The 72,089-nt window shown below is 35.5% G+C and overlaps 4 protein-coding genes across 5 annotated transcripts; 2 read left to right on the top strand and 2 right to left on the bottom strand.

The window, feature by feature from the left end:
• Window positions 1-13,421: 13,421 nt before the first annotated feature.
• On the top strand, window positions 13,422-18,531 carry LOC121234839 (nuclear transcription factor Y subunit C-2). 2 transcript variants are annotated; one of them, XM_041130959.1, is made up of 3 exons: window positions 13,446-13,630; window positions 13,713-13,803; window positions 17,466-18,531. In XM_041130959.1, exon 3 carries the CDS (start codon window positions 17,512-17,514, stop codon window positions 18,325-18,327), a length of 816 nt encoding a protein of 271 aa, XP_040986893.1. In that variant the 5' UTR covers window positions 13,446-13,630; window positions 13,713-13,803; window positions 17,466-17,511; the 3' UTR covers window positions 18,328-18,531. The 2 variants fall into 2 exon arrangements, with proteins under 2 accessions (XP_040986892.1, XP_040986893.1); XM_041130958.1 differs by lacking the exon at window positions 13,713-13,803 and having other exon boundaries at window positions 13,422-13,630.
• A 6,961-nt stretch (window positions 18,532-25,492) lies between these two features.
• LOC121235378 (E3 ubiquitin ligase complex SCF subunit sconC-like) lies at window positions 25,493-26,056 on the bottom strand. The gene has a single exon (XM_041131728.1). It carries the CDS (start codon window positions 26,054-26,056, stop codon window positions 25,493-25,495), a length of 564 nt encoding a protein of 187 aa, XP_040987662.1.
• A 2,508-nt stretch (window positions 26,057-28,564) lies between these two features.
• On the bottom strand, window positions 28,565-37,581 carry LOC121234752 (DEAD-box ATP-dependent RNA helicase 36). The gene is made up of 7 exons (XM_041130836.1): window positions 37,472-37,581; window positions 36,246-36,857; window positions 35,336-35,658; window positions 31,980-32,183; window positions 31,814-31,895; window positions 29,106-29,204; window positions 28,565-28,890 (listed from the first exon to the last, which is right to left on the bottom strand). Exons 2-7 carry the CDS (start codon window positions 36,855-36,857, stop codon window positions 28,726-28,728), a joined length of 1,485 nt encoding a protein of 494 aa, XP_040986770.1. The 5' UTR covers window positions 37,472-37,581; the 3' UTR covers window positions 28,565-28,725.
• Window positions 37,582-47,232: 9,651 nt separating this feature from the next.
• On the top strand, window positions 47,233-47,769 carry LOC121235377 (protein FAR-RED ELONGATED HYPOCOTYL 3-like). The gene has a single exon (XM_041131727.1). It carries the CDS (start codon window positions 47,233-47,235, stop codon window positions 47,767-47,769), a length of 537 nt encoding a protein of 178 aa, XP_040987661.1.
• The last annotated feature ends 24,320 nt before the right edge of the window (window positions 47,770-72,089 follow it).

Raw genomic sequence — 72,089 nt, 5'->3', positions numbered from 1 at the left:
GGGTGGCTTTCATTATCCAAATCAGGTCTATGTCACAAGAAAGACTTAATTGACTTGGCAATATTATCAATTAAAAAAAAGTATCAGAAAAACTTAAATATAAAAGTTTGAATAGTGCTTTTGCATCTCAAAAATCAAGTGTATTTTAAATAAAAATCTCAAGATATTATATTTAAATATAATATATTAATTTTAAATTAAAACTACATTTTAATTATTCACTTTCATACTGAGATGCCTATCACCATTATGGTTTTAGGAGTGAGAATTTATTTGTTGCAAAGAATAAAGCTATCATAGATGTTAGTAAATGAGTACCCCATGATTCATGTAGTGTTCACATGGGTAGAAAAGTTACAAACATTTAATTAACTTCTAATTAACCACCCAATCAAAAGTCTTTTTGAACGAGAATTTTATGTATGTTAGTATGGTAAGTTTGTGGAAAAGTGAGTGACCATACAAACAAAAGTCTCTCCTCTCTCTCTGTACAATTTCTTATAACAACCATCTTAAACTCTTGATTTTAAAGTGAAATTATTTTAGAAGACTCTAGTAGCCTCTTAAGTGACATAGATGTACAATTACAACAATTTGACGAGAGTTGTAAGATAAGCAAAGATTAGGGTTTGTGTGAATCCACTTCATTTGAAGTAATTCCAATTAACCTTATCTAATATTGGTATCAGAGCCTATGCTGCTTGTTTTCGCCCCCAGGAATATGATTATATGTTGTTTGATGCTTTGGAATGAGTTTAAAAACATGTAATTGATGATACTTTTTGAGTTTCAGACTTTTTTTTATTAAAGACTGCTATAACATGTTTAAGATCGAATTCTCTACATGAAAATATTCCTTATAATATCATAAACATGTCCCTTAAATTTAGTGAAGTTAAGTTGCATGTAGAGGGAGAAATCTAGTGATGGGTCTAAGAAACTCCTTAGTTTGTCTCAAGAGACTTGCATTAAGAAGATTCTAGAATGATTTCGTATATACAACTCGAAATCCATAGACACTCTAGTTGAGAAGAGTTATACATTTGTAACACCTATTTCCCTAAGTTAGGAGTGTCACGTGTTTTTTATAAAATAAGCCCGGTAAGAAATCTCATATTTAATAACAGTTACTAGAAAAGTATTCAGGCAGCGCCGTATGAAGTTCTCTACAGATGTAAATGTAGGTCACCCCTCTACTGGAATGAAGTAGGAGAGCGGAAGATACTGGGACAATAAATTATACAAGACATGTGTGAGAAAATATCAGTTATCAGAAAAAAGATCTCAATAGCATAAGAGAGACAGAAAAAATATGCAAACCAACGATGATGAGAATTAGAATTTGAGGTAGAAGACAAAGTACTTATGAAGGTTGCACCAATGAAAGGGATAATGCGATTTGGTAAAAAGGGAAAGTTAAGCCCGAGGTACATAGGTCATTTCGAGATATGAGAAAGAATAGGTGCTGCAACTTACAGACTAGCACTTCCACCTCACTTGTCGGCAGTGCACAATGTGTTTCATGTATCTATATTACAGAAGTGCCCCAGATCCCACACATGTATTAGAGTATGAGCCTCTTCAGATTCGAGATGACCTCAGCTATAAAGAAGTTCTAGTGAGAATATTAGCACAGAAGGCCCAAGTGCTACGAAATAGAACTATTCAAATGGTCAAAGTACTTTGGAGTCACCACAGCGAGAAAGAAGCCACTTGGGAACATGAGGAAGACATGAGAGAAAAATACTCCTACTTATTTTAATCGAGGTACATTCCATCTCGAAGACGAGATTTTCTTTTAGGATGAAGATTTGTAACATACTAATCATATATTTGGAGCATATAAATAAATCATTTAATTATTATTATTAAGGTTTTATTTATTGAATATTATTATAAATTTTTTAACCAAAATCTGCATTAATTTTTATCGGATGTAAACACTAGACTGAGTCTCGAATGATACCAAATCCTCTCTAAATGTGAAAAATATGCCTCAATCAATTTTAACTACACTGAATTTCATTGCAAATAAATCACTCCTCACTTCACGTCACCCCCTCGTTATCCCTTTATTTTCTGTGTGATCACCGAGTCTTTCTCCTGCAAACTCCTTGAAGCAAATAAACTGGCTCTAATATCAAGTTGTAACACCCCATTCCCGTAGGTTAGGAGTGTCATACATTTTTCATAAAATAAACCCGACAAGAGATCTCATATTTAAAAACATGAAATTAGCATTTATTTCATAACAAAATTTGTCTAATAAAATATCATCCAAAAAATCTTAAATGGATAATTTGAATAAAATCTTTATCATAAAAGAAAATTTTATTCTAGGAAGTCTGGAATTAAAGCAACTGCTCTTTCTAATCCTGGCCTACCTGTTCGTGTTCGTCATCCTTACCTGGGTGGTTAAAAATATGAAATAAACTAAAATGAGTCGAAGACTCAACAAGAAATCCATCACAACATAAACGTAAGAAATATAGGATTTTTTATAAAAATTTCATGCTAAGAGCTTAAAATTCATGACTATTCATGCTGATACTTGTGCTATGCATGACAGATTTATCTGAATTGACTGACTAAGCTGATTTAACTGACTGATCTGACTGGCCAACACATTTAACCCTGTGTGCAAGGTTGTGCCCAGCCCCACGTCCTGTGGCTGTAAGGGGAGTCGCTGATAGTATTCTGGCATATTATGACGGACCATGCTTGAGTTTGTGGCTTGCACATCTACTCTGAAACTGCATTGGTACAATGCATATAAATGATCATTTGATTAAACTGATCTTATCTTATCTTACACTTAAACTTAAGATATTTTACGTGTCTTATGCAACGTGAAATGCATAACATAATACGTACATAATTATAATTTCTGAATATGAACATGATGGAGAATGACATGATCATATGCTATGATGGATGACATGTTTGCATAATTATGACATGCGAGATACATAAACATTGGCTTTCAAGAATTGGCTTTAATAATAATTTATCTAAACTAACATGTGATGATCCTATTGTGTGATCAAATTACTTACCTCACAACGCTACTTCCTGAATCTCAGTTTGTAGATCATCACCTATATGAAGTAAACGTCACTAAATCTGTCTAGAAATACATGTCCTAATATCCCACTTAATTAAATTCATACTGTAGAAAATAATGAATAAATATTTTGTTTAACATAAAAATCAATGAATACTTATATCTTAAATTATTTAAATACTAATAACATATTTTAATTATATAGGAAATCGTATGGTATTTAAATATATTAAATAACAATGGAAACTCATTTCATAAAAATAGACTTACTCAATTTAAAGCATTCAAAATAAATTTAAACTCTTTATTAGTTACTAATGAACTTTCACTATAAAATTTAATAATTAATAACATATATAATTTTCTCATATTTTTGTAAATCATAGGTTTTTGGGTTAACATAATTATTCAAATAACACCAACCCACTTAAATATTAACCCCGTCCAATTTAAAATATCAACTCAACCCAACTTAAAAAATATTAGAAAAGCTTCTCTAAAATAGATAGACCAACCATATATAAAATAAAGTCCAAAATACTACGACAGAGAATAAATTTTAAGCCCAACGCTAACAACCATCTATTAGAGGATATGCAGGTAATTAAAATTAAAGGTCTACCCTTATGTAATACTAGGGTTACAGAATAAACACATCTCCTTTTATTTCACTTGAGAGCAACACGTAGATGAGAGGAAAGTAATGTGTGCGGTAGAGACTTTAAATGGCAATCTTGTAATTATAACAACATAGGTTTGTACTTTTTCTGAAAACTGAAGACCTAAAAAGTAACTTTTAAGCATCAAAATTTCAACTATTGATTCTAGAACCAGTGCGACACAACTTACTGAGCAAAAACGAGGCACTGTTTGAACAAAGGCACGGTGCGATGGAGCTGAGCTGGATCAACAATGAGTGGCACGACTGAAGGGCCCTGAGTGAGAGAGAGAGAGAGAGAGAGAGAGAGACCATTGGATACTGTAAAACAAGAACCAAGGAGTAGAAGGATGGATTTTGCAAAAGAGAACTTAGGGTGAGGACGTGCGGCGAATCTGGGCTGAGGGAGAGCTCTCAAACGGCAATTTATGTGGCTAGCTAGGTGGTTTCTAGGGAGATGCTTGGTGGGTGTATTAGTTTATGGGTATGGGGCCTCCTATGGTGGTTTTTGGCGTGCAAGTTGGCACGGGGTGGAAGAGATGCAATTGGTGGCTAGTGTGTGAAAATTGATGGCGGTGGAGCACTAAGGGATGCCTCTCAAAAACGTCTTTAAAGATAAAATGATGAATGTTGGTTTTGAGTAAGCTGGAGAGCAAATCAGATTGCGGGAGTAGTTGTGTAGTTGCTTGATGCTTTTCTGTGATTGAATTTACAGACGGGAAATGGATAAATAAATGGAAATCGTCTTGTACATGTCCCACTCAAAGTGCTTCAATGAGTTTGCAGGAGAAATACTCGGTGATCACACTGAAAATAGAGGGATAATGAAAGTGTGATGTGAAGTGAGAAGTGATTTATTTGCAATGAAATTCAGTGTAGTTAAAACTGACTTAGGCACGTTTTTTACATTTAGAGAGGATTTGATAATTCATGAGAGACTCAGTGCAGTGTTTACATCTGATAAAAATTAATATAGATTTTAGGTTAAAAAATTTATAATAATATTCAATAAATAAAACCTTAATAATAATAATAATAATAACTAAATGATTTATTTATATGCATCAAATATATGATTAGTATGTTACAACATTGAACCTAAAACATTGCCCCAAGAGTTATTAGGAAAAGAAAGAAATTATCGAAATTTTTTATGTAAGTGGAATTGGAAGTCTGATGTCCGTTATGTTGTACATGACCTGACATTTAAATCAGAGTAATATGCAATTAAGAAGATTTTTCGATACTTTCGTGGGATAACAAACTTTGTTCTTTGTTATCAAGGTGGAGACGTGAGATTGAAGAGTTATAACGATGTTGATTAGGAAAGTGATAAAGATGAGCAAAAATCCGCGATGGGTTACGCATTTATGCCTAGCAGGGGAGCTATTTCTTGGTAAAACAAGAAATGATCATGCATTGCTTTGTCCATGATGGAGTCAGAGTACTTGCTAATTTACCAGTTGTACAAGAGGTTGTTAGGTTGAGGATATTTCTTCAGTGCCTTGATGTTACTACTCTTGTAGATGAAGCCGTTAGATATACAGTGATAGTATGACAATTTTTTCATATGCCTAGGATCTCAAATACTATGACAAAACCAAACACATTGATATTCAATTTCACTACATTCGGATGTTGTTGTGCAGGATGAGGTGATCCTACAACATATCTTTAACAAGATAGTAGTTAATCCTCTTACTAAGGCTGCGTTTGGATGTTGAGCTGAGCTGAGCTGAGTTGAGTTTTTTATGAATAGTAGTGAGTTGAGTAGTGGAGAAAGTTATGTGGTGCCCATGTAAACTGAGTTTAAAGTATGTTTGTATATTAAGATGAGTTTATTACTTTTTATGAAAAATTAAAAAAGGTTGTAGGTCTCACGTATAAAGATATTTTAAGTTAAAAAAGGATGTGAGTCCCATGTGTAAGAAGGTTATGAGTTGGGATGAGTTTAGTAATATGAGAATTGAGTGTTTAGATGTTAGATTCAGTTTAAAGTTAGACTGAACTCAACTGAGTTCAGCTGAGTTTGGGAACCAAACCAGCCTAAGACTACTAGTAGAAGTATTTTTCAAAATCATGTTAAGAGTTTGGAGCTTAATCGGATTTGATATATGTTTTATCGAGAATACCTTAGACTTTATTGTTGCATTAGTGAGATTATTGTGTTTATTTCATACTATAAGAAAATCATGCATTATAAAAATGTTACCAGGCAAAGATCAGTCCACTCACATGGATGATCACCTTAGCGCTCGAATAACGGGCAAAATGATACAAATTGATTACTTTGGCACTTGAAAGCAAGCAAATAAAAATCTTGATGCTTTGAAAGCATTCAAGATAATTTAAAGAATGTCATCTTAGCTTAGCTAAGATAAGACTTACAAGAATGGTACATGAAATATTTGCACAACTTTATGAACCCTGATTAAAGTGGAATGTGAGATCTTAGATAAGTGCTAGATGAGTGAGAGTACTATACTAAGATTCCTATGCCAGATTAAGTGGTAGTTCCGCCGTAACATACATTTTTTACTATGTGTCATAGACGATCATATGAGGGATTGATTCGATGGGTTCTTACTTCGTCACTATGTGAGCCCTAATGGATCAATAATTGACTTATTCTTATGCCATTAATCCTGGAACAATGTCATGAGATAAAAGCTTGATGTCGCTATTTGAGTATGTTATTTTAGGATCACGAATAATACGGTCTCGTAGATCATATATAAGAAAACATGTTATTTTATAACACATAGATTGGACGATTATGTCATTTTGACTAAATATAATCATGAGTATGTTATAAAATGTGAGGTCAAGACTTGTTTTGAATTATAAACTCATGAGGGATCAAGGACCCTTGACCTAATGAGATCAAGAAATCTAGGGCATAAACGAGATGTTATGAGTGATTTACTATGTTAATAAGATGATGACTTAATATAGTACTCATACTCTTTGTCTTCTTGTCAAGTCGTACTTCATTTTCTATATGAGAGATAGTTAATTAAGAAATTCAGAGGAGATTGTTAATGGGAATGACACCCATTATGGACTATGAACAAGCGAGAGATGTTAGTAAATGTTTATTCCATCATCCATGTAGTATCCACATTGGTCAAAAAGTTATAAATAGTTAATTAACTATCCATCACAAGCACTTAATTGACAATCCACTATTGGGAATCAATTAACTTCCCTATTAACTACACCATAACGAGACTCTTTAAATAAGAATTTTACGTATATTAGTTTGGTAAATGTGTGGAAAAAGTGAGTAAATGTACAAATAAAGACCCCTGCTCTCTCTACAATTTTTTAAAGCAACCATATTAAATTCTTGATCTTGAATTGTGGAACTATTTTAAGAGACTCTAATAGCCTCGTAAATGATGTAGAGGTGCAATCACAACAAGTTGACGTGGGTGGTAAGACGAGCAAAAATACAAACTTGTAGGAATTTCGCTCTACTTGAGATAATTGGAATTAAACTTATCTAACAATAGAGAATATCATATGCATGATTTAGGGAGCAATCTATGGAGTGTACGGTAGGGTCTTCTATTGTCTGAAAGGTTTTATGTTGTAGTAGGGTAGATGTTACCTTAATTTGAATGTAGTAGTTAAAGAATTTATCAACTCTATCTTTTATCTATTCAGAAGTACAAGTACATTGGCTACTTTTGGGTTCTGAAGTGATCTCAGATAATTTGAGTTAATCTGTAAATAATAGTGTTTTGTAGGTCCTATTGAGATGTGTTTGAATGCTTGAAATAAGTTGAGATATGTATTTGAATATATGGAGTAGGTTGAAATATATTTAACTTTTTATAAGAAGTTGAAAAAGTAGTAAATCCCCTTAATGATTGATTTGAGATATGTTGAGATGGGTTTAACATCCATTTATTTACATCATATTAATAATTTTTGTTGTAAATGATTTATATAGTCCTATGTTATACAAGATTTACGTACTCATTTTGAAAAATATGGACAAATTTGAGATTCACATGTAAAAATGAAAAATCTACTTTTTAAAGGCGGGCCCTACTTTTTTTCAAAATAGTGTGTAAAACTTAGACACCCTAAAATTATATCTAACATTACTTTTAACAAGTATTGTTTGCACTCTTAACTTTTTAAAGAAAGAACGTGGTAGCTTTTCTTAAATGGTATACCTCCACCTAATTAGGGGTGTAAAAAAAAAAAAAAAGGGGAAAATCGGTTGAACTAGATTGGACCAGTGGATTTAGTTCAATTCGTAATCGGTCCAGCGCGATATCAGTTCTCATATTTTGAAAATTGGTTTGAACCGAACCAAACCGATATATATTTTTAATTTTTTTATATTATATTATATTATATATTAAATTGCTAATTAATATAATATTAAATTTTAATCTCATTATTCAAGTATATTAATTTTATAATACAAAACTAATATAACATTTCTTTTTTTGATAAAAGCATATTGCATTCATTAATAACGAACATTACAAACTTGACCTGAAACATATATTACAAGCCAATTACAACATTAATAGCTCTCCAGTACACACATGTGACTGACATGGTCTAGTTCAAGCTGCAAACCTTTATAGACCTAAAGTCTGAGCGACAGCACTACTCTATCCAAGACAGAGTTAACCAAATCCCATACTCCATTTATGACGAAGTAGGGTGCATCAAACCCCACACTCCATCTAAGATGGGGTTGAGGACACACTTTACGGACGAAAGTCCAAGAGACTATGTGTTTTTTTATTTTTATTTTTCTAAAAACAAAAGGCATTACATAAATTAAAAATACATGAAAAAATAACGGATTACATTTTGAAAAGATATAGATCTGCATTTTCAACCTTGGAGGAAAAAAAACACAAACAACGGTTGTGATGGCGCGTGAGAGCTATGAGCCACCCTGGTGGTATGACAAACAGTTAGGTCTGGAGTAGCCGATGGTCTTGGACCTAGAGAAGCTGTGATGGCGGTAGAAGAGCACCCTGAGTGGTGGCGCGTGGAATACACACGCTCCCTTTGGGCCGCGTGGTGGCTCACGTGCCGCTCCGTTTGACGACATTCTTTGCCCATCTGAATTATCGGCGTCTTGGGAAGCTTGCGGTTGGGCACATGATGGTCGCCCAACGCCGGAGAGCAACATATTAGCCTTCCTCCATACTTAGCCATGAAAAACACTCAAAAATGAAAAAGAAATGAAGAAAACTAGAGATGTAAGGAAGAAGAGATGAGGGAGGGAGGAGCCGAAACTCCTTTCCCCGCACCGTTTCTGATCTGGATAGTTTCTAGAGAGAAGGAGTCTCTCTCCATAAAAAAACTAAATAACATTTGATATAAGTTAGACAATACTTATATTATACTAGTATAATTAGGCATTAATTACATTATTATTTTAATCTTATCATTTAAGTCTAAATAAGTTAGACATTACTTATATTATACTAGTATAATTAGATACTAATGAATTTATAATTTTCAATAACAAATACTAAATTCTAAAGATTAAGTTTAGTGTTAAAAAAAATTATAATACTAAATTTATATAGTATCACACATGTAAACGATAAACTAGAAAAAATCGGATTGGATCAAACCGAAATTAAAAAACAGAAAGTTCTAATTTCAGAGATAAATCGGTCTGTATCAATTTTTTAATTTTCAAAACCGGTATAGACCGGTTTGATTTCAAAATTTGTTCAAAATCGGACCAAACCATACCAGTTATACCCCTAATGTTAATTTAAGGTGCACACAATTCTTGCTAATTTCAAATATAGAAAATCCTTACATACCAAATCCCAATTGCTTCATTGGCTTCCATTGCATGCTTCTCTCTCGCCATTTTTATGGTTTGCTTTTTTAAGATAACACGCTTCTCTCTCTCAAATACAATTCTAATTTTCAGTCTAACCATCTGAATTCCATTTCTTGAAATTCTAGGTCCTACTACGTAACCTGTGCTATGGGAGTTTGAAGTGTACGCTTTGAATTATCTTAAGAGTAATAATAATATATGTACAACTATTTTTATAATTTCTTATATAATTATATTTTAAAATAAAAGATACTTATATAAAATAGTATTATTTTTATAAATATTTTATAAAAATACTTCTCATTTAAAATATAATTATATAAATAATTCTTTCCAATATTTTTCTTTTCACCATGACATGATATATAATAGCGACTTGCTAACATACATGAAAAAAGGCTGTTTTTTATTTTTACAAATGCTGATTTTATATGCGAATGCGTTTCTTTCTTTGTTAGGTTGCCTTCAAAAGTGCTCCCAGGGTATTTTGTGTCTTTAAATGTTAAATAAAAAATATACAAATTTACTAATAATAACTTTTTAAAATATTTTAAAAAGAGTCGGGCTACTCTAGCCCGCTCAACATGATCAATAGTTACTTTTTGCAACTTTTTTTATTTTTATTTTTCTATTCATATTTTTTTAATATATTTAAATATTTTTAAAAATTAAAAAAAATATACCAATACACTTAAAATCATTTCCTTAATCATTAATTAAAAAAAATTAATTTTTTTCCAAACGGTCAAATAAAGTGGGCAAATTAGCTTTATTCTTTTAAAAATGATGATGCTACAACATGTTTGATTGTTCGGCATGCCTACAAGTTGTACTTTTTTTTAAAAAATATTTTTTAAACATTTTTAAATAGTAAAAAAAAAAAACATTAATAGTTACATTCTAAAATTTTAAGTAAAAATAAATTAATATATATCTGCCTATATCTTAAAAGTGTCTATAACATCAACAGTAATGAACAGTTTAACTTAATCCGGCGTCGTTCTTAGTTGAATATTAAACATCTAACCCACCCAGCAGCGTCGTCTTCTTCTTCTTCACGGCTCAATCGAATGAATCGCAGTGTGCGACGGAGAGGGAAAGGGAGAATCGTGGTGGCTGGGTCTGGTAGAGATTGTCGCCGGTGTTAAGTGGTGGAGGTGCGGTGGCCTGGGTGGCCGCGTACGGCTGCGCTAGTTGAGAGAAATGGGAGAAACCCATTTTGGATGGGTTTCCGCAGGGCACAGATATGGCTGCATGTGGGGGATATCGATGGTGGCTAGGTTGATCGCGGCGTGAGGGGGAGTCACCTGTGGTGGTCGTGACCGTAGGTGGCCGCGTACGGCAGTGCCGGTTGAGAGAAATGGGAGAAACCCATTTCGGATGAGTTTCCGCGGGGGAGAGATAGGGCTGCGCGTGGTGGACATCGATGGTGTCTCGGTCAGTCGTTGGTGTGAGAGGGACTCCTCGGTGGTGGCGGTGAGGCTGGCCGGCGCACGGCGGCGCTGGGCTGGGCTGAAGAAGAACGGCCCGTGCGGATGAATCGGGCCACAGAGAGAGAGACAACGTGAAGAAAAAAAAAATTAATAAAATCATTATAAATTCACTACAAAAAAATAATATATACAAAAAATCATAAACAAATTATCAGCAGCTAGAAAAATTATTTATATCACAAAAAATCATATTTATTTACTCTATTATTATTTAATTAGTTGTGATGTGAAGTATTGGAAAGCAAAAGGAAAAAATAAGTATTTTTAACTTATTTATTAATGTATGATAATATGTCATTTTCTATATTTTGTTGACTGGTGGACATATACAGATATACCTACGTAATTTTCCGTTCAAAAATGAATGAAAAAGTTGCTTTTCTGGAATAACCACAAACGTGGGTCAGGAGGGAATTGACAATCTATCTCTTCCCAAACAAATTATTAAGTTCGAGGAAGAAATTAATAGATTCTTAGGTTTTCAGAAACTTTTATATATTTTTTTAAAATATTATTTAAATATAAAATATTATTTAATTTATTAATCTAATCATTACAATTTTCTTAAATATAAATTTTTTAAATTATAAAACAAAAACTACATTAAAAAATTATATTCCAATAATATTTTAACTTTTATAATATTTTTATTTTAACTTTTTTTCTCTCATTTTCTAAAACCAAATAAAACATCTTAATCCAAATAATTTTATATATTACTATTCACAAATCATGTCACTACTATTAATACATCGATCCAAATCATATCTAAGGATATGATGTCTACGTGTGTTGTTTTACGAAGGACGAGACTGCTACTGGTACATTAAAATTTTTAAGATTTAAATCTAACCCTTCATTTTACAACTTCTCATTTTTTTTTTCTTCGGTTGGATTGCTTCGATTTATGCGGTGAAGTACTATCACTATCACAAAAATTCTCCATATCTCTTTTCACTTGTTAGGTACAGAAATTAAATTCATAAAAAATTCTCTATATACTACTTATTTTACTTATGATTACCTTTTTCTTTTTTCTTTTTTTTTTTAACCCAAAACATATTTATATTTTACAAAATAAGTTATTTTTCAACCGGGCAAATGTGTCTCGCACGTTGCCCAACCGTTAGTGTATATATATATATATGAACGGTCAAATTCAGAAAACAAACTTAGTTGACATAACATCATATTCTTAAAAACAAAAAACAAAATGCACTAAGAACTGCTTTAAAAGATATTTTAAGGAGTAATGCTAGAAGCGTCAAATAAACAAGTTTCATATAAACTATTTGTAAAAAAAATAATCACACTAATAAAAAATAATTTATTTTACATATTTTTATGATATGGTCTACTTTTTTACAAAAGTTTGTGCAAGTCTGTCTATTTGAAATTTTTACAAATTATTTTTCATTTTTAAGAGGTAAACTAGCATTTTATTTTTGAGTCATTCTACTGCCACCGCTGTTGGCTCCCACTGAATTCTTCCGTTAGTATATTATCAATTTATTTTTTTACTTTTTTTTCTCATGTATCTTTTTAATATATTTAAATATATATTTTTTAAAAAAATTCAAAACATTATTAAAATTTTATTTTTTTAATCATTAAATTAAAAAAACTCATCGAGACCCATCATTAGTAGAACACAGCGGGACACACAAGCATTGCTCTAAATATTATCTTATTGATAAGTTGTAAATAAAATATAGTGATGTTATAAGGCAATCATTGCTCTTTGTTTTTGTCTAACACAAATAGTGAGCTGACGTGGAGGGTATGTCCGTTTTCGGATTAAGGGTTTTTTCTGGAAGAAAAATTATATTTTCTAAACAAATTTGATTGTGGCATTAAATCATTTGTCTAATAAATAAATAAATGATTTTAGGCGCTGAAACTGAAGGCCAACAGCTGTTCTCATGATTACACTCGCAGATTGGTTGGTCACATGCGTTTTTATGGCGACTCACGTGACCTCACAATTCTTCTTCTCTTTACAGTTTTATTCCACGTGTCCCGCTCCCTCTAGACAGACATTCTTCAATTAAAAAAAAAAAAAAAAATCTATTCATCATTTTAATTTTTATCATTCTCCCATTATTTTATAATTTCATATTAATTAATAAATTTATCAATAAAATATAATAAACAACTTTTAATATATAATACTATATCGTAAAATAAAAAAAAATACGAAAGATACGGTAACGAGTAACATTACAACAACCCCCACCATCTTATCCCGAAAATAACCCCACCCACATGCGCTGTCGTTTTTTTCTAACACGTCACTTTCGTTTACGTGAGGTTCTCTCTCTTCTACACCTTATAATAGTCAGAACTCGTAATGATCGACACGTGTCATGGTACCGATGCTGCCTCATAACTCTCTCTCTCTCTCTTCCTGCGAAGCACCATTTTCAAACTCTCTGTCCCTCCCTTTTAAGTTCTCACTGTCTCTCTCTCTCTCTCTCTGGAGGGCTCTCCCCAGTCCCTGTACTTCTGCTGTGTACCTCTTAGGGTTTACGAAATGGAACATCTCAGTTGAGGATTCAGCTGAGATTCCGAAGGTAACCCTTGTTTTCTTCTCTTTTCCTTTTTCTCTTCTCTTTTTTATTTTCTTTTTTGGGTTGTTAAATTGTGTTTTTTTAGTATAGAACTTCGGTTGGTTGGTTGGTCGGTCGCGGAGAAAATGCAAAGGGGATTTCTCTTGATAAGTAAAAGTAAAGGATATAAGGGAAAAGTAAAGAAAAGTTTTGAATTTCATGTTTTTATTTCGTTTTGCTTCATTTTAAAGTGATTGGCTCTTCTTAAGATCTGAAGAGAGATGATTAAATTTTATTTGCGTGTATATTTTTGGTGCCGTTTGTACTTAATTCCTGTTTTCTCATAATTTCTGAAAGCTCTGAACATCTTTAGGTACTCTTCAGTTTTACTTCTATTTTACCTTTAGTGATTATAATCATGAGAACATGTTAAAGGGAAGGGAGGTTTTTTTTTTTTTTTTTTTTCTCTGTGTTTCTACTTTTAATTTTATTATTATTTTCCATAGGACCCTTTATCAAGTCTATACTTTATACTCTTCCCGGGCTATAAGTTTGTGATTGAACGCCCATGCATGTTTAACTAAGTCTTGATCTTGGTGGATCTTATCCGTACTGGATAAGCTGGTCTCACCATTTTGTGAGTGTGCACGGGACCTGGTTTGACTGGAGATAAAATTCATGATCTATTAGCTTGGCTTGGTGCAACTAGTTATACCTGGATGGTTGGTCTACTGTCTACATGGGTAAAATATAGGGAATCAGGATGATATCTGAATATTTAGGTTTGGGAAGTCACAATTCCCTAAGGTTTTGAGATGTTTACGTGAAGAGAACCAGAAAAATACTTTGATTTGTTTCTTATTTTGGGACCTAGGAGGACTAAAATCTGTTTCCAGCCGAGTCTGGGATAACCACTTTAGTGTTGAGTGCAGATTCATAGTTTAGGCAACCAAAGAACACCTGAATTTTTCTTCTTTTCTTTCTCCATTTTATTGCATCTTCAGGTAGGATCATGGATTTCCCCATTCCCTGAATGTGCAAGCACTTTCGTGAAAACTGAATTCAAAGGACTATGAAGAGAAACCCACGGAATATGGATAAGTTGGTGGCTTAGTTCTCCCCTTTTGGGTATTAGGGAGGGGTGGGTTTTCTTTTGGATATGAATACATTTAAACTATTGCCAATCATATTGAGTCATTGTCTACTTGATTATTAGGTGGAGGGAGGGTAGTCACTTGATTGCAGGGGAGTTCTCTGCTGGTTGTATACTATGGTCAAGTCAAGAAAATAATGATAGTTTTAAAACGATTTTAAAACATCAGGAAGTATTTAAGACCCAAGACAAAAGGAAAAAAGCACATACCTGAGAGATGGCACTTGTAATCAACAAGGACCACTTAGTAATAGGAGATGGATGCCACATAGGAAAATTAACAAGATAACATGAATAAAAGGAAGGAGAATAGAAAAAACGAAGTGCATGACAAAAATGAAGGCCCCTTAGCGAAATTTTCACTTTCCTCAGTTTGTGAGAAAAATATGCACCATGGGAAATGAAGAATAATGCAAAACCTAAAAATATTGAGATTTTGTATTTACTTGAAGAGTCGGCCAAGACTGAATACTCACAGTTTAAAGATAATATAGAGATGAATGCTATGTTGTATATTTGCACATTCCTACTTTTTTTTTTTTTTATTATTTTTTATTATTTTTTTATATAAGTAATATTTGCACATTCCTACTTGGAAAGAGTTGCACTCAACACATAGCATGGCTAGGCTGCTCGGCTGGACACCCCAAGTTTTTTTTAAACGACTAAAAAAACCTCTCTTCTTTCGGAGGTTTTGATGCTGGGAAGATTATAGGTAGTGAGGATTTATGATAAGCAGTACCATCTATTCAAATCCTGAATGTGGTGATATATGGTTGTTACTTGTTAGTGGGGATTCAAGTGGGCTTGGTCCTCATAATCCTAAACGTGCTCCCCCATTCTGAGAATTTATAGAACAAATCAACTTCATTTATGCATGAAGTATGTAGTTTTATGTTTTGAGTAGAGAGATCTCATGTTGTTTCTTTGACTTGACCATGAGCAAGTAAGTTGGTTTCCTATATAGTGTCATCCATTGACATTGTAGCTAGACAATTCTAAATATAACTCCTTTATGTTGGAAAGGTTGTCTCTACTTGGACTAGTCATATCTGCCAGTTAGCTCAAAAAGACAAGTCACACTAAAGATCCTTATAATTATTGATATCTCTAATATTGAATGCGATAACATGGTGCTTTATGTGTAGGAGGGATGGGGAAACAGTGGATCACTCGTTACCACATTCTGTTACCACATTCTGAAGTAGCTAGTGCCCTGTGGCAAATTGTTTTAAACTGTTTCAAGTTGATTTGGATCATGCATCAACAGGTGGTGGATCTTTTTCTATGTTGGAATGGTTAGTTTGGCAGCTTACACAGTGGAATGGAAGATGATTCTGATTTGACTGCAGGGTATTTGGAGAGAGAGGAATGATACAAGTGTCTAGGATTGTGAGAAGAAAATCGAGGAGCTAAAGGATTTCTTCTTTAGATTGCGTGGAAGCAAACTTTAGTTATTCTAGCTTTTAGCCTTTTGGATATTTTTGACCTTTTTACTTTATCTACCGAGGTGCTGTGTACTCCGTGTGTACTTGGGCATTGCCTTTTGCTAAATTATGTGGTCTAGGTTGGTGTAGTAGAATATCAAATTTGGAACTTTACTATATGCGCATGCAACCCATTCAATATCCAATTTGGTGCTACGATTTCATCCACTCAAATTTCTGATGTCTTATAAAGGCTTGTGTTTTACTGCTGTTTCTTCCCCTTTCCTTCCGGTGGGGGGCGGGGTGTGGATGGTGGCTTCTTTTTCATTTTTGGGTTGTTTATGGGGGGTGGACGAAGGTCTAGTTGGCGTAGTAGAGATCAAACTTGGAACATAGTACATGTGCGTGCAACCCATTCGTAATCTAATTTGGGTACTACAATCTCTCCCACTCAGATGTCTGATGTCTTATAAAGGTTTGCGATATACTGCTGTTTTCTACCTTATTCTTCTGGTGAGGGGTGGGGGGGTAGACAATTCTTTTTGTTTTTTTGGGGTTGTTTATAGGGATCTCACTTTTTTCTAGTCGCATGCATATCAGTAGTTATAAATATGTCATTTATTTAGTTATTGTGTTCATTGCATTAGAAAGTTACTTTTGTTCCTTCATATTTGTTCCTTGTAGAAAGAGTCAATACATAACTTTTCAGCGGCTATGGAAATTAACATTAGGGATACTTCTCACTAAATAAAAAGAACCACCACCAACTTAATGAAATAGAAGTTTTGATTGCTGAAAATCTCTGCCAATCTCTTCCTTGATTGCCTTCTTCCATGTAGTTCATTTAGAAACTGGAGTTAAATAAAATAGTCGGGTTTCAATGGATTGCAGATCATGGTTTAGTTATGGAAATGCTAATGTGACAGCCTCAGTTCATATCTTTATGTAGTATAGAAAACTTTCACATTCGTAACTGTAGATCCCTGCAAGAAGGCAAAAAGGAAGTTGGAATTTGAATTAGCAAAATCAGGGTATAACGTGTAATGAGATGAATGAGATGGCTGCAAAAGATATCTGAGTTTGCAATCTCTCCCACCCTCCCTCTGTCTCCCACCCCCCTCCTCCCCTCCCCCAATCTGAATAATTACTTACCGATGAAGATGCACCTTTCAAAGTGAAGCAAGATTGTATTCAGTGGTCTTATCTGTGGCCATGCTGTTATATTTTTCATCTCACACATTCATTTACCATTTGTTTTGGATGACATATATCTGTGCAGATAAGGGCATAATTACAAGTGGTGAAACATACTACACTAGTTGTCTATGGATCAATCAGAACAGACACAAAAACAGCAGCAGCAGCAACACCAGCAGGCAGTGGTGGGAGTTGCAGCAGGTGCCAACCAAATGGCCTATGCTACTCCTTATCAAACTGCTCCTATGGTGGCTTCTGGAACTCCTACAGGAGCAGTGCATTCCCCGACCCAGCCCCCCACCACATTTGCTAATCCCTCACACCAGCTTGCATACCAGCAGGCCCAACACTTCCACAACCAACAGCAGCAGCAACAGCAACAGCAACTTCAGATGTTCTGGGCCAACCAAATGCAAGAAATTGAGCAAACGACTGACTTCAAGAATCACAGCCTCCCTCTTGCTCGGATTAAGAAAATAATGAAAGCTGATGAGGATGTCCGGATGATTTCGGCAGAGGCTCCTGTCATATTTGCAAAGGCATGTGAAATGTTCATCTTGGAGCTGACTTTGCGCTCTTGGATCCACACAGAAGAAAACAAAAGGAGGACATTACAAAAGAATGATATTGCAGCTGCCATTTCGAGGACTGATGTCTTTGATTTCTTGGTTGATATCATTCCAAGAGATGAATTGAAAGAGGAGGGACTTGGGGTGACCAAGGCTACTATTCCAGTAGTCGGTTCACCGGCTGATATCCCATACTACTATGTCCCATCACAGCATCCTGTGGGACCTACAGGAATGATCATGGGAAAGCCAGTCGACCAAGCAGCAATGTATGCTACGCAGCAGTCTCGAGCACCTATGGCTTTCATGCCATGGCCACAGAGCCAAACTCAGCAGCAGCAGCAGCCACCACAGCAGCAGCAAACAGACTCTTGAATCTTGGTCACTGTGGTCAAGGTAATGTAACAGATGTTTTCAGGCACCCTTTTGACTGTTAGAGATGAATTGCTGGTGGTGTCTTTTAGCAAGTAGAGTGTTCTTTTTTTCTTCCTAAGTTGGTAGCTTTAATGCTGAGTGGATGATGAGCTTGTGATTTGGTACTATGTATGGGCTTTGTAGTCGCCTCTTATTTAAAAGTTTGTAGTCGCCTCTTATTTAAAAGTTTTTCTCAATGTGCATCCTTGGATGTTTTGATGAGTACGGGTGAATGGTGATTGGTTGGCTTGAGGAGGAGAGGTTACGTAAGGCTTAAATAGTTTTAAAAAATGACCAAAAATCTTAACTCTTTTTCTTTTTTGAAATCAAAGATCAATTATATTCCTCAAGCAAACTGTTTACACGATTGAGGGCATCCTTGGCTAGCAAGTGAGCAGTCATATTGGCATCCCTCCTTATGTGTCCAATGCTCCAACTAGGAAAAGACTTCAAAATAGATTTAGCATATTCAAGACTTAGACCACCTTGGCTCCAGTCCATGACTGAGTTCTGCATCTGTTGAACCACTTGCAGCGAGTCCCCTTCAAGAATGAAGTTTGTAACTCTAGAGTCCTTACAGAAAAGAATTGCCATCAACATGGCATAGGCTTCAGCAGTAAATGGTGAAAGTCTTAAGCTTCTTGTTGACCTGACTGTTCCCAATAGCATACCTTGGCAGCCTCTGAGAATGGCTCCTATGCCTAACACTCCCAATGACACATTTAAAGCAGCATCCCAGTTAAGTTTGTATTTCCCTTTAGGTGGTTTTTTCCATGTAAGCTTATCTTCAGGACAGATTGCAGCAGCAAGAGCACTAACTTGGACGTTAGTAGCTTTGAACAGCCTTGTAACCTCATTGGCCTTATGGAGTATAGAGTTGGGATGTCTTAGTTCCTTGCCATGCACTACTTCATTTCTTCTATTCCATATGAGCCTTACTATTGATCCTACCAACTCTAGTTCAGCTTTTGGTAGTTTTGCAGTTAATTGGTCCCATATGTCTCGAAACAGATCATGTTGCAGGGACATCTTCATAATCTTGATACTTGCTTGGTCCCATACATATTGAGCACTGCATCCCCATAACACATGGCCTATTGATTCCTTTTCAAGATGACAGATTGGGCATAAGTTGCTCTCTCTCAATTTTCTCTACTGCAGGTTTGAGGAGGTAGGATAGCCTCATTACAAGCCCTCCAAAAGAACAATCTAACTGCATTGGAAACCTGCAGTTTCCACAAGGATTTCTAGGTGCTGCTTTGTGCATGGACTTTCGAGGGCCCTGCTTCTTGCCTTGCTAGAATCTCCCTATGTAGGTGATAGGCACTTTTGACTGAAAAAAAAAACCATTGTTGGTCCCTTCCCATGTTAATCTGTCTTCTCTGTTGCCCAAGCTGATAGGGATGGTTTTGATGAGCTCCACCTCCTGCTAGGAAAATAGGTTGTGGAGTTAAGTTTCATTCCAACTCTTTTGGCAAGGATTCATAAGGTCTGCCACCCATTCCACATCAGTAAAACCATTGATCTTGTTAGCTGGTGTCAATGAGTATGGCTTAGGTAACCATCTAGCCTCCCATATCTTAACTTTATGTCCATTTCCTATTCTCCATATGAGACCCTCTTTAAGCAATTCTAGTCCTGCCAACACACTTCTCCAGACCAGGGATGGTCTACTCCCCACTTTGGCCTTTAAAAAGTTTTTTGAAGGGAAATATTTCTGTTTAAGAACTTGGGCAGAGAGAGAGTTTGGGTTATTGAGAATGTTCCACCCTTGCTTAGCCAGGAGAGCAAGGTTGAAGCTGCTAAAGTTTCGAAAACCCAACCCACCCTGGTCTTTCCCTTTATTCAGATAACTCTATTTAACCCACTTAATTTTGGAGTGACCCTCATTGGATCCCTATCAAAACTTCCTCAAGAGTTGGTCTAGCCTATTTGTGATGGATTGAGGGAGGAGGAAGATGCCATGGTATAAGTAGTGATGGCTTGCAAAACTAACTTCAATAAAACCTCTTTGTCTGCTGCTTTCAATTTGTGATCTTTGCCCAAGTCCTATCAATAAGGCTGTGAAAAGCTGCAGTTTTGGCTTTGCCAACCATGGAAGGGAGCCCCAAGTATTTTTCAAAGGAGCCTGAAGTCTTGACCCCAGCAATTCTCAAGATTGTTTTATGGTTTCCAAGTGGGGTGTTTTTGCTAAAGAAGATAGAGGATTTAGTACCTGTCCAGATGCACTTTCATAGATGCCAAGAATCCTTATCAGGTTGCTCCATTCAAGAGAGTTTGATTTACAAAAAAAATAAGTTGTCATCAGCAAAGAAAAGATGGCTAACTCTTTGGAGACCTTTACCCATGGGGACACTCGAAATACTTCCAATGGATTCTGCCTGCTGCAACATAGATGATAAGGCTTCTCCACATAGGATAAAGAGGTAGGGGGATAGGGGATCCCCTTGCCTTAAACCCCTAGTTGGTTTGAAAGGGACTTGAGCCTCAACATTAAGCAAAATTGAGTAGGACACTGAGGAGATGCAATTTAGTACAAGGGAGATCCAAGTCTGATCAAACCCCAACCTGCTCATTACAGAAGCAAGGAAGCTCCACTTCACACGATCATAGGCCTTGCTCATGTCTAACTTGAGAGCCATGAAACCTGTCTTGCCTTGCATTCTTGTAGTCATGGAGTGAAGAGTCTCATAGGCCACCAAAATGTTATCAGAAATTGCTCTACTTGATACAAAGGTACTTTGATTTAAAGAAATAATGTCAGGTAATACAAGCTTTAATCTGTTTGAGACCACTTTAGCTACAATTTTGTAGATAACATTATATAAGCTTATGAGTTTAAAGTCATGAACTCTCTTAGGCTCTTTAATCTTAGGAATGAGGGTAATGAAAGTTTCATTAACCCCCTCCAAAGAACCACCACCATTTAATATATTAAGAGCTAACATGCACACTTCCTTGCCAAGAATGTCCCAATGCGATCGATGTAATAAGGCTGGGAAGCCATCAGGGCCTGGAGAGCCCATGCCTTTCATCTGAAACACTGCAACAGTAACCTCCTCCTCTGTGAATTTCTGTAGTAGCATCTCATTCATCGTAGGGGTGACCTTGGAGGGCACATTCTCTAGGCACACTTCAATATTAGATGGGTTAGAGCAGGTAAACAGATTAGAGAAGAAACTAGTAAAGACTTCTTCAATCTCTTCTTTCTCAGTGATTAAACAGTTGTGATCCAACACCTGGGAAATCTTATTAGTCTTCCTTCTGTGGGTGGCATGCATGTGATAAAATTTAGTGTTTTTGTCCCCATTCTGTAGCCAGTGCTGCTTGGCCCTTTGTTTCCATTTGAGATCATCCTCCACAAGAGCTGTTTCTATCTCCTTAGCTGTTGAACTGCCTCCACTTGGTTGCCTTGGTTTGATTCCTGCAGTTCCCCTAACCTTTTCAATTTCAGCTTGATGTCATCTGGAGCCCTCTTATTCTTAGTCACATTCCACTTCTTCAGAGCATGGTTGCAATTCTATAGCCTCCTGTTCATACCAGAGTCACCTTTATACCCCATTGCCATAACATCCCAAGCCTCCTTAATGGTGGATGAGCAGTCTTCCTTCAAATTCCAAGCAGCTTCAAATTTGAAAAGGTGGGACTTTCCTTGGCTTTGTTTGTCTTTACTGGCTACTCGAATAAGGAGTGGAGAGTGGTCAAACTTCATAGCAGGAAGAACTTGGCAGCATGAGTCATTAAACCTATTGAGCCAATTACAATTAGCCAAAGCTCTGTCAAGTTTCTCTTTTGTAAAGTCCCTACCTCTCTTGTTATTAGCCCAAGTGAACTTAAAGTCTCGAGTCAGGATGGGTTTCAAAGAGCATTCCATAATAGCCTATCTAAACCTCTCCATTTGTCTATGAGGCCTAAGACCACCTCCTGCCTTTTCATCTTGGCAAAGTATCTCATTAAAATTCTCACAACATAGCCAGGCCATTGAGTTCATAGGTTTTAGGGACATCAAAAATTCCTAGCTCATGTCCCTTTTAGTTGTCTCAGGATGGCCATAAAAGCCAGTAAAAAGCCATGAAAGAGAATCAAGTCCATCTGTAACATGAGCACTTATGTGCCATCTCGAAAAGTTAAGGATTGATACATCCATATTCCTCTTCCACATCAAAGCTAAACCTCCATTGCTCCCTCTACTTTCCACAGCTAAGCAGGAGTCAAAATGAAGCAGTTTACTAAGTTCTTCAATTCTATTTTTTGTACATTTTGTTTCCATGAGAAACACCATGTTGGGTGACTTGTCCTTAACTAAAAGGTTAAAGATGCTAACTGTGCGAGAGTTCCCAAGCCCTCGACAGTTCCAATTAAGGCAATTCATGGTTGGTGCTGCTGCCTACTTTTCAGCTTGTACCTCGACACTTGAAGCATTAGCTTTGAGTTTTTTATTAGGGGTCCCACTGGGCTTTGATAGTAGATCAGGTTCTACTTGCCTTTTGTTGCTACCATGGATCATGCCTTCTGAGGGAGGATGAGAGGCAAGGTGAAGGGACCTACTATGTGCCCTATTTTTTCAAGAAATTTTATGACCAACTTCAGACAATACCTGGATTTCCTGGTTGAAGAAACTGTCCAGGGACTTGATTTGACCAGCCAAAGAGCTACCAGAGGTAGAGAGTTCCACATTGGTGTTTGTTTCCATATTAGAGGTTGACATGGTAGCCTTACTATTCTCATGCTTTTTCTGATCCTCAGCTTTATGACTGTAGCCTTCCTGTTTTGGTAAAAACTTTTTTAAGTCTTCATTGAGCGAGGAAAAGGGGATGTTTGCTTTTATTTATTTTGGTCCACTTCTATAGTGTTTCCTCCCTACGCCTCTGCCCTACCATGCTGCTCCAAGACACTTTGTTGCTTTTATGGTAAAAATACCATAGGGTCTCCATCTCTGGAAGCATGCTTGGCCTCCTGAGCTTCCATTGTTGCCTCTATCCCTGAGCTACTTGTCTGTTGGCCGTGTTGAGGGTGTTGATTCATGTTGCCACCGCAACGTTGAGTATCATGGCCACTCCCCTTCGTTGGGTTAGCCCTGAGCCAAGGGCAATACTGGTTGCTAGCTTCCATTCTATTATAGCGACTGGTACCAGGGCAATGTTTAGAGTGCTTAATGGAACCACAGTCAAGGCAGAAAGAATGAAGTCTTTTATACTTGAATGAGATCCATTTCTAAGACTTATCAACTATTAAGAATCTTCCTCGGATCAACGGTTTGTGATGTCCACCTCCACCTTGGCTATTAAGATACTTCTCCAACCACATCCCCTTCATCTGTCTCCACCTTGAGAACCTTTTCCATCCCCAAGAACAGTTTCACTCCAACTTCCTTGGTTATGCAAGCCATTGGCATGTTATGAGCTTGCACCCAAAACAGCTCATTGGTAAACTTTATATCCTTCAATGGAACTTGTCCATCGACCTCCTGGAAGCATATCAACGCCCTCTCAAAAGACCATGGCCTTCTAGCCAAAACCTTAGCTTTATCACATTCATGCTGAAACTCCACAAGCACCCTGTTATCTCCCACGTCCTTATATTGGATCCAACATTCAGGTCTCCAAATCTTAGTGGTAGTTCTGAAGGCCTGTCGGTTTACCATCTTGTCCGCATCGATCAACAATAGTAGACATCGTTTTCCTTTCTCAACTAGGTGTTCTAAAGCATCCTTCTCCACGTTCATTGAGTCAGCCTCTTGGTCTGTTCGAGAGAGAGCTTCCCAATGATTGTGTAGCTCTTCCTCCATTACTGCAGCTCTATTCGGATCACATCCAAGAGGCTACCCTTTGCAGTGCAAAGACACTCCTCACCTCAAGCTAGAGAGGAACCCATCATTTGGAAACTCCAAAAATCTTTACTCATGATACAACAAACGATGTTGTTGAGTGCCAGTGTCCAAGAGTTATTTGATTTTGGATCAAATCTACAAAGCATGCCTGGTTTTGATGTTGGTTTTATTGTTGTTTGCCATCTCATTCTGCTAAATATTATGGTAGATCTTCTCATTTTAAATTTTAAAGATAAGGTAATGATATCCTTACACCTTTTTTACTATTGTTTTATTATCTTTTTTTTTTTTTTTTTTTTTTTTTACTATTCTAATCTGGATTAAAAATCTCAAGACATAACCTTCTTGCATAATCTAGAAGAAAATAAATTCAATCAATCAACGTAATTATATAATTTAATTAAAAATAAACTTAATTTTATAAAAATTGAGTCAAATTATACAAGAAGGTCTTGTTTTGAGATTTTTATTTTGCACAATAAAAAAAAAAAAAAAAAAAAAAAAATTAGTTGAGTTGTAAAGCCGTAAGGGTATCATTACCCCTTGATGCTATATTCTGGCTGCTCTAACCAGCAAGTAGGTCTTTAACAAGGAATGATTCCGTTGCTTCCCTCTCACAACTAGAATTTTCCCAACACCGACTAATATTCAATCCCAATCGTATGTTATGAACCCAACTAAGTTGGGCCGGGCATGATGGGCCTGCAACCTGGTTGTGATATTTTATTATGGAAAGTTGCTAAGTTGTCGTTTAGTGGCCCATGGCCTTAGTTGATGGTTGTCGTTTAGGGGAATTTTTCCCAGTATATGTAGGGGACGGCAGTCTTGTTGGGATTTTTCTGGAAATTGCCAAGTGTTATCTAGTTTTCTTTATTCAGCGAGGTTGGTTCTCCCTCGAAGTAGAACCCTTATCAATACAATGGTGTGGCTCTGAGGATTTTTATCAAACACCTGCTGTGCCTCCATCTTCTTGTGGCTTCCAGCGTTTGTTTAATTTCTTTACCATTTTACATCACAAACAGACTGTAGTACATCAACTGGGTAGGATCCTAACATCGTAGTAATTTCACATCACAGAATCCTGAAGAATAAATATTCATTGTCAAGAAGATGAAAAGCAACGGGTAAAAGTTGTATTTTTGATTCAATGGGCATTTAATCTTGCAATGAAATTCAATGGTGAAATCAAACACCCTATTCAAGATTTACGAAAGCGCTCCTTTTGATCGTTTCCGAACTCTTTTCTAACACCCTATTCTTCGTCGTCTTCTTCTTGAGTTTTTCATTTTTTATGGATCAATCGGCGTCGACGCCCTCGAAGGCCCATGCATTCTCCTGATGGATCTGATCTTCTTCTTGCGGCGTGAAATCATTCTCTATATCGAAGAACTGGCGCACGTACGCCACGCTTCTGTTCCGGATCCTATTCGCCACGCTCCGGATCAGGAAATCCAGCATTTCCTTTATGTCCAGAAAATTCACCGCAAGAATCAACTCCTTGAGCATTTCGTTGCTCAGCTCGTCCACGAACTCCGCCTCGAAACCCTCCCTCTCTTGCCTTACCATCCTCTCGGCGTCCTTGTCACCGGCCGCTGCCGCGGACTTGGCGCCAAACTCGAGGGCGCGAGTGCAGTATTCAATGACCTTGGAGAGCTCCAACTGCTTGACATTCGGTAGGCGAATGGAGGTTTTGTCAAAGACGCGGCCTTCATCTTCGTAGAACGACTTGAGGATCAAGAACTCCATCGCCACGGGCTTGTCCACGTCGAAGACACCGCCGTCCTCCGTTCTCAGCTCAATCGTCTCCGTAGTTGCTTTAGATACGGCTTCAACCTTAGTATTTACTCCGTCGTCCGCCATTGTTATCGTTTGCTATTGCGCTGAGAGAGAGAAACAGCGATTGAAAGAATACTTGAGGGGGGTAAGGGGAAGGGGAGATGCATGGGTATATATATGGTAGATTTTGTATGACCTGTTGCTTAATTACCAAGATTTCTTACGCGTGGATTTAGGATTGAGGCGTGCTAGCACGAGAATGGCTGTATTAAAAAAAAAAAAAAAAAAATGACTTTACTAATAATTACTTTTTTAATATTAAAAAAAATAAAAATAAATTATCTAAACAGTAACTTTAAAGGAATAAAATCATTAAATATCATTTTCCTTAATTTAGGATTGAGGCGTGCTAGCACGAGAATGGCTGTATTAAAAAAATAAAAAAAATATGACTTTACTAATAATTACTTTTTTAATATTAAAAAAAATAAAAATAAATTATCCAAACGGTAACTTTAAAGGAATAAAATCATTAAATATCATTTTCCTTAATTTAATTCACTATATTTTTATGACGTGACTCATGAGATCTTACTAAAGCACGACCCTTTCATTTGTTTGAGAATTATAAATACGCAATTAATATACGACTTTTACAATATTTTTATTAAAATATTAATTTATTTTGGAATTATTATAATTTTATTTAATTTTGAATTTAAAATAAGTAATAGTATTTTAATTAAAATATGTACAAAAACTGTACATGCTACTTCTGTTAACTTTATTCGGCACTTGGTATAGAGTCTTTGCATATCAACCTTTGATTAAAGAGTTTTATCATATATCAGTCATTATTTACTCTCACATCCTGATTGATGAAAAAAATTAATTAGCCCTTGACTGCTAATGCATTTTAATTTAATTTTCTTTTCAAATATTTAAAAATTATTTAAAAAAAATGAATTAGCAGTCAGCCCAACAGTAAGAACTGGGCTGTGTGGCATTGTCCTAAAAAGAATGAGATACACATGAGACAAGGTTATTTTTCAATCTGGCATGGTCTTTGCCCAAAAGGTCATGAGGAGTTTAGGCTCCTCATCCTTACTCTCTCCAGCCTATGCAGGTTCTTTGATAGTAAGTTAGGAGCACCGTAGTGCATCAGGTTGTTGTTATAGGAACAAGGAAGGGGCATTTCTTCTAAAAAAATCTCTCGGGAAACACACAATTTGTTGGTCTTTTATAGGTATGCTAATTAGCTTACATTGTTATTGTAATTTGTTGCATGCATATTGGTATAGAAATAGCATGTGCGCAGCAAGTATTCATTCTTTCACAAGTTTCACGCAACTCTCCCACCCTTAGATAAGGTTGCAATGAAATCTATGAACACCTACTCTCCGTTTGGTTCCTGAACTGCACTCAGTACAGTTTATCTTTAAACTGCTATCAGCATCCAAACACACGGTTTATACCGTTTGAATCCAGTTCAAAATTGAGTTCATCGTGGAGCCTGGTAACTAACAAATATTAATTGCATCTGACACGGTTTTCCATCTCTCTCATGGGTCCACATGGCTGGCGCCATACTGTCATACTGCTTTGCATACTTGTTTATTACTTTAGGCTGTAGTTTATTATTTTTGCATTCTGGCGCAATGCAGTTTGTACAAAAAGTTTTTGTCTTTTGCGTCGGCTGTGAGAATGAATGTCATGTGAATAGTTGATTTCAATGGTGGGACTCATTCATTTTTACAACTTCTTATAAATATATCTAAACTCATCGTAACATTTAAACACTTCTAAACTCATCTCAAGTGGACCCTACAAAACTCATTCAACCATCTCAACCCACTACTATTCATAAAAAAACTCAACTCAACTCAACTCAACTCAACTCAACTTAGTTTAATATCCAAATGCAGCCTTAGGCAAAGGCACCAAACCAAGAGTTGAAAAGAGTATTGCCACCACCCCCCAATGGGGGTGGCACAAGGTGGATCTCACCACCTAAAAGTGGGTGGTTAGGGTTGGCCATTCTTGGAGGGGTGAGGCTGTCCCGCCACTCAAATGTACTTTTTTAATCTATCATTTTCTTTTTTGTTGTAAATATTTGCTACCTTTCTAATAGAGTATTTTTGTTATCATTGTTCTTGTTACTGTTTAGTTTCTGTAAAACCGTTATTTCTTTTGGTTGTCATTCTTGAATATGGTTATTTGCCATTATTATAGTACTTGTGATGTTTCGTGATTATTAATGTCCCTATCAAAACCTATTGTTTTCAAAAACTTTTAAATATGTTTTAAAGATGTTTAAAATGTTTGAGATTTATTCTATACCATCTGCCGTTGGGATAAGAAAGAAGCTCAACTTTGTCAATACAATTTTATTATTATTATTATTATTTTTATTTTTTTAAATACGTTTTTTACTCTCTCCTATATAATCAACTAGTGGGTCCAGTCAATGTAGTCATGTTTCTATGTTCTCTCTCATTTTTCGTAATTTCTATTTTCAATAAAATATAAGAATCATTATATTATAGAATTACACAATATGCAAGCTGATAAAACAAATTGAAAAGACATACATTATGAAAACAAAGAGTCTTCTAATTTTAAATAATAATTGGTAACTAAATTACATACATTTTTTATCCAGTAATTTAACTTAATGACATATAGTTATTGATCAGTAACTAATAATGCGAGAACTCAAAGATTTGAAACCAATAGAACGCTATATTATGGACCTATTTAGCAGATTTTATCACCTTTTTTCTTTTCTTTTTACTCCTTTTCTTCAATAATCCTTTATCTGCTAGAGTGTTCAATTTCTGTTTCTTACGTTCTTTTGCTTTCTCCTCAAAGCCATCATCCATCATTTTCATAGCTGCCACACGTCTGGCGTTAAAAACCTGCAATGAAAAGAGTGGAATATGATGTCGGCTTGTTTGAATTTTTGATAAGCACTTCTTCAGATTGTAAAGCTTCTTATTGCCAATGAGACATCTTGTCGTAAGGAAAAAAAAAAAAATCAAATATAAATGTCACTTGTCAATTAGAAAGAGTAGCAGTCTATTTCTAATGATCATGAGTCTTGTACAGCCAATATTGATCCGAGAAATCTTACCTTTGTAATATCAGACAGCACCTCATTCTCTTTACACTCGAACTTTTCCAACTGTTTTCCAACAGTAGCTTCTATTTCATGAAGGAGATCAACATCATTCTGAAAATCCCAAACATCAAAGGTAAGCAAAAGAATTAAAAAACTAAAAAAAAAAGAAAATTTAGAAGAAGTATCGATCTCGTATACTAAAAGGTTCTTCATCGGCTAACATGTAGTATGCAATTAACCACAGAACACTATTTCTACAATAAACATTGCACAGAGAGAGAGAGAGAGAGAGCAACATTCTTTCATTTTAAATGGACCTTTTAAAATTTTCATCCCCAATTCTCAGAAAAAAAAAAACCGATAAAAAAAATCTCAAAAGAACATTCATATGAAAAATGAAAGGCGCGGTTTGGATAGTAAGTTGAGATGAGATGAATTGAGATGAAAGTTGAAAATTGAATAAAATATTGTTAGAATATTATTTTTTAATATTATTATTGTTTTGATATTTGAAAATGTTGAATTGCTATTTATATTTTGTGTGGGAATTTAGAAAGTTGTAATGATGAAATAAGATGAGATGAAAGACTTATTGTATCCAAACGGCACTATTACAGCAACCAAACAATTGGCATCATGGGATCACATTATGGTACACACGCTACATCATTTAAAGAAACTGACTCAGTCAAAGACAAATTTGGGTGGAAGGAAAATAAATCCTCCTAACTCGTGTGTAAAAACATGTATATAGATGTTTGTATACATACAAGTGTACGTATTTCCTCAAGGTAGCTAGATGCTAATTTAATTCTGGTCATTTTTTATTTAATCCTACGAATTGAGGTTGTTAGATCACCAATTGTCCAAAAAAACTTAAATTGATAGAATGAAATGAATTTAATCATTTAATTACTAATTCAATACTCTTCTTGTGGACTGGGTTCTTGATAAGTGGGACCAACACATGGACAGAAATGGGAATAAAAGCAAACTCAAGGTTCAAACTCAAAACAACTGCTTTAACCTAATAGGAAGATGTGTATTTAATGATTTAACTAATGTTTCCACAGAGGTAAACATGTAATTTTAATCTCTCTAAAGATGGGCTATAGTACTATACTATCAGTCCACTAGGTTTTATTGCCCATATCCCCAAAGAAGCTAGGGTCCCCAACATCAAAGATTTCAGGCCTATTTGCTGTGTGCAAAATTATTGCTAAAGATCTTGCTAATAGATTGAAGCCAGTGCTCGCAAAGTTGATCTCCCACCCTCAGAATGCTTTCATTGGGGCAAAGCAAATCATCAATTCAGTTCTAATTGTCAACGAGTGTTTGGATGGCAGATTAATCAGGGGAGCCAGAACTTCTGTCCATGTGAATTCGGACTTGTTGCTATGTAACCTGAGAGGATATGTGGCTTTAAGGAAAAGTGGTGCAGTTGGATAGTTCAATGCATCTTCACAGTGCGCTTTTCAATTTTGGCAAATGATCTACCAAAGTTTTTTTTTCTTTTATAGCTCTCACGGAGTAAAACAAGGGCATCATCTGCCTCCCCTGTTCTTATTGTTGCGGAGGCCCTGGGTAGGATTATCTTTTAGGACTAGTGTGGACTCACAAAGACAGAGAATTGCTTGCCTCGCATTTTTTTATTTCCAGAGGATACGCTATAAACACTATTCTTTTGTGAGGTAAACCAAGAGCATTTATGGTCTTTGTGCTGCTTGTTCTTGTGTTTTGAAGTAGCCTCAGGGTTAAAAGACAATTTGGCTACTACTGAGCTACTACAGGTTGGTAGGTGAATGATGTTGATGATCTAGTCACATCATGGGGTGTCAGGTGTCTTCACTGCCCATGATGTTTGGGTGATGCCCATTTTAAGCCAAGAACAATTTGGGAGTGCATTATGAGGAAACTGGAACATAGCTTGGCTGGTTAGATTAGAATGTATTTGCCTAAAGGAGATGGGATAACCTTGATCAAGAGTACCCTTTCAAACCTACCCACCTACTTTATGTCTATCTTCCCCCTTCCAGTATGTGTTGCAAACCACATTGAGAACAAAGGGATTTCTTATGGGATGTTTTGGCAGTGAAGAAGAAATTCCACTAAGTGAGCAAGCCCAGGCGTGTTTCCCCACTATTTTAGGGCAGTCTAAGTATTAAACGGCTAATTCCATTTAATCAAGCTCTATTTGAGGAGCATGTTCCCTGATTTTCAAATAAATCCCCTTAATGGGGAGTGAAATTATCTGTGCCGCACAGATTGAAAAGTGGACCTCTTTACCTCTTTTTATGATTGAGACTGTGCTTCCAGATTGAGATGGGGTGGGGATGACAAGATGTGCAACAGTTTATCCAAGAAAGGGGTGTATCCTATGTACCTGGGCTAAGCCTTTACAGTCTCCAATAGATGTTTTGATTAATTATTAAAAAAAGAAAAAACAAAAAGGGTGTATGAGGCAAGTCTTTCTATAACACAGTTCCAATGGGCTCCAATTGTACTATTGACTAGTTCTTTTGGAGTATGGCCTAGATGTGGCTTCAGCATTCCTTGGGGCATTAATGTCTATATTTATGTGTGCGGTGCAAGTGGCATATCTGGTAATACAGACAAGAAAACGTCCTAAATGTAAAATTGCATGTAGGAGACTAGCAATTCATCAACGGAAATCATTGATCTTGCTGTTTCAAGATACCATATCAATGTTCACTGCTTACCTGGGTAACAAAGCTCACAGCCAGCCCTCCTCTGCCGGCTCTTGCAGTACGCCCCACACGATGAATATAATCTCTCGCATACCTGTAGCAGCTGGCAGTTAAATACATCATGCAGATGTCTCATAAAAAAAACTGACCATAACCAAAATTAGTGAAGAGATGTAACCTTGGAATATCGTAATTTATAACAAGATCAACTGTTGGAATATCCAAACCACGACTGGCAACATCAGTCGCAAGCAATACAGGGGCTTGTCCAGATTTGAATCGATGTAGGGCAGCAAGCCTTAAAGATTGTGATTTAAAAGAATACAGTGCTGCGGCTTCCTGATCAAGCTCTTCCAGTAATAAATTCAAAAGATGACAACTTCTGCATAGATAATGTTAGGATGAACCGTAAATTACATATTATAATTTTTTCAATAAATTAGATGTTATAGATGAGAGATCAATATTTTCGAATAATATTCTTTGCCAAAATAAATGACTACTTTTCTGGCATTATGTAGTCTAAGAGCATCTCCAAAAGAGTAGATAAAAGACCAAAAGATTTATTTTAGCTATTAAGACTCCGAAACGCCAATCCAAAAGACTTCAAATTCTTTAAACCAACATAATGCTACTGTGCTCTTTTGTTTTTTTAATAAAGGGAAATCCCAGAAACTGTGCAAATGCAACATGTCTTTTACTAGGTTAAACCCAGACCCATGTAGCACATCCCCATCAAACGGATCAGGTAAATCATCGGCTTTTTCACAGATAGGATGTGACCCATAAAAATTGTTTACACCCAAAGATTCGAACCTTAGACCTAAAGGGTGCATACCATCAAGAACAATACCACTTAAATCAACCCCTAGGCAGTTTACAGTGGCTCTTTTGTTTTAAAGAGCCATTGTAGAACTCTTGTATTTTTTATTCCTATCTCTTTCTCTCTCTAAAACACTATATTCTTCTTTTTGCAAAGTCTATTCTTCAATAAGATTTTCGATTACTTATAAATAAATAAATAAAAAAGGAAAAGAAATCTTCGTGAGAAAGAGAAATGGAGAAGAGGACCATATGTGAAGGAGAAGAATAGAAAAAGGGAATGATATTTAAAGATAATGGAGGAAAAAAATGAATCTGTTAAGAGTGTTCAAGTAGTTAAAGTGAAATCATTTAATTAAAAAATTAAAAGTAAAATAAAAACATGCTTAAAACATCCAACTCCTTGAATCATCTAGAAAGTATTAATATCATCGTAGGTGGGGGCGTAACCAGGATCTTCAGCATGGAGGACAAATGTATAAAAATATTTTATTTTGGTGGAACATAGACTTTTTTCCCCTTTTTTTAGAGTCTAAAGCCCCCAGTCGCTAACTTGGGTCCACCCCTGATCGTAGGTGATAGTAAAGATGCTGTAACTGAATTCTTAACTAGAAAAAAGAAACAGATTACAGCCAAAACTAAGATCTTAAGAATATGACAAGACTCGTGAAATTCAATCTTGTGTGAGGAATTTCAAAATGGATATACTAAATAAACTTTTATTATGCCCTGAACCCCTTTGATAATGGAGGCTGTTTTGGATCCGAAAAAAAATGCATACTATCTGTAGCTCTGAACAACTTTGCACCATGAAAACAGATTGAGGAAACACGCATATCATACCCAGAAGTCAGCAGATTTGGTACGGTGCTTAGAAATATTTCCAGGTTAAAAAAGTACGAAATCAAGAGCACACTATAACAAGGAAAAGAAGAAATAAATTAAGTTGTATTTAAAATTGCAAATGTCACAAAAGCTAAAATTGTTAAGACATTGTCTTGCGGCTTGCCAATCATAAGTTGTAATGTATCAGCAGCAGACCTCGAAATTCGAAACAATGTTTTAGCAATCAATTTGGCCCGACAGGAAGTTCAAGCAACAGTTGACTAAGCAACATTTCTTCATCTCACAAACAGGCAAGGAGTTATTGTTCGCAGAAATAATCTAGCTACAAGCCGACAAGGGGAAAGAAAAACAGGATGACTAAAAACCCAGAGGTATGTGCCACATAATTTTTTTGTAATATTTCTTTTCTTGATAGGTAATTTTTTTTTTGTTGACCGGTAATTTTTTTGTAAAATTTCAGTGACAGACCTCTAATTTTGGCAGTTGGCACAATGTTTTAGCAAACAAACTTGACCTGACTGGAAGTTCAAGCAATAGTTGACTGGTCAACAACTCTCTATCTAACAAACAGGCATGGAGTTATTGTTTTTTTTTTTTTCATATTATTAGGCATGGAGTTATTGTTTGCAGAAACAATGTAGCTTTTAGAGGACAAGGCGAGCTGAAGAGGAAAAATAGATTGACTAGAAACCCAGAGGTATGTGCCACCCAATTATACTGAAGATATCAAGGTGTAACAGCTAATTAAGACCTCCAACAAAAACAGATGCATGTTAGGAGATCATATTGCAAGCTATTTAAATTGAATGTCCCAGGAATATTTTGCAAAATATCTATGGCCATATACATACTTGACCAAAGTTTCAGGGTATGGGAGGACCTTTTTTTCCAATTCTTATTTTCTTCCCTGTTCCTTTCTTCTTCCTTCTTAAATTTTGTTTCCCTTGGGGAAGGGAGGTAAGCAGTAAGGAGGCCTTATCTATGACATTACAAAGACCAAAATTCTTCAAAATAGAAGTGTTAATGTTTAACTGGTTCTCCAACCTAAAAACAACAGGAGCTGATTTTTAAGGGGATTGCACAGCAAGTACAAACATAAAACTTCAGTGATATACTCATTGTTGTTTAATTTTCTTCTAGAAACGGTTAACTTCATTGCATTATAAAGACTACAGATGCAAGTCACTGGACTAGACTGCATCTCTAGAAGATATAAAGGTCACCAACTCTGTGAGAGTATAGCTTCAGTTTTGGAAATGATTCGGGCTTTATTGCATCTAGAAAGAATGCCGGACACTGAATGTCCAGGAAATGTAAAAGCTGATGCCTCCCATTATTTTTTTTAACAAGTACCTCCCAAAGAATTGGCTTCAAATACAAACCTCACCACTTGCAAACTTAAAGTGGTAGGTTCAAAATGACTTGAAAGAACTGCTAATATCAGATCATACCTGCTATACTAACCAACTAAAATCATGAGAAAGCTTGGACTTCTACGAAACCACATCATATAGAAGCCAAATATATAGTATGCATAGCTCAACTCACGTAATCAGCACAATCAGCAGTGGTGTCAATAAAAAAGATTGACAACTTCAAAGCCTGACGTTCTAAATAGATAAGAGCAATTAAACCAGTAACAGCATTCCTGCCCTAGTTCTAACAGGATAAAAAACCTGTTGAATTTGCAGGGTCACTAGTTCCTCCTCACAGAGAAAAAAATCATCCAAATAATAGCTAAGAATAGCATATTCCACATGCCAGGACCACTATATGTGATGTTACATATGAAAAATAACATTATGCAATACAAACATCAGAAAACAGTCTCCAAAATTCAGAATTGATTGCTCAGGGAAATAATACCTGCAGGTGGAGACAAATATGATGGCTGACCGAATACCCATATCTTCCAGTTTCGACAGAATGTGCATCAGATAAACGTCCTTCACATTTTTTGGAACAAAAACATATTGTTGTTTAAGAGTGTCAACTGTCTTAAAGCCTTCATATGCCTCGTAGAAGTATGCCTTATTTGCAGAAAGCTCAAGCAGTGTTTCCAGGTTACTTGTCATTGTTGCAGAGAACAATAGAGTCTGGCGATTTTTTGGCAAGCGCTGAAAGACAACCCTCAACTCCTCTTCAAAGCCAACATCCAAAACTCTATCTGCTTCATCCAAAACTAGGAACTGAAATAAATTGCAAACCACATATAAAAAGTACGAAATAATGTATAAAGGAACACTTAGGTACCGTTTGGATAGTGAGCTGAGATGAGATGAAAGTTGAATAAAATATTCTTAAAATATTATTTTTTAATATTATTATTGTTTTGGGATTTGAAAAAATTGAATTGTTTATTATATTTTGTGTGGGAATTTGGAAAATTTGTAATAATGAGATGAGATGAGACACTTCTTGTATCAAAACAAGGCCTTAATGCTTGATCCTAAGTGCGCATTAAAACCCATACAGAAATCAGCGCATCTAAACCTAGGGGGAAAGAATAAATGAAGCAATTCATTGTTTCTAATGAAAGCTTGCATAAACAAATATTTTTCTTGATAAGTCCAGCTATTGACTAGAATCATAACACAGGCTTTTGCACCACGAGAAATCAGATTAATCAAAACCAATTAACTTAGCTGACCCCTGATTAGTTGCAAGATGATCCATGAATCGACCCTAATTTACTTGGGATTAAGGCAGGCTGAAGTTGAGTCTAGTAGAGAGAAAAATTAAATATAATTACAAAAAGAAAGAGAGAATTGATTACCCTCGTCTTGGAGAACACAGGAGGAATGTCAGGATTCTCTTCCAGCAACACTTTGATCCTCCCTGGAGTTGCAATCACCACATGCGGCCTCGCCATCAAACTCTGCGCCTGATTCAACGTGTCCATTCCTCCAACCACCACTACACAACGCAAATGCAAGCACGACCCAAGCGCCCTAAACTGCTCCGCCAATTGGTATGCGAGCTCCCTAGTTGGTGTCACCACCAGTGCAAAGACCCCAAAGGGGTTCTCAGCAAGGCCTTGCAGGATAGGTAAAGCAAAAGCAGCAGTCTTGCCACTCCCAGTTTGAGCAAGGCCGAGCACATCGCGGCCTTCAAAGATTTTCGGTATACAGTGGGATTGCACTGGGGTGGGCTTGTGCATTCCTAGCTCTTTGCAGGTCTGCACCGCCCACTCAGCAAGGCCAAGATCAGCAAATGTGGCGGTGGTGGCAGTATCATGGTCAAGGTCAGACGATTTTTCCATATGGGAGGTATTCACCTCATGGATTTGGGTGGCGGTGGTGGTTTTGGGGGTCAGTTTGGAGCGTTTGGAGGGTTTGGAGAAGAGGGGGAAGTCTCCATCTACTAGAACATCTTGATCCATATTCATCTGATAAAAAAAGATAGTGTAGATAAACGAGTGAGTCCATCGACTCAATAAGCAACAAACTTATACTTGCGTGTAAACATGTGTCAGATACAGAATACAGAAACAGATAGTTCTAAAAAAAATGGTAATGGTACTTTTAGATGCATTTTATTATAATATAATGATATATACGAAAGACCTTAGGCATAAAGGTAACTGGAACAATGGAAATAGAAACATGGGCCATGTTTACCCCTGTAGCAGGGTTAGGCATATCTGCGTTTAGCCAAGCAGAGCATAAATCACTTTGTCGCCAAAGTGACTGCACTCAAAACAATGGTCATGTTTACCTCGTGGCAGAGTTGTGCATGTCTATGGATAGCATCAAGAAACACATCATAACAACATTTATATTCATAATCTCGACACATTGAAACACCAACTCACATCTTACAACCATTACCTCCCCCGACCATGACTTTGCCATCAAGGAACATTCCAAACATCAACCAAGCCATGAAATTGCTCAACCACAATTCCAGCACCCAACATAGATAACCAAACTTCCAGCAGGCACCAAAACATATGAGTCACAAAAATCAAAAGGTGATTACGAGGCTAGAGCTCGAGGGTGCCTTACGCAATCTTGGAGCGGTGGTCGGCCGGATTCAGAGCGAGGCGACGCTGCCTAGAGATGAGGCTGTGCGGCTAGCTCTGGTGGCCTCCACTGGTCACACGGGTTATCCTACAACAAAGAGAGAGCAAAGTGAGAGAGAGAGAGAGAGAGAGAGAAGGGAAGAGAGAGAGACCGAGACGAATGAGAAAGGCTTACCGGCGAGGCGAGGTGCGGCGGACCGATGTAACAAAGGGGCGGCAGACTGACGGAGGGGGACGACGTCGGAGAGACTGAGATATGGTTGCGTGGCGAGCGGTGTGGCAGAGGGATGAGGGATCGGTGCGGCGGTAGTTGTGTGTGGCGAAAGTGGCCGCTGCGAGGCGGTGGGGCAGCAAGAGAGAGAGAGAAACGAAGAGAGAGAGAGAGAGGAGCGGAGAGAGTAAGAGAGGGAGGAGATTACCGGCTAGGAGGCCTTGTCCGGACGGTACGGCCTGGTGAGAAGGATGCAGTGGCGAGAGAGAGAATAGCCGGAGTGGAAGACAGAGACGTAGGGCTGGGTTGAGTATTGGAGAACAATACTTCTAGCCGTTCTAGGGGCAGTCGGCCCTTGCAAACGGCGCCCAGTCGCCCAGTTGAATAATATTTTTTTATGCCACGTCTATTAAAAAAAAAAAAAAAAAAAAAGGCAGAAAAGATACCACTGTTGGCTTCCTCTTCTTCTAGTTTCTTTTTCTTCCAAAATATTACGAGCTCTGCTACGTAAAAAGAAAAAACTTTCACATTGTGCTTGTTTTGATTGTTGAAGGAAAGTGAAAAAAAATTGAAAAAAACGCTGAGTTCAGTCGCGTGGGATCATCTTCATCTTCGTCTTCTTTTGCGTTTAATCTTCGACATTTTCGTCTGTAAATAAACGGGTAAGAAATCACATTGTGGGTCTTCATCTTCTTCTTCACCGTGTGGTAAGAAATCACATTTTAGATTGTGCTTTGAATGTATTAGATGAATTTGTGTCACGGATGCAGTGGGCGAGGCCTTGAAGAGGAAAGGAAAGAATAGAAGTACAGATTGTGTAGAAGGAGAATAACAGAATTAACAGATTGAGAGTAACAGAAATAACGAAATGAAGTTCCTTAGTAAAACGGTGCATTTTGGTCTGTTGTAAGGAATAAGTAAAACGGCTCGTTTCATCTTTGTTGCATTCTTGTTTTGCGTTTAGCTTTTTGTAGTTTACGTTTTGGGTATTAGAACATTACATTGTTTTATGCTTCACGATTGCTTCTATAAAAGCAGGAGGGTTCATGTAATTGGTATTGAAGAATTAAGTGAGATCATTTTCTGGAGGTTGAGAATCCCTCGAAGATTCTCTTCAAGATTCACCATGGAATCTTGATCATTTTATCTAAGTTCTTTTTTGTTTATTAATTCATCTTCCTTGTGTGATTCTGAGAGATTGACAGTGAGGATCTAAAATGATCCTTACAAGTGGTATCAATAGTAGTCGATCTTGAGGAGGTGGTGATGGTGGATGGTACTCGTGCCGCCATGAAAGGTCAACAAGACGGTTATTAGAAACAACAAGAAATGGTTCAGAAGCAGTTGGAGAACCACCAGCAGGCAATCCATGGTATAGCAGAAAGGTTAGAACAATTTTCTGACATATTGCGTTCCTTAGTTGAAACTGTTAATGAAAACTCTCGTCGTGATAGAGGGGTTTCTAATGAACTTAGAGGTCAGGAGGATAGGCCTGTGTTTCAGAGGAATTTTCGATTAGATTTTCCAAGATTTGCTAGTATTGATCCTGCGGGTTGGGTCTTTAAGGCCAACCATTAATTTGATTTTTATCAAGTATCTTTCCATCAAAAATTAATGGTGGCTTCATAGAAGATGGAAGGAGAAGCATTGGTGTGGTACTAAGATGCTTTGGACTCGAGGGAGTTCAATTCTTGGGAATCTTTAGTGGTAGCAATGCAAGTCAGATTTGGACTATCTACTTATGATGATCCAATGGAAGCATTAACCAGACTTAAACAAACAACTTCTATTAGTTTGTATAAATCTCAATTTGAAGTATTGTCAAATAGATTGAAAGGCTTGTCTGAAAAACATAAGCTGAGCTGCTTTGCTAGTGGATTGAAAGATGAGATAAGACTGCCTGTAAAGATGTTTAATCCACTAAATCTTGGAGCTGCTTTTGGTTTAGCCAAAATGCAGGAGGAGTATGTGTTGTCCTCGAGGAAACCTTGGAGACAGATTGGGCATTATAGTGATAAGTGGCCCATTGACCATGGGGGTGATCTATCTATTAAAGGACAGAAGAGCATGGTTCCTGTAAGGAAAATTACTTCTGCTCAAATGGATGAAAAAAAGGAAAAAAGACATTTGTTATCATTGTGATGACAAATGGAGTCCTAACCATATTTGCAAGGCCTCAAAAGTGTATTTTTTGCATGGGGAAACTAGTGTTGAGCATGAAGTGGTTGACAGTAGTGTAGGAGAATTGTTGCCTACATCTGATGAAGAAGGGAAGAAGGGCAATGAAGAGCTTGAGGTCTCATTACATGCCATCTCAGGTTGCATTAATAGTAATGCTATAAAGTTACTGGGGAAGATTGGTTCCATGTCTATTGAAATTCTTGTAGACTCAAGTTCCACTCATAATTTTCTAGATCATTTGGTAGTAGAATCTTCGAAGTTGAAGGTGATAGAGGATGGTGGTTTGCAAGTTAGAGTGGCAAATGGAACTAAAATATTCAGTCAGGGTATAGGTGAAGAGATGATTAGTATTCAAGGTACTAAATTCAGAATTCCATTTCATGTCCTCACTCTTGGTGGCTGTGACATTGTGTTAGGAGTTCAATGGCTGAAGATATTAGGTCCTATTCAATGGGATTTCACTAATATGTCTATGCAGTTTGAAGTTAAGGGCAGGAAGTTGTCATTACATGGTATTAATTCTGATGTGACAGAATGGGAAGCTAGAGCTAATCTGTTGAAGTCTTCTTTTGTTAGAAAGCAAGGGTGGTTATTGCAATTGGTGGCAGTGGAACTAAGGCTGGAAAAGGTTGAGTTGCAAGCTGAAGTACAGGAAGTGTTGCAACAATTTGGGTCAGTATTTGAGGAACCAGTGGGGTTGCCACCAGTTAGAGCCTTTAATCACCAGATTCTATTAAAGGAAGGCACTGCACCAATTTCAGTAAGGCCTTACCAATATCCCCACTACCAGAAGTTTGAGATAGAGAAAATTGTGCAAGACTTGTTGAAGAATGGGGTTATAAGACCTAGTCAAAGTCCATTTTCATCTCCTATTCTGCTTGTTAAAAAAGCTGATGGAACTTGGAGAATATGTATGGATTTTCGAGCACTCAATCAAGCAACTGTCAAAGACAAGTTCCCAATTCCAGTCATTGATGAGCTGCTTGATGAACTTCATGGTGCAAAAATTTTTTCCAGGCTTGATCTCAGATCAGGTTATCATCAAATAAGGGTAAAAGAAAATGACATACCAAAAACTTCATTTAGAACTCATGAGGGCCACTATGAGTTCTTGGTAATGCCATTTGGGCTTACCAATGCACCTGCCACCTTTCAGAGTTTGATGAACCATGTATTCAAGCCTTATCTTCAAAAATTTGTGTTAGTTTTTTTCGATGATATCTTGATTTATAGCCACAACATGGTGGAACACCTTGCACACTTGAAAACAGTATAATCTGTTTTACAATAGCAGTCCTTGTTTGTAAAAAGATCAAAGCAAGTTTGTAGTTACTGAAGTTGATTATCTGGGGCATATTATTTCTGGGAAGGGGGTAATGGCAGATCCAACAAAAATTTCTTCCATGCTTGATTGGCCTATACCAAAAACAGTGAAGGCACTAAGAGGGTTTTTAGGCCTTACTGGTTACTATAGAAAGTTCATCAAAGGTTATGGATCCATTGCTGCCCCATTAACATTGTTATTGAAAAAGAATTCCTTTGTTTGGTCTGTAGAAGCTGAAGAAGCCTTTAATCATTTGAAAGCTGCTGTTGCAAAGCCTCCTATCTTGAAGTTGCCAGAATTTTCTGAAGCATTTACAATTGAGTGTGATGCCTCGGGGGTGGGGCTAGGAGTTGTGTTAATGCAAGATAACCAGCCAATTGCTTTTTTTAGCAAGGCTTTGAAGGACAAGGCATTGTCTTTGTCAACTTATGAAAAAGAGTTCTTAGCACTGGTGTGTGCAGTGGGCAAGTGGAAGCCATATTTGTTGGGTCAGACATTCAAGATCAAAACTGACCAACAAGCACTGAAACATTTATTAGAGCAAAAGGTGGCTACTGAGGCTCAACATAAGTGGATCTCAAAGCTCATGGGGTATGATTTTACTATTGAGTATAAGAGAGGTAGAGACAACAAAGTTGCTGATGCACTTTCCAGAAAAGAGGAGGAAGAGTCAGCCACATTGGCTCTTATTTCATTTCCCACTCCTGTGTGGTTAGAAGAGCTTAAGCAAAGTTATGCATTCTCTGTTGATATTGCTAATCTTTTGGCTGATTTACAACAAGGGAAGCAAGTCTCTAAGCAATTTTCTCTTCAGCAATGACTCATTTTCAGAAAAGGGAAATTGTTGTTAGATCCTTCTTCACCATTTCATCAAAAGGTGTTACAGCATATTCATCATAATCTTGAAGCAGGCCATCTTGGGTATCACAAAACACACTACAGAAAGCTAGATTGGATTTTTACTGGCAATGAATGAGGAAGGACATAAGGAAGTTAGTGAGGGAGTGCCAAATCTGCCAGATGAATAAGCATGAGACTATGCTACCAATAGGGTTACTCCAACCCCTACCTATTCCTCAAAGTCCTTGGCTTGACATTGCCATGGATTTTATTGAGGGCCTTCCAAGCTCAGGTGGTATGTCAGTAATTCTAACTGTCGTGGACAGATTAACTAAATTTGGCCATTTTGTTCCCAATGGCTCACCCCTATACAACCAATAAGGTGGCTGAGGTTTTCTTTAATAGTGTATCCAGACTCCATGGGTTACCTAAGACAATTATGTCTAACAGAGATGTGGTTTTTACCAGTTTATTCTGGAAAGAGTTGTTCAAGATGCAAGGGACTACTTTGGCTTATAACTCAGCTTACCATCCTCAATCTAATGGTCAAGTTGAGGCATTAAATAAGTGCGTGGAGGGTTATTTGAGATCCTATGTGGGATCTAAGCCTAAGAGTTGGTGCACGTGGCTACCAATGGTAGAATGGTGTTATAACACCACTGTACATTCCTCTACTGGGTTTTCACCATTCCAGGCTTTATATGAGTTTCCTACTCCCAAGTTGTTGACATATGTTCTAGGCACTACTGCTAATGATGCAGTGGATCAGCACCTGAAGTCGAGGGATGAGATATTGTCATTGTTAAAGCATAATTTGAAGCAGGCTCAGGAAAGAATGAAGTTGTTTGCTGATAAGAAAAGATCTGAGAGGGTGTTTGCAGTAGGTGATTGGGTCTTTCTCAAGTTGCAGCCTTATAGACAAAAGTCTGTTGCCATGAGACACAATATGAAGTTGGCCCCGAGGTATTATGGCTCATTTTAGATCCTTGAGAGGATTGGGTTGGTAGCTTATAAGTTGAATCTGCCCTCCTCCTAAAAAATTCATCCTGTCTTCCATGTCTCTTGTTTAAAGAAGAAACTCGGTGATCAGATTTTTCCATTGTCTACTTTGCCTCCAGTTGACAAAAAAGGTAGTGTACAGCCTAAACCAGAAGCAATTTTGGAGAGAAGGGTGAGGAAAGTCGGGAACCATGCCTCTACTGAAGTGCTTGTCAAATGGGTAGGGGCTGCCATTGAGGATAGTTCATGGGAATTGCTCTGGGACCTTAAAGCTTCATATCCCCATTTGGTGGACACAATTCTGTAATGTGTCACAGATGCCTTGTGGGCAAGGCTTTGAAGAGGTAGGGATTGTCACGGGTGTAGTAGGCGAGGCCTTGAAGAGGAAAGGAAAAAATAGAAGTACAGACTGTGTAGAAGAGGAATAACCGAATTAACAGATTGAGAGTAACAGAAATAACAAAATGAAGTTCCTTAGTGAAACAGTGTGTTTTGGTCTGTTGTAAGGAATAAGTAAAATGTCGCGTTTCATCTTTGTTGCTTTCTTGCTTTGCGTTTAGCTTTTTGTAGTTTGCGTTTTGGGTATTAGAACATTACATTGTTTTCTGCTTCACGACTGCTTCTATAAAAGCAGGAGGGTTCATGTAATTGGCATTAAAGAATTAAGTAAGATAATTTTCTGGAGGTTGAGAATCCCTCGAAGATTCTCTGCAAGATTCACCATGGAATCTTGATCATTCTATTTGAGTTCTTTTTTGTTCATTAATTCCTCTTCCTTGTGTGATTCCGAGTGATTGGCAGTGAGGATCTAAAAAGATCCTTACAATTTGCTCTGTTTTCAAGCTTGAAAACAAGTCTAAAAATGTCTAAAAATGGGTATCAGTTTCTCAAAATTGTTTTTTGATGAATGTTTGTGTTGTTCTCATGTTGTAAGATTAGGAAATAGAAAGTCGAGAACCCACGAGTTTGCTTTCCCATTCACAGACCCCCTTGTAACCATGGACTTTATGTTCATCCCTCTCACATTGTTTCTATCAATGGGAAATGGTCCAGCGATCCTTCCTTGGGTTCAATGGCTCAACTTTTTGAGCAACATTTCGGTTCGGTAATGGATCTATGGAAATCGTAAGGGAGGGGCAGAAGCTTGTGATGGACCATTCTTGTCAATTGTAACTTTCTTTAGAGCAGAAAGAACCAATGTATTTGATTATAATGAAATAAATACAATCTCCTGACTTCCTCTTTGTGGTTCTTGTGAAGTCTAGCCTTCTTACCTCCACTAGCTAGCACCTATCCGGCCTACATAAAACGAGCTGACCATTGGTATCATATTCTATAATACATTTACTAGATACTTAAGTTCAAAGACAAACACAATAACTTCCATGACCACAAATTCCAGCCTACATAAAATGTTTACATATTTCTCTTACAAGAACTCCATATTTAACCATTTAGTTTGTCTTGAAATCCTTAAACCCTTCATAAATAAGGTGTCGTAAGATAACAAAAGAGTGAAAGTAAAGTAAAAAAATAATAGCAGAGTATTTGTTATGATAAGTAGTACCCCTTGGTTTTAATGAATTCATTATGCATGTCTATAGCTGATTGTTTCTCTTTTAAAGTTGTTTTAGTTCATTTTTATGATTTAACTTTACAATATTGGCAATTTGTTCACTCTCCTTTATAATCTATTGTGTAAGATTGCATCTAAAAGTTTTCTTAAAATAATAGCTATAGCATACTATTTCACATTCTTTGCTGCACGAATTTTCTTGGTGCATTTGTTAGACATCTTTATAAAGAATCTTATAGGTTTTGTTATTCATTTGAGAAATTTCATTCTATTCACCAAAAAAAGTCATAGAAGAAAACTTTATTTTGATAAGAAACTTTTAGCACACCAACATGCGTCTTTGTTAAGTTAACAAGTTTTGAATTGGACTAATGAAGGTGCTAGAAACAATAAATTACGGTTATAAAGGAACAACTTTTGTCTTGATGTACCATCATAAATAATGCTATCACAAGCATTATAATCTGAATGAATTGGACAAGGGAGATGCAGGTTTTATTAGGATTGAGCTATATTAACTTATTAGATCTCAAGTTTAAGGATTGGAAGCAATATTTCTGTCATTATTGTCTATGATCTTAGTCTTTTCTTATATATTTCTGTCATTATTGTCTATGATCCTTGTCTTTTCTTTTATAGTTATTTAGTGCTTCAATGTGATAGGTGGTAAATTAGTTTTGAAAATAATTAGTTTTGGAAGTAAATTAAATGTTTGACTTATTGCAAAAAGTTTAAAAAAGCCGCTATTTGAAAACATGTTAAATTCTCTGAACTATTATGCTCCTATATAAATGGTTATACAATTCTTTTTAATGCAGCATGTTAGCATGGGAAAAAGGGAAGAAAACCCATCTCTCTCAACACCATGTAGCTCAAATCCTCCAACCGCGGCATGTTATATGATTATTAACATTTGTTAGGAGTATGTCAACCTCGTACTTGCTAATTATTATTATTATTGTTACGTTAGGATATCTCAACAACTGCTTCAAACTTTCCAAATTACATGCACGGTTACCTTGGACCAGGGCCTGCATGGTCACCAACTTTTATCACATATCCAAATGCATACCAATGTCCAAGCAACATTTAGATAGTGATGTAACTTTGTTATTTAGTTTTTTTTTTTCCTTTTTTTTGGAAGTTTAATTGCTTTCATTTTTAGCAGAATACTGGTTATCCATTTCAATATGGGATGAGACCTCTGACTCCTCCGACTCCTCCCATGGCTACAAGCTCCGGAACGACCGAAAGATTCCAAAAGGATACACCCGGGTGTAGGGAAACTGAAGCACCATGTTCCTCCTCTAGGGTTCATGAACAAGGTGAAGAGGGTAGGCCAGATTCAGGGGAAACTTACGATGGCATTGTCGAGTCACCTCCGTTAGACCGAATGGATGGTGGTGATATGATTGAAGAGCCAAAAGCGGGGATGGAGTTTGATTCTTTTGAGAAATTATTGAGCTATTATAAGCTATATGCTAAAAAATGCGGGTTTGGATCCATGACATAAATGAGTGAAAGTGATGACGAAGGGAGTGTCAGATATGTCACTCTTAGTTGTGCTCGTGGGGGAAAAGCTCAGAATAGGACAATGAATGTCGCCAAACCACGCTCGACAGGAAAGACTAATCGTAAGGCAATGATTAATGCCTTAAAAGTTGAGGGAAAGATGCGGCTGTCCACAGTTCATAATACCCACAATCACGAACTGAGTCCATAGAAATCTCGCTTCTTCCGATGTAATCGCGAAGTTAGTGAGACCGTAAAAAGGGTACTAGATACTAACGACCTGGCTAGCATTCGAATGAACAAGAGTTTCGGATCTCTTGTTGTGGGCGCGGGAGGATTTGAGAACCTCCCATTTTTGGAAAAAGATTGTCACAATTATATCGATAAGGCAAGATATCTACGACTTGGAGCAGGTGGTGCTGGAGCGCTTCGAAACTATTTTTGTAGGATGCAGTACAAGAATCTCAGATTCTTTGCCTTGATGGATTTAGATGATGATGGGAGGTTAAAGAATGTCTTTTGGGCAGATCCATGCGGTAGGGCAGCTTATCAAGATTTTGGTGATGTGGTAACATTTGACACCACATACTTGACAAACATATACGAGATGCCCTTTGCTCCCTTTGTTGGTGTAAACCATCATGGGTAGTCGATTCTCTTGGGAGCAGGGTTAATTTACAGTGAGGACACAGAGACTTTTACATGGTTATTTCAGACCTAGTTGCAATGTATGGATGGTATAGCCCCACCAGCTAGTATTACTGACCAAGATAGAGCAATGAAAAATGTAATTTTTATTGTATTTCCAAAAAGTCGACATAAATTTTGCCTCTGGCATATACTAAAAAAATTCCCCGAGAAGATTGGCTCCCATCGTGCCGACAAAAGTGGCCTAAAAACTCAGCTGATGAAATGTGTGTATGACACTCAAACTATTGAAGAGTTTGAGAAATAGTGGGAAGAGTTAATTAGCATGTATTGCTTGCAAGAGAATATCCGGTTGCAAAGTTTGTATATTGAGCGCACACATTGGGTACCAGTATTTCTAAAGGAGAATTTTTGGGCTGGCATAAGTACAATACAACGGAGCGAAAGCATGAATGCATTTTTTGACGAATATGTTCATGCGAAAACAAACTTGAAGGAGTTTGTCGACCAGTTTGACAATGCCTTGAGAAAGAAAATCGAGAATGAAATCAGCTCGAACTTCCACTCATTTAGCGTTACAATTCCAAGCATATCTAGATCTCCAATAGGAAAGAGACTCCAAGAGTTGTACACGCATGCAAAATTCAGGGAAGTTCAGCAGCAAGTTATGGGTGTGCTTGATATGGATCCATCTCTACTTAGACGGGATGGTGTGAAGAAGACTTACCTGGTAGAAGATGAAATTTGTGTTGAGGAGTTCATGAAACATGTTACATATTATGTAGACTTTAATGAGGAAGACTGCGATGTTAAATGTTCATGTGGATTATTTCAGATGAAGGGGATACTGTGTAGGCATGTCTTGGCCATATTCAAATGTAATGGGATAAAGTATTTGCCAGATAAGTACATTTTAGATCGATGGAGGAAGGACATCAAACAAAGATACACGTTAATCCATAGTACTTATGACACAAGATATTAGCGAGAAGATACTAACAGATATTCAAGTCTGTTGAATATTTGTTATCGGATGATTACTCATGCAGCGGGTTCAAAAGAGCATACTGAAGATGTAACTAAAAAGTTATATGCAATGATTGATTTATATCATGGCAACCAAGAACCCCCTTCAATGACTCAAACGGATTCTAATGTTGGTTTAACGATAAATGACACAAGTATAGTTGGTAGTTCGTAGCAAATACTCAGTCCACGAGTTGTGCGCGAAAAAGGCAGACTCTCATCTCTGAGGAGAGCATCCATGATGGAGCAAGACATGCGGAAAGTTAAAGCGAGGACGAAGAAAGCAAATGTAAAGGGAAAACGTAAAGAGGTTCGATATCTTTAATAAGGAATATTTGTCACATACATGTTTATTTGGGTTGATTTATTTATGCAAATATTGTGTTGATATAGAGTTTTTACTTGTCACTTGATTATTAACGAGATGGAGGAGATATGCTAGCCCAAAACACCTGTAGGAATTTATTTGGGCCATTTGAGATAGATCTTGCTGCTGAAAACATGCAGGTATACATATTTTTGTTACAAAATTGCTGCCTTACTTGGACAAGTATTTGCCACATACATGCGATATACTTATATTTACCATATTTTTGTTATTATCTATGTATCACTAGACTGTTCCAGTCAGCTCAGCTTTTGAAAGTAGTGGATTCCAAAATATGGTTGGGAGTCAAGAAAGTGTAATATTTCTAAACTTTTGATATTTTTAATAGTCATATTGATGTCACATTAATATTTGTTATTTATTATTTACAGATGCAACTTGGAGTGGATGGATCACAACCTTTGCAACCTGGGTTGGATGGATCATAATTGGTGTAATGATATGGTGGAATTTTAATTTTTACTTATATCGTTGAAACTTTATAACTTATGATTCAATTTTGTGGTATATGCATGAAAAGTATGTGCATGAAAAAAAAGATAATTAAAAGATATGACTTCTCATTAGATATGACTTCTAATTATTTGTGGGAAGAAAGCTTGTCAAGTGATATGTTTTGTAATTAGTTTTGGAAGAATTCTTGCAAGTTGTAGTTTTTGTAAAAATATTAGTGGGAAGAAAGAATGACACAAGTTGTAGTTGTAATTATTTTTGTGGGAATGAAAGCTTGGCAAGTTATAGTTTTTGTAGATACATTTTGTGGGAAGAAAGCCTTGCAAGTTGAAAATTATAATTTTTCTTTTTTCTTTTTTGTGGGAAGAAAGCTTGCAAGTTATTCTAATTGTTGTAATTATTTTTGTGGGAAGAAAGCATAACACAAGTTAAAAATTGTAATTTATTTTTGCGGGAAGAAAGATATGCAAGTTATAGATACATTTTGAGTTGTTGTGATGATGCACCAGTTTTGAGTGGGAAGTTTGAATAGCAAGAATTGCATATTCCTAGTGATGAATGGGCTCTTCAGTTTTGAGTTTGCAGTTTTGATTAGTAAGAATTGCATCATAATGACCAACCCGTTAGAGGCACCAGTGCAATGATATAAACGTGAGAAAAAAGATGAAAGCCACATATACTGCTACAAATATGTTTCTTTCTTTCTTTTAAAGACAACGTTTTCTTTTAACGAACTACAACAAATTATGAGACTATAAAGCCTTGACAACATGTCCTACCCTACTGCCTCGGGAGAGTAGCATTTTTCTTCTAATTTCTACACAGAATTCTGCAACGCTTCCAAGATATCATATTCAACCAAAATATTACAGTGTTTCACCAGAATCTAAATTATATCATCAACATCTGATATTGATGCACATAGAGCAAAAATATTATGTATCCAACTCAAGAAGCCCAGATTATAAGGACTCTGCATGCGGATGTGAGCATAAAGTCACTTGAAATAAGAACTATCAGCAAACAATGAAAGAAAACTATGAAGGAATTAAGCTTTTACATCAGTTTGCTAGGCTTCTAGAGCAAACTTATGACCATAATAATGCTTATTCAGTCACATAAGCGTTATAAGACTTTGTCATTTTTTATTTGGACAATAACAAGGCCTAAAAAATAGGTAGCAGCAAGGCCTCCTCCTTACTTCTATTTTGTCATTCACTATATGCAAGCCAAACACAAACCACAGGGTCGATTAAGGTCCCCTGACCAAGGATGCTTGATATCTTTCTTTCTTTTCTTTTTGTTCCCTAGACTCTATTTTTTATTTTATATAAAGCAAACAGACTATGTTGAGGGGGAGAGCCAATGCTTGTCCATTTCAAGCAGCATCACAAATGGAAGTTTGAATCCTCAATTACATATTTCGATCCCCTTAACACCTGTTCAGGGGCCTTGGCTATGCACTCTTGAAAAGAGGCCCAACTTTTCCTCTCATCATCACCCTGTTCACCAACAAAGGTACAAGCAAGTAAAGATTGACGAAGATATAAGCATGTAAAGACTAGAACCAAAACAACTAAACATAAGTTTAAACTACAATAGCACAAATAATAAATACCTCAAAAGTGTCCAATAACGACTTCATCGTTATTTTGCCCTTAGAGATCTATGAATTAGTACTGGCATTATCCTCAATCATTTCTGTGCTGAATTCACTTTCATTCTCAATTATATCTCAAATTCTAGACATAGAGTGTTGATTGCAACTGTTTGCAAAAGCATAACTTTTCAGATGTGGAATTCTAAAAGACTTACTTAGACATTGACTATAACTCTGATAATATAGTGCATGTTAATACTTAAATAAATATAATTCTCAGACTACACAGGAAAGTATCACGCGAACATTTAGAGGCCAGAATGTGACTAATGTTCTCTAACCAATTAACCTCTTTTATTTCATTACTATTCAAGATCAAGAAATCGCCATGTTCATGTCATCTAAGACTAAGACGTAACTCTTTTTTTTTTTTTTTAATATTCCAATAGAAACTATATCCCCCCCCCCCCCCCCCAACACACACACACACACACACAAACAAAATCTTATATATTTAAGTCTATTTCTAGTCAAACAATCATAGAAACCATAAATGAAGAAAAAAATAGAAAGAGGCCGCAGTGGTCCTAGCTGCACAATTAATTGGTTTATGTATTTGCACCCAGAGACCATAATTTCAACATAGGAATAGAAACCAGTGGTCCAAACTGGAACGTGAAATGTAGGCCATATGTGAAAGACTATCTATAACCTTCTAGGATCGTATATCATAGACAAACTAAGAGAATGACAATACCAGTTATACCAGACATAGTGTCGCTTCAAGTCCTATGCTAATATTTTCTTCCATCTATTTCTTCACGAGAATTGAGACTCTCTCTCTTGAATCAGATATTATAACCCAGATATATACAACATTAGATGTTCAATGCTGTAAGTCCTATATTATAATCTCTCATTAAATTAAACCTTAATATTTAATTTCACAATGAAAGGAAAAATCTCTGTGGACTGTTCACAACTCTCTCTTCTTTTTCCTTTTCATCTCCCTCCATAATGGGTAATCAAAGGTTTGAAGAAGAATCTTGGGTACTAGAAATCAGTCGAAAATAACATAAATTTCCATTTTGATTACAACAGAAACGAAAAAAAGATCTTCATGTTTCTTGGTAAAAGAAAGAAAATAGATATCTACCATACCTTCAAACCAAAGAATGAAAATACCATTCAGTAATACAAAGAGAAAGAACCTAAAAACCTTTAACAGTTTGTAGATAAAAAAAAATCACACATTTCGTGGATAAGAAAATCCTAAGAGGAAATTATAGAATGTTAATAGAAAATATACCCATTTAAATAGGACACCGGATTTGTGGTAGCAGACATCGGAAATGAAGCTGCGTGCCGGAAGTGGAGCTGCGTGCTAGAAATTTGAAATTTAGGGTTTTTCAGGATGAAGGGGAAGGAAAGTTAGGGTTTTTCGGGATGAATGGAAGGGGAAGGGGCTCTTCCCAAAAGATGAAGACGAAGGGAGGATGACGAAGGGATTGCTAACTTCGGTAGGAGACGTGGCTGAGGGAAGGAGGAATCGAAGGCTTCGTTCGTGTGGGTGGTCTCAGACTTTCAATCTTGACACTAAGGGAGGCTGTAAGTGTCGGCTTTGAGTGGAGGGACGTGGGCTTCGAGGGGACAAAGAAAGAGGATTCTCGTGAGGAGCAGAGAGGGAGGGAAGTCGGTTGGAAAGAAAAATCATAGAGGGAAACAAGTTTGGTCTGAAAATGAGGATGCGAGAAAGTTTGGGGGAACGAAGAACAATTCAAAACGGTGCATTTCATCATGTTGCCACATCAGCAGCCGCTTACACGGCGCTTACCTCGGGCGACTGAACCAAGCATTTTTCATTGGAGAATATTTCCCTATTATTGAGTCTATAATTTGTGCAATGTCGGATTGTTGTCTATGTTGTATATGAGAGAGAAAGATTTAGAGAGATCAAATTTTATAATCGAGAAATTTGAAATGGTTTATAAGGTGGTTTATTTGACGAAACAATATAAAAGTTGAAATAGTATATTTGAGTGGAGACTTGAATCGGTTTATATCTTTATATGTAAGAAAAGAAATAAAACTTAAAAGTTACAACAGTTCATAATAAAACATTACTTTTAAAATGATTGCCGCTTCATAAATGTAACACTTCAAGTTTAATTGGTAGAATGCTATATCGGAGTCATATCACTCTGCTTAAAATATAAAACAATATAAATGTTGAATTAATACTTTTGGGTGGAGTCTTGAATAGGTTTATATCTTTATATGTAAGAAAATAAATAAAACTTAAAAGTTACAATAGTTCATAATGAAATATTGTTTTTAAAAGATTTATCGCTTCATAAACATAACAATTCAAATTTAATGAGTAGAATGCCTACTTTTATAGGTAGAATGTCACGTCAGAATTATATGACTCTGTTTTTATATATAGTAATAGATTTTATTATTATTTTTTACTACTATTCACTATTATTTATTATTATTCAATATTTTATCTTTATTTTTTCATTACTATTCATTGAATATATGATATCACTTCACTACCCAAACTCAACCAAAAATATTTTTAATTCATCTCATCTTATCTAATCAATATAAATTTTTTTTAAAATTTTCACACAAAATACAATAATAATTTCAACTTTTTCAAATCTCGAAACAATAATAATATTAAAAAATAATATTCTAACAATATTTTATTCAACTTTCATCACAACTCGTCTCATCTAAACTACTCTCCAAACCTCCCCTAAATAGTTTTAAAAAGAAAAAAATTAGATTGTTTGAGTGTTATATATTAAAGTAATTTTTCATTTCAAATAAGTTAAAAAATACGTTAGAAAAAACATCATCCTCAAACGTGTTTTTTGAATAATCCGAAATGTAACTCGAATTTTAAAAAGACTGTCAATGAAAAAAATACTCATATGACTTTTAGATAATTACAACTTTTATTACAACTTTTAAATTTTTAAATATATGGTCATAATCTTTAAGAAAATCAAATAATTTTCATTTTTACTTTATAAAGCACTTTTTTAATTTGTTTCTAAACCAATATAACATATTTGAAAGTGTTTTAAACTTATATTTACCAAACAATAACTAATTTTTTGATAATAAAACTTATTACTTCAACTATAAGATATAAACCTCAATTGAGGGTGTAAAGAAAACAAAAAAATTGGTTGAACTGGACCGGTGGTTTCGATACGGTTTGTAATCGATTTGGTGCGGTATTGGTTCTTAAGAACTGAAACTGGTGTGATACCGATTTTCATATTTTGAAAACCGATTTAAACAGAAACCGAACCGGTATATATATATATATATATATATTTAATTTTATAATTTTATATAATTTTTTATATTATATTATATACTAAATTGCTAATTAATATAACATGAAATTCTAATTTTATTATTCAAGTCTATTAATCTTATAATATAAAATTAATATAACATCTTATGCATGTTAGACACTACTTATGCTAGTATAATTAGACATTAATAATACTATTTTAATCTTATTATTCAAGTTTATTAATCTCATTAATAAGTTAGCACTATTTATACTTTACTAGTATAATTGAACATTAATGAATTAGTAATTGTTAATAATAAATATTAAATTCTAAAAATTAAGTTTAGTATTGAAAAAATTATAATATTAAACTTATATAGTATTACATGTGTAAATGGTAAATCAGAAAACCGGATCAGACTAAACTGAAATTGGAAAAATCAAAAGTTTCAATTTCAGTGATGAGTTGATTCATATAGATTCTTAAATTTTCAGAATCAATGTATATCAGTTCAATTCCAAAATTTGTCCAAAAATGGACTACTTACACCTCTAACCGCAATATCAAACATGCACATAGAGTTATGATACCGAGGGTTTAACCAAATTAGGCTTTTGGATTAATTGTTGAATTTTAACAATTAGTATAAGAGAGTCCAATTACACCCCTAACCGCAATCTCAAACATGCACGTAGAGTTATGATACTGAGAGTTTAACCAAATTAGGTTTTTGGATTAATGGTTGAATTAACAATTAGTATAATAGTAGAGATCACGTCACGAGTTTAAGTCGGGGTGACTTATAGATTTGATTATAATGCCTTAATACTATGTATGAGTATGATGTTAGGTTATTAAATACTGATAGATAGGTGAAGCAACCAAAAGAAAAAGCGGCTACAACTGAAATGGTATGATCACGATGATTAAAGATTTTTGAATTAATAGTTGGATCTTTAACATAAAGAATAGGATGGAGGCGCATAATAGAGGAAGTCCTAGAACCCTTGTTTCCTACTATTTTTAAAAAAATAAAAATAAAATTGAGGGCCCAAGCATAGGGTTTTAAGTGTGTGCTTCTAACGGGTCGGGTCATTACAAGAAGTCTTCATCGACTAGAACATCTTGCTCCATACTCTTTGTTGGAATGGATGCAAAGTTTAACATGTATTTATTGTGAACTAGCATAGATTTTATAGTCTTTTGATCATAATGAGACAGGCCAAAAAATATTAATGCATGAGGAAGCCCATTCTCTCTCCCAAATATAATAGAATCTACCCATGGATTCTATCATTTTGCTTGTTAGGGTGAGAGAGAAGTTTTTCATCTCTCTCAAAATCACTATTGCCAAGAACTATCATAAACTGCACAATGGAGATGAGTTCTTCAAGTCATAAATGTAATTTCTCAATCTTTTTACTTGCACAACTACATATGAAATGAGATAATTTGAATTGAGATTTTCTAACAATTGGTATCATAACAGCTCATATTTTGTTTATAGTTGTGTTGTTTCCGTGTTCAATGGAAGTTTTTCTTTTTTCTTTTTTTGGTTTCATAGTTTGATCTATTCCTTTCACTGATTTGCACCAATCTTAATGAATATGGGATATGGGAAAGATTAAAGTTTTACTTTCGGCGCACGACAAGATGGAGGTGGATTTTTGCTTTTCTCTCCTTCCAACCTCCGTTAATGGTAGAACCTCAACCGCCATTGGTAGCCGAAAATATGTTGGTCGACATCTTCTTATTGGGGAGTACCAATCTGCTCCCACATAGCACTAGCATAATAATAACAATGGCTAATGACATTTTGTGATGAAATTTCAGGTAAGGAAAAGGTTTTCTCGGATCAGAATTTGGGTTTGGGTCATCTAGCTGGGTAGGGTCAACTAGTTGGGTAGGGTTTTTAAATCAAATTTGAAAGGCGTGGAGATGCTTGAAGAATGAGATGAGATGAGAATTTTATGAATAGTAGTAAGATGATTTATAAATAGTAGTAAAATAGTTTGTAAATAGTAGTAAGATAGTTTGAGTTAAGTATTTATTGGGTTTTAAGAAAGGAGAGAGAAAAAATTGAATAAAAAATATTATAAAGTTTAGAAATTGTTAGAATATAATATTTTAATAATATTTTTATTTTGAGATTTGAAAAGTTGATTTGTTTTTTATTTTTTATTTAAAAATTTAGAAAAGTTGTAATGATTAATTTGAAAGTATTTGTATTTGAATGTTATTTGGGAAGAAAATTAGATGGGATGAGATGAGACAAGATTTGATAGAATAAGATGAAACATGTTTCCAAACATCCAAAAAATTGTGGGCTTGCATAGAGGGCTATTAGATAAATCAAGTTAGACTTAGATTTTCCTTTATCTAATTCGACCAACCCCAAAGATGTTCTCCATTTTGTTAACATTTTATTTTTTGAATGAGCCTATCAATATTGTAATAGCCCGCTAAAAATTCATTGGTGGAATTTCCATAGGTTTTAGGAATCTCGTGAAAATACCGTAAGTTTTCACGAATCGACTAATCGCGTAGGTTTTAATTTGTTAGAACAGCCAGAGTTATCACTCACTATGGTGTCAAAAGTGCCATTTTTATTTATTTGATATATTTAGAAGTGTCAGATTGAGTTATGATCTATGCCATTAGAGTTAGTTGATTATTTATGATGGCGCAATAATCTCATTTTCAGTTTTCGGACGAAATGCTTGTTTGAAAACGCGTTTTGCTTATTTCGAGGCACTTCAGCATTTAATTTCAATAAAAAAATTACACAATTAGGCTTGTATGAATATTTAAGATTTTACAGTGCAAAGTTTATGTTTTACTTTCTCGAAGTGAATAGTAACCTTTATAGTAGCATCTAGTGTAACAATGTTTTCAAAAATATAGTGTAGAATATCCAAAGTACGTTAGAGATGTTTTATTTGGACACTTGGTAGGATCTTAGCCACACTTGGTGAATAGTATTGGACACATGGGACAAAGAGGAACCATGAGTTGGATTATGAAGGAATCAAAGTGTGAGATCATGTCACCTAACCGAAACCCTATTCTTTTTTCATCTGATCAACCAATTTGTGCCAGACCAAAGAGGGTTTCAACCCTAGTGAAACCCTAATGGTTGAAATCCAATTGATATCCCAAAAGTTTGGCTAAAAACTGAAACCATAAACGGTTTCCCCAAACCCTAAAGTTGGCCTCCAAACCCAATTTGATCCCATTTCTAGTATTGTGTTTAATCACCTAATTAAATCACTTGCACATGCTATTAATTCCTCAAATTCATGTTATGACATCTTTATCCAGCCCTTTAAACTTTTAAATTTTGATTGGGTAAAAAAAAATTAGATTTGGGCTTGATAGCATCTCAAACTCTAACCAAATCCCCTTTAAACCCTAAATTGAAGCCCACTTGGTTGAAGTCAACCAATGCTCACGAATTTGGTCACCTTGGCAAAACTTCTTGAAGAAGCTTCCCCCCTACATGGTACGCCATCCACTACCCTTGGCTGCACCCAAAAGTACCTTGATGGGAGAGGGGAAATCCACCTCATCACCCCCATACCTCATGGCAGCAGTAGGCAGTCCTTGCCCCTCACAAATTTTAACTTTATCTTACATATGCACCTCCAATCAAAGGCCATTCTAGCCAATACCTCCCCCTCCAGAAGTCTAAAGTCGTGCAAGATACACTGAACTTCATTTTATCATTTCTTCACCCCGTTCTTAGAGAGAAACCCAAAAGAGCTCTCTCAGGTAGTTTTCTGAGTCATTTTGCATGGTACTTTTCAACTCTTTATAAGTAATTTCTCGTAATGATTCTTTCATAAAAGTTGTTCATCTTTGAATTTAGTTTCTTTGGATATCTTATTTTTTTTTCTTTATGTAATCATTTGATTAGTCAAAAGTCATTTTAATCATATAAAGGTCATTCTGGGAGTTAAACTGGAGAGTGTGTCATATTTTGAAAATTTTAACCAAGCTAATGGACATATCTTGTTCCAAAACTTTTATGGAGTGTTGTTAACATGTGTTTATGAATTCTCATTGAAGATTTGTTGCATGAATAAAGGTTTTGATGAAAGATTTTCTTAGATATAGTAACTTCAAAACTGGAAGTGGAAAAACAGTTTCTATTCTAAGAAAGTTTGAATATTTCGTAGTTTAATCTTACTCCAATGGCTTTGATATTTTTATTTAATGATCCTAAGCCTCTTATATGCATGTTAGGATATTTTTTTGAAGATATTTAGAATTAGTTTTAAAGATATGATTTTTCTACGCTAAAGGATTTTGGTTAGACCTAAGATTTGACGCTTTTGGGTTAAATCCATGTTTTATTAATTGTTAGCATGTAATCTTAAGTTTGACGGTTGAATATTTTTTAGGACACATTTTTAAACCATGTGATGTTTTAGTTTGAACATCTCATCTTTTAAGCCATGGATCAATAGATTGATCAAATTTAGTTAAGGAAAAGTTTCTTTTTTTGGACTAAGTGTAGAACCAAAAACTCTTTATGTTGTTTTGTATTTTTGGTGACTTTTGTTTGATGATTTAAAACATGGTTAATCTTAGGATGATGTTATGAATATGTTAGATGTAAGATTTAGTTTTTTCAGAATCCTTGGAGATGTTTTGAATAAGGTCAAAACTTGGGTTTCAAGGGCTTGTTTTTGGTTAAAAAGTTTGGATCTTTTTACTAAAATTTTGGTGGTGACGATTAGCATTTATTTTAATGGATGCTTAATATGTTTTTAAACTTAAGATAGGAAGATCTTTGTTGTAAAATTTTGGGTTAATCATAAATTTTGAATTTAAAAGAATTGCAACAAAAATCAGGGGAAATAGCCTATGTAAGTTTCGGCCCCTATAGAGTTTCCATAGTTGTGTTTTGCTTTAAATTTATCTAAGTTAACATTTGAGTTTAGGACAAAATTTACATTCCATGATTTTTGGAGTTAAGATGCAAAATCCTTAAATTAAGAATAAAATGGTCATTTTTTCACATGTAGAGGGTAAAATGGTCATTTTACTCTAAATTATATCTTTTTCACGTTTCTAATTGTTAGTGATTAAGTTCTAACTTTTAAAAATCACTACTTTCAATTCCTCATGATCGCCCTTGAATTTTTTCTTAGAAACACGAAGACTGAGGTAAGTTAGCTCTTAACTTACTATCAGTTTACTGTGTATGTATGATGGGTAAGGGAACTACAGTTATGTTCGTATGTTATCTAATATATCATGTCATGCCACGTCATTACATGTTCATTTGTCACACATGATGTATACTGTCACGAATTACTTATTTGTTACACCATATATTCTGTCACACATTCCTATCTGTTGCAAGTATGTCATGTCAAGTATTTCATCTATTACATGTATGTCACGTCACTTAATATTCATTGTTACACGTTATGCCATGTTACAAAATATTATCTATTATATATTATGTCGTGTTATAAAATATTGTCTGTTACATATTATGTCATGCTACAAAATATTTTCTTTCAAGTATGTCATGTCTGTCGTCTTACTTTCATGTCATGTTACACTACGTCATGACTTTTGTCCTTTCATATTCATGTCACGTTTCGTCTCAAATACAGTTTGTATATTTGGGATCAGTCATGTCAAATTATTCATGTCAATCACGACCTTAAGTGCTAGGATGGGGTAATATCCTAGTAGAACTCTTTTGTTCACGCTGTAGTGTTTAAATATGTGTGACATTTCTTAAGTTAATGAAATACTGTCAACAGGTTGTGAATGAGGCTTAACTTGCTGGTCACCGTAGTGCGCTAAACCCTAACACCGATGGAACCATATTTTATTTTACTTGCGTCCGTAGCAATTGTGGCACAAACAATTCATGGGGCTACAACAACTGTGAAGTACGTATTAACGCATTCATAGATGGTGTAGATACTTGTGTTGTAATGCAGAATCTGCAGGGACACACTTAACTCAAGGGGACCCATGTAGCACCCATATGATCACTTTATTAATTAAGTCTATTGAATAAAATTTCAAGTTCATGTATTTCATGTTCAAGTCATGCCTTATGTTACGTCATGTTTCAATTCACGTCATTTCTAAGTCAGTTTACGTTCAGGTCATGTCAAGTCAAATCTTAGTTTAAGTCCAGTTCAGTTTAAGTAAGTCAAGTTCAGTTCAGTTTTAGTTCAAGTTATGTTAGCTTATGCCATGTTATGCCAAGTCACGCTATGCGTATTATTTCATGCTATGTTATGTCAATGTATGTTATGTTTATTATTGACTTTAATTATGCATTCATGAATTTATTGACATGTATGCATCATTAACTTGTGTATAAGTTTCTTGTTAACTTGTTGAGATTTGTAATCAAATCTCACTGTGATAGTCCTAACTACGATCCCCTAAAATGGTAGATCTTGTTACAGGACCCGAAGGAGAATCGGGATTCGACCAACTAGACACGGTTGACTGAGCGACGGTACCATGTCAATGTTAATATAGTAGTTAACTTAAATTACTACTTGTACTATGGAGTTGCATCTCTAGTACTCTTTTGATTATAGCCATTTTGGACTTGCGTTATGATCTCAGTTGTTTAGTATGTTCTTTTGTATGAAGTATGTTTTAAGTATTTGGGATATTCTCAGTTTGGTGCATAGTATTGCTAAAAAAAAAAAAATTATCCACTGCGAATATTGCATTATGCTAGATGCAAGTTAGGAACATTACATCTTTAATTGTCATTAATGGGGGCAGATAACCTTGTGTTGCATGTCCAGACGCTTCAGATGTATGTCAATCCCAAGCAGAATTTGGGGATGTCACAAATATGACCTATTAGTAGAAAATTATATTAGAACCATAGAATGAGGATCGCACATGGATACGTTCCTACATCCCCAATTAGGAGTGGGTTTTCTGTTTAGATTTGGATCTAGTTCGAACCCAACTTGATAGTATAATTATAGTTTTTTATTTTTTATTTAAATAATAAAAAAGTCCAAAATATTTTATTTTATTGTTATTTTTATTTTAATATATATATAGTCTTATATTTTTAATTATAGAATAATATAGACTTACTTGCAATGTTGTATATATTTGCATGCATTTTCTTTTAGACTTGTGTATTGTTTATATATATGTATATGTGCGTGTATATATATATATATATATATATATATATATATATATCTATATTGTGATTATTGTACATATGCCCAAGCACGCGAGTGCACGCGCACACATACACATATATTTAGGTGCATTATAAACAATGAATGATAGATAAAATCAACGATTTTAATTGGTTAAGTACTCCCCTGTCATGAAACAAATGACAATAAATAATTGGTTTTGTTATTGATTATAATTGGATATTAATAGAGGAAAAGAAAACTTGTACATTCTAAGATCCATACAAATAATTATTTCATCCTGTCAGTGAATAATTATTTGGTAGGATGCTTAGAACAATATAGAAAACTATTAAATACCTTGCACTTGGTGACTCATTCATATCCTGTCGATAAATAGGTCATCTTAAGATAATGATATGTGTAAAAATTCATTTTGTGTTTTGAATCTAGCATATGTTTAAGATGAAAATCTTATTTTGGTTATGAGGATATTTATAGGTGTATATTTCTTATGTACGCATAATAATTTGTTGTTATCCTAAGCTTTTGGCTATCCTGCTATGTCTTTACAATTATTTGCCATCAAAACGATAACTAGAACTAAATATGGAGATTGGTACGAGTTTCTTACTATTAATTTAGTTATCATGGACTTGGATTTAGCTTTGAGGATGGATGCACCTACTCAATTCATTGTGAAAAGTTTTGCTGAGAAGAAATCTTTGTATGAGCATTGGGAACATTCTAATTGAAATTGCCTTATGATCATGAGATACACCATTGATAAATCTACAAATCTATTAGACAAAGTATAGCCCCATTGAAAATGCAAAAGATTTTTTATAAACTATTGGGGAGAAATTCACCAAGTTTGATATGGCAGAAAATAGGACCTACATGAAGTTGCCTACTACTATGACTTATGATGAGTGTGGTGGAGTTTGAGAGCACGTTATGAAGCTCACTCATTTGTTTAATAAATAGAAAAAAAAATGAAGGTTGAGTTGGTAGACAGTTTTTTTGTGTGAAAAGTGCTTGAATCTTTACCATCTTAATTTAATGAAATCAACACTATGTATAATGCTCAGAAGGAAGAATAGAGCTTGAGTGATATAATTGCTATTGTCACTTAAGAGGAAGACATGATGAAGAAGGGAAAGTCTCAAGTTGCTCTCATGGTGTCGTGAGATGGTAGAAACTCAAAGAAGTTCTCATAGGGCAGTTCGAACAAGAAGTTATTCTAGGTGGGAAATTTTGAAAAGTTTTCTTAGAAGAATACTCTACTTGGGCCTAAGGTAGAAACCTTCAAAATAAAGTGCAACTTTTGTAATTTGTTTGGGCATAAGAAGGAAAATTGCAAAAGGTTTATGAAATAACTAAATAAGAAAGATACAACTTTTATATAGTGTACTTTGAGTCTAATCTAGTTGATAAGCTTTTTGATACTTTGTGATTAGATACTAGTACAGCTATTCACATTACAAATCCTTTGTAGGACTTGAGCAATAATAGAAAGTCGAGTGAGAGAGAACTATTGGCGAACATGGGTAATATAGTACAAGTTAAAGCTGAACACATTGGTGCAATTATCCTTTTTGGACATCTAATTATACTTTGAAATTGGTAGACATTGATTATATACCTTCCATTACGAGAAATCTTGTATCTGTATCTATTTTGGTCAAATGTGGATACATTTTTTCTTTTGGAATTGGAAATGTTACTATATATTATGATTATGTTGTGGTTGGTTCTAGTATGCTATTTGATGAATTGTATAGAATTTATTTATTTCATACTTTAACTCATTGCACTTCTAATGCTCCTGTTGCAAATGTTGTAATTAGTTCTAATCATGGTAAAATCAATGAAAAGTCTTCGATGTTGTGGCATAAATGATTGGGCCACATCTCTAGACATAGAATGGAACAATTAATTAAAGATAGAATTCTTGTTGAACTGATTTTTTCTAATTTTGAAACTTGTGTTGACTATAGTAAAGGGAAGGTTACTACCAAAAAAAAAAAAGAGAGAAGTTTTATAGAAGTAAATGTGTTTTAAGCGTAATATATATTGACATATGTGGTCATATTACTCTTGCTACTTGAGAAAATTACATTGATGATTATTCACATTGGAAGCCTTCAAGATTTTTAAAGCAGTTGTGAAACTTCAGAAAAATGAGAAAATCAAAGCAATGAGAGCAGATAAGGGTAATGAATATTATGGGAGATATGACGAGACTAGGCAAAATCCACGACCATTCGCAAGATACCTTCAAGCATGTTGCATTGAAGCTCAATATACAATGCATGGGTCTCCTGAACAAAATGTTGTTGCTGAAACACGAAACCACACCTTTATGAACATGGTTCAATGTATGCTTAGTCACTCATCTTTGCTTGAATTTGTGTTGGATGAAATGTTGAAGACTGCAACATAAATCTTAAACTAGGTACCAAGGAAATCAGTTCCTAAAACGCCCTATGAGCTATGGTCGAGAAAGTAAGGCATTATAATCCAAAATTGAAGAAGCTTGATGTTAAGACTATTATTGGATATTTTATTGGTTATTGTACTGGTTCAAGAGGCTCAAGATTCTATTGACCTTCCTATACTTCTATAATCATTGAGTATGATTGTGCCATCTTTTAAATCGATAGTGGGAGTCCTGTGCTGCAAGAAAACACATTCAGGAAAGAAGGTGTTGTCATACTGGTACAAGTTATTTCACTATCATTTATTATACCACTATTAGTGGAGCATTCTATTCTCAATAGTCAATAATACATTGAAATTGGGCTTGACGTTGGTGAGGAAGCAACTGATGATTTTCATTTAAGGAGATAACATAGGACTCATAAATCGACAATTTCATACAATTATATAGTCTACTTGCAGGAACATAAGTTTAGAGTCAGAGTATTTCTCGATCTAACATATTTTGAAGAGGCTATTGGTAGTTCTCAATCTTTGTATTGGCTGGATTCCGTGAATGATAAGATGAGTCCATATGTTAAAATAATGTGTGAGATTTGGCTGAATTACCAAATGATTGCAAGGCAATAGATTGAAAATATGTTTTCAAAATCATAAGTGATTCCAAAGATCAGGTAGAGAGGTATAAGGCAAGATTTGTGGCAAACAGGTTCAACCAAAAAGAAGGTATTGATTGTAAAGACACATTCTCTCTTGTTTCTACCAAGAATTCGTTTCGTATTATCATGACATTAGTAGTTCACAATGGTACTTAAATTTTGCCTAGATTGTCATCTCTTATGATTTTAAAGAGAATGTTGATGACCAATATATATTTAAAGGTATGTGGGAGTAAAATATATATTTTTTCGTATTATTGTATGTAGATGATATATTACTTGCAACAATTGACACGGAGCTCTTGTTTGAGACAAAACATATGTTGTCTTCTTATTTTGACATGAAGAATCTTGGTTAAGTCTCTTATGTACAATGTATACAGATTGTTTATAAGAGATCTAGGGGAGGTAATATGAAACAGAACTCATGAATCCAACAAGAACACGCCACGAAATTAGCGGATTTGGATTTGATGTTAATGGGTTTGGGTAAAAATTGATTGACCCGTTAAGACAAGATTTATAAACGGGTCAATAAAGGGTACCCAAAACTAACCCGTTTTGACCTGTTTAGATTTTATTTCAAAATTACAAATTTATTATTATTGAATTGTAATATTGGTATTTCTGAGAATACTTATATTTTTATTGTTAGAATTGTAATTCTAAAACTATGCTCATATTTGTTTATGTTAATAATATTGGTTTTATTATATGTTAAAATTTGAAAAATATTGTTATTTGTTTTTAGTAGGAAGTCTATTTTTTAAAGATATTGTGGCTACTAATAAATATAGATTTTAACTTTTATGTGAAATTATGTTAATTAGGTCAAATGAGTTATGTATGTTAGTTCAATGAGTTGTGTCATGTTGACCTATTTCTAATTAATTATTAAATAGGTCAAAATGGGTGACACGACACGACCCGACCCGACCCGACCCGTTATCTAAATGAGTTGGATTAGGGTTTGAAAGTTTGATACATTTAGCTTAACGGGTCACGTTTAGGTTGACATATATAGTCAAATGTTCATGACTTGACACGACTCAAAAACACGAACTGTCAACCCTCGAGAGATCCCGTGGCACTTTTAGATTATCTTAAAATACCTATATTGATCGTGTTTTGAATGAGTTTAATATGCAGGATTGTTCTCCAGGAAAAGAACCTATTGTAAAAAGTGATAGATTGTCTAAATTTCAATACCCTCAAAATGATAGTGAGAACTCGGATGTAAGGTATTCCATATGCATATGTTGTTGGCAACTTCACGTATGCATGTGTACACGTCCTAATATCGCTTATGTTATTGGTGTACTTGGGAAATACTAGAGTAATCTTGAGTTGAGTAATTGGAAAGTTGCTTCTGAAAAAGTATTGATTTACATATAGAGCACTAAATATTCTGTGCTTACATATCAACAATCCGACAATGTAGATGTGGTTGGATATTTCGATGCCAATTATACAGGTTGTCAAAAAGACAGAAGATCAACTTCGAGTTATGTATTCATGATGACAGGAGGTGCTATTTCTTGAAAAAACGTCAAATAGACACTTGCAACTTCCTCAATTATGGAAGTAAAGTATGTTGCTTGTTAAGAGACTACATGTCAGGCTATACAGTTGTGAGACTTTATCTCGAGATTGGGTATTGTGAATACTATTATGAGATCGCTAAAGATATTTTATGATAATTCTGCAATCGTTTTCTTTTTCTTGAAATACTAGGAGTTATTCACGCTCCAAGCATATTGACATTAAATATTTATTTATTGGAGAGAAAGTAGCTGAGTGTCATATTTGTGTCGAGCACATATCCACATAATACATGTCGGCTAATCCATTGACAAAAAAATTGGCCCTAAAAATATTTTAGGAGTATGTGACTAAGATGAGCTTGTTTGAATCGCCTATTGTATTTAGTTAGTGAGAGTTCTATATGTATGTGCATATTGAGAATTTGGATTATCTTGCCATGTGTTATTGTGTGCACATTTCTTATGGAATTATCATAGTTGTAACAAAAGACATTCAAATTTAGTTTTAATGCACTTCTTATGAAATTTAGTGTTAACTACTACTTCATTAATTCATCCATTATACTTGCATCTTACTCATTTAAGTCATTTGATTGTGAGTACTTGTTACACGTTATACATTCTCTTGATGTATGGTTAGCATAATTGAATATTTGCAAGTACATTTTGGGCTTGTTATATTTTGGATATGCTTGGTTGCTTTTCTCTATGATTGAATGATTTGTGATTGAATGATTTATGGTATTTATGTAGGAGGTTGTTGTATTTATTGTGGACTATCATTAGTCTTATATTAGTCTTGGACTCATAATGAGATAGGCCTAAAGGCTTAACACATGAGGAAGCTACTTCTCTCACCCAAATATAATATAATTAGCCCATTAGATTTTATCATCTTGATTGGTAAGGTTAGAGAAAAAGTTTTTCCACTCTCTCCTAATCACCATTGCCAATAGCTACTTTAGAGTGCACAATGGAGATGTATTTTTCAAGTCATGGAAGTAATTTCTAGACCATTTTATTTTCACATGTTGTGGATCAAATGAGATAGTTTGAGTTGAGATCTTTTAACACAACAGTCTTGTATCCCAAAATTACTTTCATAAAAAAGAAGTCATAATCGTCGATGGCTTCCTTGTCGATGTTCAGATTAATTGATAAAGAGGCCTTCGAGGAACCGATCCTCTCATATTAGGGTGAGTATAAACAACAGGAAATGATACGGCAAAGATGACCAGAAGCATGTTGCGCCTATGACATGATTGAAGAAGCAATGTAAATATAGTGAGTGGATTTCACTATAATTAATATTGTGTTCTGTATTGTCAACAACAACATTAATGTTATAGGGATTACCAGGTTGTCTATCTTTTTCTTAAATACATTGTAGGAATTATTTGAGTTTCAGAGTTATAGAAGTTTTTAATTATAATAAGATCAAATTGTTCTTCATTCGAGGTTTTGCCTTTTTTTTTTAAAAAAAAAAACATTTGAAATAGAAAAAATGGGTGCATGGATCAAGGCAATTAAAATATAAAATTTGGGTCTAAAGGTCGAGTAGGGACCAAGTGAGTGAAAATACTTCCAACAAAATCATTAGTAGTGGCCCATTTGGTAATGTTATATGCAACAAAACTGATATTTCTATGGACCTTTTTTACTCTCCTTGAGTTCTATCACTAAGCATCTAGGTTACGTCTTTAATTATGGGGAAGACTTTTCAATCCATGCGAGATGCTCACTTTGGATTTTCATGATGATATTTAGTGAGTCACATTCCTGGAACAGTCTGTCCATTCCAAGTCTCTTTGCTTTGTTAATTATCAAAATAACAACTTTGTCTTTGCTCATACTTGGTTCACTTAAGCAACTTCCTGTAATCCACGCCTAAAATGAGTTTCTTGTCCTCATGACATGCAATTGCTAGCAATAACTGCAAACAACAACAACAACAACAACAACAATAACAACAACAATAATAATAATTAGACTCAAAGTTAAGTTTAAAGTGGTCTCATAGAGTTGGTGCCCCTTTGTATATGTTCATCTTGTAGCCAAACTTCTCTATGATCTCTATAGGCTTTTTTTCATTGTGTTGATCTAAGACATCCTACTTGGCCTTTCACATTTTTCCTCAAGAGCCACACCATATCCGTAGTGATAACTCGAAGCAATAATAATTATTAGATTCATTGCAATGCAAACTAAGTAGATTGGTAAGATTTAGAATGATCATGATCCATTCCATGACAGGGTTTGTAGCAAACATTTGAATGTTTATTGGTTACTGTGACTCTCTCCAGAACACTTGTGTGTAAAGTGATGTTCCAAGAATACGCGTTCAAGCATCTCTAAGTTGAGTTACAGAGGGGGTAGAGTACTGTCTCTTCTTCCCATATATGTATGAATCTTGCCAATGAAATTTTGATCAAGGGAGCAACCTAACTAATCTTCCAATTAAGTAATCTCAGTCTCTCGTGAAGGTGAGCTGGCCATATAGTTGTCCACTCCTTGGAGTCAAGTGGGTTATGATTCTAGAAATGATTCATTTAATCTAAGTGATATGATTCTAAAGGCTTTACTGTTTTTAGACATCCACTTTAGTCAATGTTCATTAAGGACCTAAGGGAAGTGGAGTCTTGAGAATAGTGTTGCAATTCATTATTGAAGAGATGCTTAATTTTTGACTCATTCCATCTTATCAGGAAGGTTAATATATAGTCCACTACTCTTTTAGTGTGCCCTTGTGTAGTATCTTTCGATGTAGGTCGAGGTTCAAGCTCTATAGGCACAAGATCCAAGGATCTTACCATGCTTTCCCTAAATCCTATATGTTATACTATATCATACGCCTTTACTAATAAGATCACTACATTCTACTATATTTTTCCATACCCATAAGATATGATCTTTCTTGTATCCCTATATGAGTTTGTCCTTAGATATTGTATTTAAGGGTTTGTACCAAATGAGATTAGGACCATCAAGAACTTTCCACCCGATTCTCACCATGTTGGCTATGTTTACATCATACATTCTTCGTAGTCCAAGCCCTTCTACCACTTTTGAATGACAAATAGTGTCCAAATATTTGGTGGCGAAGTTCATTTTTTTGGTAAAACCCAACAAAAAATTTTAAATATGGAATTAAGGAGGCAGGTCTTTAGGAGAAGGAACGTATTCGTGCTGTAGAATGTAGAGCCATAACAACAATCCTAATAAGAGTATGTTTCTTGCCTGAGATAAGGCTTTGATTTTCCATCTTGCTAATCAATTTTGAGTTATCTCTACTATATTTGTAAATGTTTCTTTTTTTTAATCTACCTATGAAAAATGAGAAACCTAAATAATTTGCCTTACTCAAAGTCTTTTTCCCACTTAAAATGGATGATATTGCTTGGCAGGTTAGAGGTCTGATGTTATTGCTAAGATGTAAAATGGATTCTAATGCATTTACTTCGTATCCAAACCAATTATTATAGGCATACGTGCACTATGAATTTTGATGTAATAATTTATTATTCAAAACCAATTAGACCTCAGAGCTGTCCATTGCACTCTTCCTTAAGGAGTAACTTTGGCAATACTTATAAACCAATTATGAAAAGAAAGGGTGACAATGAGTGCCTTGTCTTAGTCCTCTTGAATGATTAATACACTCAAATAGACCACTACCATTAATACATGGGAGTTGCGATGCTTTGCTTAATCCAATTAATCCATAGGTTCTTAGTTCCAATTTTTTACGCATATTCAAATTGAATGTTCATTTCATTCTATCTTAAGCATTTTCCACATTCTCTTTAATTGTCATGAGTTTGCCTTTTTCTCTTGTTTTGCTTCATTGCATAGAATAATTTGTATAAGATGGAATTGTCTTACATGTGTCTCCCATGTATAAGGGCCTATTGACTTAGAGAGACTAGTTTATGGATAACTAGTTTTAGTCTGTTGACAAGGATCTTGAAGATAGATTTATAAATAATATTATAGAGACATAGGACAATAATTTTCGACTCATTCCATCTTATTAGAGAGGTTAATATATAGTTCACTACTCTTTCAGTATGCCCTTTTGTGGCATCTTTAGATGTAAGTCGAGGTTCAAAGCTCTATAGGCATGAGATCCAAGGATCTTACCATGCTTTCCCTAATCCCATTTGTTATGCTATAGCATACGCCTTTACTAATAAGATCACTACATTCTACTATGTTTTTCCATACCCATAAGATAGTTGTGATCTTCCTTGTATCCTGGTATGGGTTTCTCCATAGATATTGTACTTTAGTGTAATGCCCGTACTTGTGGTGGGACTTTTTATAAAATATTTTTATAAAGGACAATGGGAATTACTGTTCAATTTAAAACTTTTTACTTGCATACCCAGGGTGCAAGACTCTACTTTTATGACATAAAAATGTGCTTTAGAATAAAAGAGGTTTACATCGGAAAACATTAATCTTACAATAAGAGGGTCCCTCGTACGATTAAAACTTGTGCCTAGACTTCCGTGCTCTTCCCATGGGCCGTATCCGTCCTTTTCACTCAGTTCCTGTGAAGGGGAGGGACATGCATAAAAACTAAAATGAGTCGATGACTCGTAAGTATTATTTCATACAATTAAAATATAACAACATAAGTTTTCATTCATGCATTCATCATTCGTACATACTATACGTACATGCATGCGTGCATACGTGCGTTCATTGAAAACATCACTGGACGAGATTTTCCTTTCAAAATAGACTTTCTTTTGTAAAACGTTTCCCCCGTTAGTGCCTTCATTTCTACAAGAATGCGGTGCATTCTTGCATATGTGTGTTCATTCGAAAATATCACTAGACGAGATTTTCCTTTGAAAAGGGGCTTTCTCTTCGTAAAACGTTTCCCCCGTTAGTGCCTTCATTTCTTAAAAGTTCGTGTGTTCGTGCATTATGTGCATACATGCATATATACATACATATATTCTTCTTATCACTTTCATAGGCCAGTACACACTGTTACGCCCCGCGTGTTGGGGTTAACGGTCTTCCTTTGGACCCGGATTCTGCCCGTGGCCACTGGTTGGGAATCCCTTTCATAGGGGGCAGTACTGGGTGCACTTCCAATACTATTGACCCGGCATTGCAATCTGCCCATTCATTGGTACCCTTTCATTCATTCATGTGGTCGTTACGTGTCTTCATACATTTCATGCTTTCATCTCTTTTCTTTGCTTTTCATTCGTTCATGCCAGCTCTAAAGAGCTGGAGCTTTCATTCAGTTTTTTCTTTTCATTTAAGATTCAGTTCATGAGAAAACATTCATTTTCGTGAGAAAACATTTCTTTTCATGAGAAAACATCGTTAACAGTCCGTTCGTGGAAAACGTCATTTTAAAACATACATGAGCTTAGACGTCGGCTTTCGTGGCATCCATAAGCGTCACCTTAAACGTTGTCTCTCACGGCATCCACGAGCATCACCTAATGGCGCGCGTGAAAGTGTCGGTCCGTAGGAGCCATAAAAGCGTCCGTTTTCATGCCTTTCGTGCAGTTTGTGGATTTTCTTAGAAAATACATACCATAGATACATCGTATAATCATCCATTCACATGCGCACAATCAATACTTTCGTTACGTAAAAAGGGGCTACCAAGGAGGGTCGTACATACGTATACCATTGAATAATTAGCATTTTCTTTCGTAAAACGTCTTTTGTGTCTTTTCGTAAGGCATCATGAGGAAAAACATTTCTTTTCGTTTCTTTACATTTTAAGAATAATCTAGAAGAGTATGAACGTAACACTTACCTGGACTCCATGCTACTTGCATATCATGCAGTCCATTCATGTGCGTGTCAGATGGCAACCTACATGCATACACATAACCTTAACGTCATTCTCTATCTCATGCATAATCAACTTAAACTAGAAATAAAGCTACACGTCACTTGGAACACTCTTATTTTATCTCGTGCACTTACATGCCATTCACTATGCTAACCCTTCAGAATCTACTTACGGTCACTATCTCTTCCAAACTCAACGTTCTATTTCGACTGCTCATTCACTAAGGTGAACCCATGATTCACCTTAGGATTAAGACACTAAGACATTAGTCTTACTCTTCTTACTAACCTCCTTCGACGAATGATTCCGACCGATGGAATCACGCATCCCAATCCTAACAATACATTCGTCACTACCTTCATGCACCTTAGCCACACTAAATCATCATTCTCATCCATACAAGTCACATGGCTTTAAGCCGACTCTGAGGCTTAAGCATTGTATAACTGTACTCAGGACAGATTACCCATTACATATGGTGGATCCGTCCAGCACATGTATCTAACCAGATTACACATGTACCTTACCCCCTTATCACCTAAGATCAACATATGACACGTTGATCACCTGCTCGGAGGGACAAGGGTCATACTCCGATACCAACCTTCTCTTAACCTGGCTAGCATGACTCTTCATGCTATCCGTCCCTTTTTGACAGTTCATCCTAACACTTAACATGACAAGGCTCCATTCACCATTATGCCTTATGTCACGTCATATAGCTCGAGACTACACCCGAACTATACCATGACCTTGTCATGTCACCTGACATCCCGCTATGTTATTCTTACATCAACTCCTTAACTTATCACGAGTACGGTTCCTCACGTACTCCTGTCACATCGTGACATCTCGTCACGATCCTGTTACACCATTTCTATACTAA

This window comes from Juglans microcarpa x Juglans regia, chromosome 6D (assembly GCF_004785595.1).
Source record: "Juglans microcarpa x Juglans regia isolate MS1-56 chromosome 6D, Jm3101_v1.0, whole genome shotgun sequence".
Lineage (NCBI taxonomy): Eukaryota > Viridiplantae > Streptophyta > Magnoliopsida > Fagales > Juglandaceae > Juglans > Juglans microcarpa x Juglans regia.
Note: the sequence above shows the minus strand (reverse complement) of the source record. Positions and strands in the feature narration are given on the sequence as shown.

Coding starts and splice junctions, on each gene's coding strand:
- LOC121235378 (XM_041131728.1), bottom strand. CDS start 26,056: ATGGCGGACGACGGAGTAAATACTAAGGTTGAAGCCGTATCTAAAGCA.
- LOC121234839 (XM_041130958.1), top strand. CDS start 17,512: ATGGATCAATCAGAACAGACACAAAAACAGCAGCAGCAGCAACACCAG.
- LOC121235377 (XM_041131727.1), top strand. CDS start 47,233: ATGAATGCATTTTTTGACGAATATGTTCATGCGAAAACAAACTTGAAG.
- LOC121234752 (XM_041130836.1), bottom strand. CDS start 36,857: ATGAATATGGATCAAGATGTTCTAGTAGATGGAGACTTCCCCCTCTTC. Junction 35,659..36,245: donor CTGTGTTCTCCAAGACGAGG/GTAATCAATTCT, acceptor AATTTATTTCAG/TTCCTAGTTTTGGATGAAGC. Junction 31,896..31,979: donor ATAAATTACGATATTCCAAG/GTTACATCTCTT, acceptor CAGCTGCTACAG/GTATGCGAGAGATTATATTC.